At 33.4% G+C, this 55,304-nt stretch overlaps 1 protein-coding gene across 2 annotated transcripts; it reads right to left on the reverse strand.

The window, feature by feature from the left end:
* Positions 1-18,938: 18,938 nt before the first annotated feature.
* Positions 18,939-25,186, reverse strand: LOC120082822 (mini zinc finger protein 3-like). Of its 2 annotated transcripts, XM_039038150.2 has the most exons (3): positions 24,649-25,186; positions 22,482-22,559; positions 18,939-19,397 (listed from the first exon to the last, which is right to left on the reverse strand). In XM_039038150.2, the coding sequence occupies exons 1-3, from the start codon at positions 24,947-24,949 to the stop codon at positions 19,321-19,323; spliced, it is 456 nt and encodes a 151-aa protein (XP_038894078.1). In that variant the 5' UTR covers positions 24,950-25,186; the 3' UTR covers positions 18,939-19,320. The 2 variants fall into 2 exon arrangements, with proteins under 2 accessions (XP_038894078.1, XP_038894079.1); XM_039038151.2 differs by lacking the exon at positions 22,482-22,559 and having other exon boundaries at positions 18,942-19,397; positions 24,649-25,175.
* Between the last annotated feature and the right edge of the window lie 30,118 nt (positions 25,187-55,304).

Here is a 55,304-nt window from a genome sequence, read left to right on the forward strand (position 1 = left end):
TGATGCAATGGAATCATTACTTTGTCCATTTCTTCCTCTTTCGTTCGATATTGAGCCATATTCACTCTTCTTCCAATCCTCATGATTTTTTTAAACATGGTCAAGGATATTTTCGGTTTCAACTTACGTTTTATCCAATAAACCACCTATTGCGACAACATTTTCGACAGTTTGGGATACTGAATTTAGGCCATAATAAAAAATTTCCAATTGGAAATAATCAGGGAGTCCATTATGTGGACAATCTATTACTAGCCTTTTGAATCTCGTCCATGCGTCGCTTAATGTTTCATGCTCTTCCTGTTGAAAATTTGTGATTGCCCTTCTTTTTTTTGTGTTTTCTGTAGGTGGATAATATTCTTTCATAATTTTTTCATGACTTGTTCCTATGATGTGATTTCGCCAGGTTCAAGTGAATAAGCCCACTTCCTGGCATCATCGCATAGCAAAAATGGGAATAAGGTGAGCCTAACTTCTTCAGGAGTAATGTTGGGGAATACGAATGTGTTGTAGATTTCGATGAAACTTCTCAAGTGAGCATGAGGGTCTTTGTCGTGTCTCCCTCCAAATTTTCCAGCTATTTGAATCATCTGAAGCATGACAGATTTCGTTTTAAACCTGGAACCATCTAGTATTGGACGTATAATTCTAGGTGAGAAATCATATAGTATTGGCAAAACATAGTCCCTGATGGGTTTGTTGCAACCATTAGCTAGAAGACTGGGGTTGGCAAGAGCATTTTCATCATCATTGATTACTGTATTTGGCTCTTTTGGATTGTTTCATTGATTTTCCATTTTCTGAGCCATGTTCCTTTGTCTTCTTTTCCTATTTTCTCTTCTTCTTCTACGAAAGGTCCTCTCGACCTCTGAGTCATATACTAGCTCAGGTGTTGATCCTTCGCTCATAAAATGTTTGTACTAATTTCACAGATCAGGGTACAATACACCAAAAACTAAGACCTACGAAAGTCAGAAACAATAATCTTAGCTCAACTTAATTACTGCAATCCCCAAAAATGGTGCCAAACACTTGACGCGTTCTTCATTATGCAATGGATTAATTATGATGTGATGCCTTACAAGTGCATTGTTTTACCTAGTTAGACCCAAGTATAAATAAAACTAGAATCCTGTTGAGTCTAGGTTCAAACTCAAGGATTGCATTCTATTCAAGCGTTAACAATCATTGTTTCGATCATTATGCAAGTTGTTTTGTTAAGTATGCAATAAGTTTTTTTTTCTACTCTATCACTAAAATAAATAATGGTGGATGCAATGGTAATCACAATCGTAAGCAAAATAGTCTATGCGAAGAGATTTCGGTTTCCAATGAATAAAAGTAGGGTTGAGAAAAATATTCACTAACAATTCTTAACTAATTGCATAAATCATGCATTCAAGCAAATCACTCAAAAGTTAGAATGTACACTTCCCGGTGTATTTTACCACCATATGCCACACCCCGCCCCAGACCACCCTCTTAGCCTAGAGAAAGGCGTGACTGCAGTAGTTATCAACCCTTTGGCTGACACTTACTGCCTACTAACTATTACGGAATAACTCTGATACCAATATATAACTCGTATACAACAAAATATCTTTAGGCCAAAATTTATTAGTTCAGAAACATAACATATTAGAGTCATTACAACACTAGATTCACAAGTCCCAAAAACCCACAAACCTTAGTCCCTATATAAACAACAGTAACATGTGTACAATATTAACAGTAACCACCTAAACCAACGGGTTACAAATCTCTTATTCCTTTAGTTGCAGAGTAGATGCAGAGCTATCTTCAGAGGATTTGACCGCTACCTGGGGGGAAGGGGGGGGGGGGGGGGGGGGGAGAAAACATTTCAAAACGGGGTGAGCTTGCGCCCAGTGAGTGACTTAAGAAAGATAATTGATTCTCATACAAAATATCAATAAAGAGTTTAACCGAAATATAAGCTTCTACAGTACTTGTACTGCAGTATAAACATTTTCCAAGCATGAACATATAAAGCTGTTTTAATCATAAAACAGTAAAACTCTTTCTCAGTTGAGGATAACCCTACTGTGGGTAAAAACAATCCCAACACCAACTACTAATCAAGAGAGAACCTTTTTGCTCAATCTCTGACTCTACCTACGTGCACGTGGCTATACTAAGTACAGCCATACCTTGCACGTGGCCATACTAAGTACCATCATACCTTAGGTACTTCTGCTCAGATACCTTCTCAAACGTCCTTCAGTATCTGGTTGGTTTGGTACCTTCTCAAACTTCCTTCAGTACCAATAGATACCTTCTCAAATGTCCTTCAGTATCTAGTTGGGCGAATACCTTCTCAAATGTCCTTCGGTATCGTGTTTTAAGTAAAACTAGTCATAAATGACTTTCTCTTTAAAGCATGTAAAGTATAACATATATAAAAACATGGCTTTAAAGGTACTAACGTATGCTGAGTATATTTAATACATATAAATCGCATTTCAACAATTTCTCACACATGCATGCGTTTAAAACATAACTCATGGTTTGTTTGGAATTCACTTTATAAAACTAGCTGGCATGAGAATAATCTTCTTTAAAACATGCTTTCTATAATACGTTGTAATAAAAAATTTTAAGCAAATGTTTTAGTCAAAACGTTTTAGCCACTCACCTTGATTGCTTAGGAGCTTTTCATTCTAGTAGCTACCTTTTCTACTTCGGGCTCCCTTTTCACCCCTAGAATCCAGATTCAATTTACAGTTTAGTTTACTCATAGTTTTGAACCTTATTTTGAAATACTTCCTTCTACAAAAATATTCTAAAATATCTCAGGAAGCTTACCCTAAAATTTGAGCTCAGAAATTCTCGTGGTTTGGCCGAAATCACAGAATATTCAAGACTGGCCCAAACTAATCCGACAGCCTGACCCTTCTATCTTCTTCTCAGTTTCCAGCCCAATCCCTTCGAGCTTTTCTTCCAGAAACCCTACCCTGAAAACTAGACTTTCAAAGATTTCAAGTGGCTTTGAAATAACTCCAAATGCACGAGTAAATTGGGAGAACTCCTCGTCCCAAATTGATGCGTCCTCTTTAGACCTCACTATCCAATGCGTCCTTTATGACTAACACACGGATTTGGCTCCAACGCAAGGTTTGCTCAACTTTCCCACTCTTTTTATGGTATTTTTGAATTGTGATCTAAAAAAAAAAAAGTCTTTTGGCTCTATTTATAGGCGTCCAAATCTTCTCCAGAGTTGACACCACCTACTTGCCTGCATGGCCAAGTGTCTCCTTCTCACCCCATCAACACAATGTTGTGATCATCGCAAACTAAATGTCTCCTCTTGTGTAGCCAACGCATGAGTTCCAATCAGATGCCACCACCTCAAATTCTTAAGGCTTAAGGCTTTCCTTCCAAGAAGACACATGGTTTTGATGATGTTCTCCTGATGATCTCATCCCTTGTATGCGTCCACTCTTGGATGTTCAACACATAATCCATACTCAATGCATAGCCTATCATCAACGCATAGCAAGCCAATTCACTATCATTACAATTCATCTTAGCCATCGCAAGAAGCTAACCATCACCAACCCATAAGGTGACTGTCCATCCTCGACGAATGGCTCACTAGGTAGCATTGCACGAATTGCTTGGCATAGGCGCATGGTGTTGGCCACCAACACATAGGCGTGCTGTACAGGCTAGCTGCTCGACGCATGGGCGTGCGGTGTATGCTGACCATCACTCACTCGCTCGGCCGCATGGGCGTGCTTGGCCACATGGGTTGCGTGCTTGGCTACATGGTAGGGCACCCTGAGCATGGCATGGCTGCTTGGGAGGGCACTTACCGCATGGGCGTGGCCACTCAACGCATTGCCGCTCTATGCATGGAAGGGGCGTCTGGCCGAGGCTGCTCGACACATTGTAAGGGAACTAGCCGAGGCTGCTCAACACATTGTATGGACTTTGGCCGAGGTGCTCGACGTATTGCATGGGCTCTGGCTGAGGCTGCTCGACGCATTGCATGGGCTCTGGCCGAGGCTGCTCGACGCATTGCATGGGCGCTGGTCGAGGCTGCTCGACGCATTACATGGGCGCTGGCAGAGGCTGCTCGACGCATTGCATAAATGTTGGCCGAGGCTGCTCGACGCATGGTTGGGCATTTGGTCGAGGTTGCTCGACGCATGGCTGGGCATTTGGTCGAGGTTGCTTGACGCATGCCACCTTTCAGCCCTCGTGCCATCCTAATGCCTCACTTCAATCTTTCTTCCTTCCCCATCGCAACCAACGCATTCAACACATCCATCATCCAATGCATATAACGCATCCATCATCCAACACATCCAACACATCCATCATCCAACACATCCAACGCATCCACACCACCCTTCCAACGCATGGAAAATTCCAAATTTTCTCTTTTCTTCAAATCTTCACTTTTTTCTATACCATTCCACACTAGTTTCCACATCAACCTACTCATCACACAAGTCTTAGTAGAGAACATACTCAAGTAGAGAAATTAGGATTCGGGGTTCACATTTACCTCCCACTTATAAAAATTTCGTCCTCGAAATTTCGTTACAAGTTTGTCAACTAAACAACTGCGGGTACTTGTTTCTGATTTGTACTTTGGCTTCCCATGTTACTTCTTCCGTGCTATTGTTTCACCATAGTACCTTTACCAATGGGATTGTCTTATTCCTTAAGACCTGTTCCTTTTGGTCAATAATCTCTACTGGTTCTTCCTCATAAGACAAATTCTCTCTTAACTATATCCGTTGCTCAGGCAACACATGGGTAGGATCTGGCACATACTTTCTAAGCATTGCCACATGAAACACATCATGAATACGAGATAATTCGGGAGGTAAATCCAATCTATATGCCATTGGGCCAACTCTTTCTATTATCTTGTAAGGTCCAATATATCTTGGGCTTAATTTCCTTTTCCTACTGAACCTAAGTATTCTTTTCCACGGAGATAACTTCAGAAATACTTTATCACCAACTTCAAACTCTAATTCTCTTCTCCGCTTATTAGTGTAACTCTTTTTCCTATCTCGAGCCATCTTAAGATTATCTCTTATAATCTTAACGTTGTCTAATGTCTGTTGTACGTGTTCTGGACCTAGTAATTTTCTTTCACCAACTTCATTCCAACATATTGAAGTTCTACATGGCCTTCCATATAGTGCCTCATATGGTGCCATCCCGATGCTCGAATGGTAACTGTTGTTATACGCAAATTCAATTAACGACAGATGCGTATCCCAACTGCCTTTGAATTGCAATATACATGCTCTCAGCATGTTCTCTAATGTCTGGATTGTCCGCTCAGACTGACCATCCGTCTGTGGATGAAAAGCGGTACTAAAAGATAACTTGGTTCCCATAGCTTTCTGCAAACTAGGCCAAAACCTTGACGTAAATCTGGAGCCTCAATCTGATACAATTGAAACTGAAGCTCCACATATAGCTTAGCTAATTGGTCTAGGGTATAAGTAACTTTAACAGGTAAAAACTTAGTTGTTTTTTGTCAATCTATCCACAATTATCCATATACCATCATAGCTCGCTGGTGTCTTAGGTAATCCAAACAGGAAATCCATCGTAATATGCTCTCATTTCCACTCTGGTATTGGGAGTGGATTAAGTAATCGTGTTGGCCTCTGTCTTTCTAGTTTAACTTATTGACATATTAGGCACCTGTCAGCATACTCCGCTATTTCTCTTTTCATACCAGGCGGCCAGTACGATCTCTTTAATGTTCTGAACATCTTTGTACTGCCTGGATGCATAGCATAGGTCGAACTATGTGCCTCCTCTAGAATAGCTTGTTTAAGTGCTTAGTCCTTAGATATGCATATCCTACCTTCTTTCAATAGCACTCTGTCAACTCTTAATTGGCAGTCCGTCCTCAATCCTTTATCCACTTCTTCAGCTAACTTCTGAAGATCGGAATCCTTTAATTGTTCACGTAGAATATCTTCTATGAGCGTAGGACGTAGTTGAAATGAAGTTAGTAACCCTCATTTTTTACCGATTGATAATGCTGCCCTAGCATTATACAACTCATGAATCAGTGTACCCTTCACTGAATTGATACTAGCTCTAGCTGATCTAGTTTTTCGAATTAAAGCATCAGCTACTACATTTGCTTTACCTGGGTGATAGTCAATGGTACAATCATAGTCTTTGATCAATTTGAGCCATCTTCTCTGTCTCAAGTTTAGTTCCTTCTGATCAAAGATATACTTTAGACTTTTATGATCCGTGAATATATGACATCGCTCACCAAACAGATAATGTCTCCACAACTTTAGAACTAACACAACTGCTGCTAATTCCAAATCATGTGTAGGGTAGTTACATTCATGCTTCTTTAACTATCGAGAAGCATAAGCTACTACCTTTCCCTCCTGTATCAGCATACATCCTAACCTTGTCGAGATGTATCACAATAAAACTCAAACTCCTTACCTGGTGTAGGTAAAGTTAATACTAGTGCTGACACTAACCTCTGTTTCAATACTAAAAAACTATGCTCGCATTCTGGCGACCACTCAAACTTCGCATCTTTTCTGGTCAGGTTTGTCAATGGTAGAGCTATCTTAGAAAAACCGTCCACGAATCTCCTATAATAACCTGCTAAACCTAGAAAAATGCGTACTTAGGTTACATTCAGGGGTCGTTCCCAGTTAACTATTGCTTCTATCTTTTGGGAATCAACGCTATCTCCATCAGCTGAAACTATATGCCCAAGGAATACGACTTGATTTAACAAAAAATCACACTTACTAAATTTGGCATATAACTCATTTTCCCTTAGAATCTGTAACACCATCCTCAGATGTTCTTTGTGCTTCTCTACACTATTAGAATACACTATTATGTCATCTATGAATACTATCACAAACTGATCCAGATAAGAATGAAATATCCTATTTATCAAGTCCATAAATACCGCAGAAGCATTTGTCAATCTAAACAACATTACTAGGAACTCAAAATGTCCATATCTAGTTCTGAATGCAGTCTTTGGAACATCAGTGTCTTTCACCTTCAACTGGTGATAACCTGACCTCAAATCTATCTTAGAGAACATTGTGGCTCCCTTTAACTGATAAAAGAGATCATCTATACGAGGTAATGGGTACTTATTCTTAATGGTCACCTTATTCAACTATCTATAGTCTATGCATAATCTAAGAGTATCGTCTTTCTTCTTAACAAACAAGACTAGCGCTCCCCAAGGCGACACACTGGGTCTAATGTACCCCTTATCCACAAGTTCCTGTAACTGAACTTTTAACTCCTTCAGTTTCGTTGGTGCCATCCTATATGGTGCCTGGGATATAGGTGCTGTAACTGGAACTAACTTAATTGTAAACTCTATTTTCCTATCAGGTGGTAAGCCTGATAATTCTTCAGGGAACACTTTTAAGAATTCTTGTACCACAGGTACATCCTCAGGTCTCAGTTTCTTATCCTGTGAAACTACTACATAGGCTAAATAGGCTTCGCATCCCTTACTCAACAATTTCCTAGCCTTTACTGCTGATATTAAACTTCCTAGAAGTATTCTTTTACTTCCCACCAGGGTTATTTCTTTTTCACCTGGTTTCCTAAACACTATTTCTCACTTAAAACAATCCATAGTGCCATAGTGTTTATTTAGGAAATCCATACCAAGGATAACATCAAACTCTAGTAATTCTAATGAAATCAAGTTAACCCAAAAACTCTAATTTCCAAGAATTACTTCACAATTCCTGTAATATTCATGTACAATAGAGTATCTCCTACAAGCGTAGAGACAAACAAATCCTCATTCATACGCTCAGGCACTCTATCTATATGTAACGCACACATGCTAGATATGAACGAGTGCGTAGCACCAGGATCAAATAATGCATAAGCGGATTGATTACATAAATTTATTGTACCAGTTACGACATCTGGAGCCTCTTCCGCTTCCTGGTGTGTCATAGTGTATACTCTACCCTGTTGTTGCTTCTGTTGCTGTTGCTGTTGGGGTCGTCCAGCTACCCCTTTCTGTTTAGCTACACCGAATCCCTCACTTCTAGTTCTGGTTGTTCTAGGCTGGGTAACTTTTCTTTGTTCACTCTGTGCTCCATGACCTAGCTGAGGACAATCTCTCTTGAAACGCCAAGCTAGTCCGCACTGAAAACACACATTCCTATTACCATAACATACTCCTGTATGAGGTCAAAGTGGTTTCCTTCCTGTACTAGCTACTGACTTGCTAGCACGACCTCATACTGATCTACCACTCGGTCCAGCTGCAGATCTTGACTTCTTTCGACCCGAGTTTTGTTGGCTCGTGCCCCCAAAACTCCTTATACCTGACATTCCAGAGATTGGGGGTCTAAATCTCTTACTTCTCGTTTCTCCAGGCATTCTAAACTGTCCTTCATCTGGTTGGAGTACATCTTCCCTCGCTACACTCTGCTCTACTCAGATAGCGGTCTCAACTAACTGAGTGAAATTCACCCAATTGGATGTAGAGGTAATGGGTGTACATATCTTTCTTCTTAGGCCATTCTCAAATCTCCTACACCTCTCCTTCTCTTCCGCGATGATCAGAAGGGCATACTAAGATAACCCTAAGGAATTCCTCCCTCTTCGCTTCTTTAAAAGAACTAGGGTAGTATTTATCCTCAAATACTTGTCTAAACTCAAACCAAGTCATAGTTTCTGAACTATTCCTTCTGGCCTCTATCACTTTCCACTACTTCTCAGCCCCTTTCTGCAGCAAGAATGCCGCTAACTCGACCTTACGGTCCTCAGGGTACATCATAACCTTAAAACATTTCTCCATCAAATCCAACAAGATCTCAACATCTACTAGATCTGTGGCTCCATTGAACATCGTGGCTCCTAAAGCTTTCAGCCTCTCGACGCCGAATTTCTTTTCTAGATCGTTTTGAATCCATCCTACACTTGCCGCCAATGTTTGAGTGATTCTATCAAATACTCGATCCTCCATCTGGGGTTCTACACCTACCCTTGGTGTACTCGACTCGTTTGCAGAAGTTGTTTTCTTCTCTACTGATACTCTGACTCTTTTCCCCTTCGAATCTGGGTCTCGTCTAACTTCAGAACCTCCGCTGGTAGGGTCAACATTCCTCTCCTCAGTCTTCTTGCTTCGCTTGCCACTTCTCCTTAGCATCTTTGTCTAATTATTAAGTACGCATGTTAGGGACTTATCTATGGGACTTAATCTAATGCATGAACTCTCTCTTTCACCCAATACCTTATGCTTTAATACTAAACTAGCTCAAACATTTCCCAAGTTTACGTATACCTTGTCTCTGATACCAAGCTGTCACACCCCGCTCCAGACCACACTCTTAGCCTAGAGAAGGGCGTGACTGCAGTAGGCAGCAGTTATCAACCCTTTTGCTGACACTTACTGCCTACTAACTATTACGGAATAACTCTGATACCAATATATAACTCGTATACAGCGGAATATCTTTAGGCGAAAATTTATTAATTCAGAAACATAACATATTTAGAGTCATTACAACACTAGATTCACAAGTCCCAAAACTCACAAACCCTAGTCCCTATATGAACAACAGTAACATGTGTACAATATTAATAGTAACCATCTAAACCGACGGGTTATAAATCTCTTATTCCTTTAGTGGCAGAGTAGATGCAGAGCTATCTTTAGAGGATTTGACGGCTACCTGTGGGGGAGTGCAAAAGAAAACATTTGAAAACAGGGTGAGCTTGTGCCCAGTGAGTGACTTAAGAAAGATAATTGATTCTCATGCAAAATCTCAATAAAGAGTTTAACCGAAATATAAGCTTCTACAATACTTGTACTGTAATATAAACATTTTCCAAGCATGAACATATAAAGTTGTTTTAATCATAAAACAATAAAACTCTTTCTCAGTTGAGGATAACCCTACTGTGGGTAAAAACAATCCCAACACCAACTACTAGTCAAAAGAGAACCCTTTTGCTCAATCTCTGACTCTACCTACGTGCACGTGGTCATACTAAGTACCGTCATTACTTAGGTACTTCTGCTCAGATCTACCTTCTCAAACGTCCTTCAGTATCTGGTTGGTTTGGTACCTTCTTAAACATCCTTCAGTACCAATAGATACCTTCTCAAATGTCCCTCCATATCTAGTTGGGCGGATACCTTATCAGATGTCCTTCAGTATCTAGTTGGGTGGATACCTTCTCAAATATCCTTCGGTATCACGTGTTAGGTAAAACTAGTCATAAATGACTTTATCTTTAAAGCATGTAAAGTATAACACATATAAAAATATGGCTTTAGAGGTACTAACGCATGCTGAGTATATTTAACACATATAAATCGCTTTTCGACAATTTCTCACACATGCATGCGTTTAAAACATAACTCATGGTTTGCTTGGAATTCACTTTGTAAAACTAGTTGGCATGAGAATAATCTTCTTTAAAACATGCTTTCTATAACACGTTGTAATCAAACATTTTAAGCAAATGTTTTAGTCAAAACGTTTTAGCCACTAACCTTGATTGCTTAGGAGCTTTTCACTCTAGTAGCTCCCTTTTCTACCTCGGGCTCCCTTTTCACCCCTAGAATCTAGATTCAAATTACAGCTTAGTTTACTCATAGTTCTGAACCTTATTTTGAAGTACTTTCTTCTAAAAAAGTATTCCAAAATGTCTCAGGAAGCTTACCCTAAAATTTGAGCTCATAACTTCTTGTGGTTTGGCTGGAATCACAGAATATTCAAGACTGGCTCAAACTGATCTGACAGCCTAACCCTTATGTCTTCTTCTTAGTTTCCAACCCGATCCCTTCGAGACTTTCTTCTGGAAACCCTACCCTGAAAACTAGAATTTCAGAGCTTTCAAGTGGATTTAGAATCACTCCAAACGCACGAGTAAATTGGGAGAACTTCTCGTCCCAAATTTATGCATCCTCTTCAGACCTCACTGTCCAATGCGTCCTTTATGACTAACGCATGGATTTGGCTCCAACGCAAGATTTGCTCAACTTTCCCACTTTTTTTACAGTATTTATGAATTGTGATCTAAAAATGAAGTCTTTTGGCTCTATTTATAGGCGTCTAAACCTTCTCCAGAGTTGACACCACTTACTTGGTTGCATGGCCAAGTGTCTCCTTCTCACCCCATCAATGCAATGTTGTGATCATCACAAGCTAAGTTTCTTCCTCTTATGTAGCCAACGCATGAGCTTCCAATCAGATGCCACCACCTCAAATTCTTAAGGCTTAAGGCTTTCCTTCGAAGAAGACACATGGTTTTGATGATGTTCTCCTGATGATCTCATCCCTTGTATGCATCCACTCTTGGATGTACAACACATAATCCATACTCAATGCATAGCCTATCATCAACGCATAGCAAGCCAATTCACTATCATTACAATTCAACTTAGCCATCGCAAGGAGCTAACCATCACCAACACATAGGGTGACCGTCCATCCTCGACGCATGGTTCACTAGGTAGCATTGCATGGCTTGCTTGGCATAAGCGCATGGTGCTGGCCACCAATGCATAGGCGTGCTACACAGGCTAGCCGTTTGATGCATGGGCGTGCTGCTTCGACGCATGGGCGTGCGGTGTATGCTGGCCATCGCTCACTCGCTCGGCCGCATGGGCGTGCTTGGCCACATGGGCTACGCGCTTAGCTACATGGTAGGGCACCTCGACGCACGGCATAGCTGCTCATCGGGACGCTCACCACATGAGCATGGCCACTCGACAGGGCGCTCAATTCATGGCTGCTCAATGCATAGCAGGGGCGTCTGGCCGAGGCTGCTCGATGGATTGCAAGGGCACTGGCCGAGGCTACTCGACGCATTGCATGGGCACTGGCCGAGGCTGCTCGACGCATTGCATGAATGCTAGCTGAGGCTGCTCGACACATTGCATGGGCGTTAGTCGAGGCTGCTCGACGCATGGTTGGGCATTTGGCCGAGGTTGCTCGACGCATGCCACCCTCCAGCCCTCGTGCCATCTCAATGCCTCACTTCAATTTTTCTTCCTTCCCCAACGCATCCATTGCATCCATCATCCAACGCATCCAATGCATCCAACGCATGCAATGCATCCATCATCCAACGCATCCAACGCATCCAACATCCAATGCATCATCCAACGCATCCATCATCCAATGCATCCAACGCATCCATCATCCAACACGTCCAATGCATCAATACCACCCTTCCAACATCAACACACAAAATTTATACTTAGCCAAATTTCCAAATTTTCCCAAAAGTTAAACTTCCAAATTTCCTCTTTTCTTCAAATCTTCACTTTTTCCTCTACCATTCCACATTAGTTTCCACATCAACCTACTCATCACACTAGTCTTAATAAGGAACATACTCAAGTAGAGAAATTAGGATTCGGGGTTCACACCAGATGCATGCGATGAGTATTTGATGCAAAAAATATCTTTTTATTCCTAAAGGTAATCTCTTATTGTTTTATGAGGTCTAAATATTTTGCTCTTTCAAGCATAGATTCATTCTATTTTGAAACATCTTTCGACTTATTCAAATAGTTTATAAAGCATACATAAAACAAGATGAACACACGATTAAGCTTTACTTAGTTCATGTCAGTTGCAATGTTTCTCAACCCAATAAGAAATTAGTTGCTCATGGTAGAAAGTGAAGAGATAGATAAACAAAATACTATATATGCATTCATATTGTTAAAAGAAGTTTCTCAATGTTTTACACAATATAAATGACAACAATAGCAGAAGAAAGATAGAAATAGAATATCAAGTCATGGGGTGCAATTCTTTGCTCCTTCCGGCTCTATAGATGACTGCTTTGCTAGATTGTCCTAAAGGTGAAGTCTCCCCTAGGTTTTCAGAAATTATGTAAAGTTTCCTCTAATGTCTTCACTCCCTTTGCATGGATGTCTCATGCATATTTATAGGCATCAAAGGGCAGCTTCATCGCCCTATGTGTCACGTCACATTGTATCTAATGAAGCTATGTGTTCCCACCATATGAATCCAATTTTGGTGTCGGGAATTTTCTTCTGCGGTGACATCTTGTGATCGCATGAATAGATTTCTACATCCATAAATCACAATTTTTTTATCTTTTAGATTATGAGACTGAGTTTATAAGCGATTGCATAATATAATTAAGTCCAAGATTTTCTATTTCAAGTTGTCGCATTTTCCATGATTTTTCCTAATTGTTTTAGGGAAAATAGATACAATAACTTGTTTTTTTACAAGTTATCAAAAAGGTTATACTTCCACCACCAACACACTTTGGAATCACATCTAATATGCCTTGGTATTTGATGACATGCAGGAATGCATGTCATCTTAGGCCTTTTACTTAGAATTATGAAGGTTGTTAGGCAGAATATGTGGCAATCATGATAGGAATTCACGAGAAAATGAGCTTGCGTCGATCAGCATGTCGAATCTCAGCTAACCCATTCTTTTGCGTTAATTGTGTATTCAATGTTCTATTTTTGTAGCTAATGCAGGAAATGAACGCAAACGCAGAAACCAAACCACCACATAGACGACCGCATGCGGAGAAACTCTCCACTGCAAGGCAAACGTATTAGATCAACGTATGGGTGTTGTGATGATCAGCCACATGCGTTCATCGCATGGGAATTGCGCTCGTTAGGCGATTACAATCATCATGTAGATTTGTGGTATTAAGCGAATGCGGCCATTGAATGATTGCAGCTGCACGACAATGAAAACTAATGGGATCAACGCAAGGTAGGTGGAATGAACGCATCAACATATCTACCTCGAGAAAATCCAAAAGATGATGTTGACATTTCACCTACCACACCGTTAGTGGCAGAGTTTCAGAAAGGATGAACGCGTCAAAAGTCAGATTCAGAGCAGTCCAATTAATGTTGTCGGTGAATCAAGCTCTATAAATAAAGGTCGATGAGCTGAAATTCAAATCATCTGGAGATTATCCCTCAATCGAGGATTTTCCCCGCGATCCAGACAAACGCGTGAGAAGACGCTTGAGAGTTCTTCACCTCCTTCATCCATTTCGAGTGACAACCGGAGCCTTTGACCAGAGGTAGATCTCGAGAGAGTCAGCTCCCCTGCCCATCCATGGCACCACCGACAGCCTTGACGCACATCCGCTGGGAGCGAATCTTTGCTTCCAGCCGGTCATTTCCTTTTCCTTTCTTTTCTCATATTGTATTGTATGACATTTTGGAATTAAGGAATTAATACAATCTTTTTTCAATGCATTTCTCTGTTCCTTCTACTCCATCTCCATCTTCTTTACCTAGCATCTTTACTTTCATTGCAACACTTAGTGGGAGTGCTTAGGTATTGCATACTTAGTCATGTGGATTAGGAATATGAAGCATGTAGTAACCCACCGAGAGGTGTGCGTTGCGCGAGTGTGTGAGTAACCTTATTTGCTTAGTGTGAAGTTGCTGCAACGTCTGTCTATAGGCTAATGCATTGCTTGTCTATGAGTAAAGTCAACAACAATCAATTGCCCGGGAGGGTAGACGCATTAAGCAAGGTATGCATTGTTCACTAAGGATAGTAACAACATTGCGTCAACCAAGTTCATGCGTTTGTCTTGTTTTATGTTGTGCCCAACACCCCTTTAGAGCTACTCGAGAAAGAGTCTAAAGAAAGAACCTAATGACTCAAGAGAGCTAGGTTAGAATCTAGACCCCAGAGAGCAAGATTAGATCGGCATAAGCAAGAGATAGGGACTTAGAGATAAGCTCTATTTGTCAACACAACATCGCATGCACCCTAGGAATAGGTATGATATTATGTGGTCACATATTTGTGTGTATGTCATTTTGTGACTTAGTGCATATATCGCATGCGTTCTAGGAATAGAAGTTGTAGCATTCACACCGAGAGGTGGTTTACTATTGTATGTGTGTTACATGATCGCATTGGCTTATGTTGACTAGGGTTGCCCTCGCAGTCTTTTATCTATTTTCCCACACATTTATTTCATGTCAAGGTTTTTCGTATCTCTACCTTTCATGCATATTCTCATTACGTTGTTTGTTAGATAGGAGTAGGCGTAGGATTAATTTAACAACATCCCCTCCATCCTTTTATTTATACCATCGCATGCACATCACCGCAAACATATATCTACAAGTCCCTGTTTTCGACCTCGGATTACCCGAGAAACTTGCATTGGAATTATACATGGTTCCATCGCAAGAAAACTTGTGGCAGGATGCATGGTCATCGCATACATTCATTGACGCAATATCATTCCAATGCATGGCCATCGACGCATGACTATCAATGCATATCTTAGGAACAAACATCACATAATGCGTCCACGGGATTTTGGTTGTCGAGTAAAATTGACTTCTAATTTCCCACCATCAAGTTTTTGGTGATAACATGCAAAAATGCATGTCATTTGTATTTATCCCTTTAGGCATTGCTAAATTTTCCAATGTGAGACAAAAATCTCTCCCTCCCTTAACTTTTGCTATGGGCCTAGGCCCAAAAGTCATTTCCATCAATCCCCTATAAGTGACCGTTATGGAAAAGCTAACAAATAAAACAAAAAATAAAATAATTTGAAGAAACTGTTCTGAGTAAATAAAGGACATCAAACTTAAACACCAATATCTAACGATTTAAATTGACGCATAGTAAAGCAGAGCAACAACCTTGTTAGAGAGAATGAGTTACCTCTTAAACTTTCAATAACATTGATTGAGTCACTCGTAACACGTTTTACTCCTAGTCATTTTTTTTATTCTGTGATATAGAGTGTGTTTTTTATGGCCATGCACATAAACTTGGGGTCACCATGCAAGGTTTTGAAAGAGACCTTTAAACTTTTTCATAGAATGAGACCACACCTTCAATATCACGTCAGATGCTTCATCAAGTTTGTTAGAAACAAACCACTCATGATTGAGCTATGAAGACGTTGTCATCTAGTCTGTGTCAGGACCATCTTCATCAAGTCTGTCAAGGAAAACTACTCAAATACTAAGCTATGAAGATTTCATCATTATCCATTAAGTCCATATCAAGACCACCTGAAGAAAAGGTTATGGATGATTAAAAGATTTTAGTATTATCCATCAAGTCCTTCCTAGGACCACTCTCACAACGGGCTATGGACCATAAAGTCCATCACAATAAACCACTCAAAAAAAGGGCTATAGACCATCAAGTCTATTGCAATAGATCACCCAGACAAAGGGCTATGGATCACTATAAGGGTTTAATCTCCATGTTCACTAAGGATTTTAAAATTATTTTTCTTGTTAGGCCTTTGGTTAAAGGATCAGCCAAATTCTTCTCAGACCTCACATATTCCAGGGAAATAACTCATCCCTTTAACAATTGTTTCACAGTTCCATGTTTAAGACGTATATGTCTCCGTCATTATATATACTATTCTTGACAATACCTATGGTAGCCTATGAATCACAGTGTACAGAGACTAGTACCGATTCCCCCCACAATGGTACATCCCCTATTAGACTTCTAAATCATTCAACCTCTTGTTTTGCTAATTCTTGAGCAATAAATTTAGATTCCATGGTGGATCTAACATGCAAGTCTGTTTTATAGACTTCCACGATATTGCTCCTTCTTCGAGTAGAAATATATATCCAATAGTAGAACTGACCTCGTCATTGTCAGTTACCCAGTTTGCATTACAATAACCTTCTAATACAATAGGGAAATTGTTGAAATGCAAACAATAGTCTATTGTGACTTTAAGATATCTCAACAGATGATGAAGAGCACCCCAATGATCCTTATCAAGATTATGTGTATGTCTACTCAATCTACTCTCAACATATGCAATATTAGGTCTAGTATAGTTCATTAGAAACATAACACTACCTATGATCTTTGCATATTCAGACTAAGACACACTATCTCCTTTATTTTTCTTAATATTTACACTTGTATCATAAGGAGTTCTTACAGGATCATCAAAATAGTCAAATCTCTTTAATAATTTTTCAATGTAGCGTGATTGACACAGAGAAAATCCATTTTCAGTTTTTCTTATTTTAACACCAAGTATTATGTCAGCTTCCCCAAAATCTTTCATTTCAAAATGCAACGATAATAACAACTTGGTATTACTTATTGTCTCTATGTTTGTTCCAAAGATAAACATATCATCAACATACAAACATATAATCACACACTCGGCTCTAAACAACTTTGAATAAACATACATATCAAAGGAGTTTACCTTAAACCCATTGTTTATTAAAGTGTCATTGAATTTTTCATACCATTGTTTGGGAGCTTGCTTAAGACCATAAAGAGATTTTTTAAGTTTACATACTTTATTTTCCTAACCGACAACTATAAAGCCTTCAGGTTGTATCATATAAATCTCTTCTTCTAGATCACCATTGAGGAATGTTGTTTTTATATCCATTTGGTGAATTAGAAGTCCATAGAAGGTAGCTAGTGCAATCAATGCTCGAATTGTAGCTATCTTTGTTACAGGGAAATATGTGTCAAAGTAGTCAATACCTTGTTTTTGTGTATACCCAACTACTACTAATCTAGCATTGTATCTTTCAATTGAGCCATCTAGCCTAACTTTCTTTTTGAAAATCCACTTGCACTTAATATGTTTACTTTCTTTAAGGATATCTACTAAGTCTCAAGTTTAGTTCATGGTTAGAGAATCCAACTCACTCTTAATGACTTCCTTCCATAAGCTAAAGTCTACAAAACTTAAGCCTTCTTGATAAGTTTTAGGATCCTTATCTATTACATACATATATGCAAACTGACAGACAGTATCATTTGGCTCTCAACTAAAAAAGTAGTAAAAAAATTTAGGACCAAAATTTTTCTCAGTTCTCTATGTCTTACTTCTTCTAGGTTCTATATCATGCATTATATCTGAAGTGCTAACATCTTTGATTTCAGACATACTACCAGAAGCTATATTATTTCTTGTTTCATGCATACTATTAGACGAAGAAGGTATATAAACAGATACATTCTCGTAATTAGACATTCTAATAGATTCAACTTTTCCCTTTTCAATGGAAAAACATACTCAAAGAATTCTGCATCCCTATGTTCACATATGGATCTATCATTTAAGCACATAACTCAATATGCTAGAGCATAACCAATAAACACACAATCAAAAGTTTTAGATCTTACTATAGGCTTCTTGAATGCAGGATATGGTACCTTAGCCAAACATCCCCACACCCTCATGTAAGTGAGATTAGGTGCATAGCCTTTCCAAAGTTCGTAAGGTTTCTTATTTTTTTTTTGTGAGGTATCTTGTTAAGAATAAAACAGGTAGAAAGCACAACTTCCCCCCACATATTATAAGACAATCCAAAACTTAATAACATAGCATTCATCATTTCTTTAAGAGTTCTATTTTTACATTATGCTATATCATTTTGTTGTGGTGATTAAGGTGTAGTAAATTCATGAATAATGTCATTTGATTCACAAAATTCTTTAGGGGAATTATCCCTGTATTCACCACCTCTATTTGACTTTAACCTTTTAATCTTCTTATCTAATTGATTCTATACTTCTGCTTTATATTTCAAAAATATACTACCAGTTTCATCTTTTGTTTATAAAAGATAGATTTTAGTATATATACAAAAATCATCAACAAAAGATATGTAGTAATTTTTTTCGCCTTTATTTGTGGTGTTTTTGAAATCAGCTAAATCAGAATGAATCAATTCAAACAATTTTATACATCTAGATGTGACAAGTTTTAAAGGTTTCTTGATAAATTTTATTTCTACACAAACAGGACATTTACTAGTTTCATGTGTTTCAGATGCATTAATCAGTTTTAATTCCTTAAGTTTATTAACCGATGCAATATTCACATGACCTAGTCTACCATGCCACATATCAAGAGACTCAACTATGTAAGCAGAATTAGAAGCACTTGTATTCATCATATTCGCAACAGGGATAGTATTCAATACAAAAAGGCCATCAGCCAGACACTCCTTAACAACAAAATCTCTATTTTTTGTGAGGACAACCTTGCCAGCTTCTAGCACTACTATCGTGGCAGAGTTACCTATGAACATACACTCTCTGTTAGTAGTGTCCTCACACACTCTCTGTTAGTAGTGTCCTCGTAGTCATGGAAGAGTTCTTGGTTTGAGTAGAAATGTCTCAAAGCTCCAGTATCAAGTATCCACTCAGTTTTGTTTTCCACCAAGTTGGCTCCCACAACAGCAACTATTACATCATCTTGTTCAGCAAGATTAACTTGTGGTGTGGATCGCTAAAGGGGTTGGCTCCCCAACAAAAACTATTATGTCATCTTGTTCAGCAAGATTAACTTATGATGTGGGTAGGCATTAGTCACCTTGTTGGTATCAACCGACGCTTCTGTTGAAATAAAAATTTAGTTCTTTTTCACATAAGCATGATTAACTTTTGCTATGGGTCTAAGCCTAAAAGTCATTTTCGACACACCCGATAAGTCTCTTTAATACTACACTTATCATCACTATGTATACAACAATAACAATTATCAATTACTTAAATTATAAGAATCAATATTAGAAATCAAAATGATTTCTAACATGAGCATCTTGAGCATCTAAATCTAAGCTATGTCTTTTCTATTACTTTAAATTTGTGGGCCTTTTATATAGTTTCCTCTCCTTATATTTCTCACATAACTCTAATCGAACAATCTTTTTCAGAAAAAAAGAAAGGGATTGGGGATGAACACAAAAGAGGAAAAACAAACAATGATCCTATGGCACCATTTATTCCTTGAAAACTTTCGTCTTTGAAAATGAAAATTTGTCTTCTTTGCTCAATCAATTGTTATCTTTGTCAATCATATTTGACAAAGATGAAAATTAAATTGTTATTATTATTACTATTATTATTTTTTTACAATTCATTGTTGTGTTTGTGTCACATCCGTTTTTACCATTTATTGTCAGATCATCTTTTATTTGTCTTCATATCAACAAGAAAGTTAACTCTAACGGTTGGTTGAAACACATTTTTAAAGGTTATAGGTTAAAAAAGAAACTTTGAAATGATATTAGGAAAGTTCATTGACATATTTGAAACTTATCATCCTTATACCAACGTGTATTAATTACTATTTTTACTGCACACCATCGCTTCACATTTATCTTTGGTATTAACAAACAAACAAACAAAAAAAATTGACAGAAAAGTTATTTTTGGAAAAAAATTAAATACATATAAGAGTAAACATTTGAAACACATCCAGCATTTTTTATAGTCTATACCTATATTTTATTTTCTGAAATTTCTCGGGGTTGCAAGTTTTAGGCTTTTTAGAGAGAAAAATCAATTTATATCCCTACTTTTAAGATTGTATCATTTCAAACTTTAGACTAATGATTGAATCAATTTAAATCTTTAAGATCTCGTTTGATAATCATTTGATTTTTTTTTTTTTAATTAAGTCTATTTTATGCACATTTCTTACCATGATTTTGAATTCTTAGCCAAATTCCAAAAACAAAATAACTTTTTGAAAGCTACTTTTTTTAGTTCTCAAAATTTGGCTTGATTTTTTAAACCATAATAAAAGAAGAAATTTGGAGGTAGAAATAGTGTCATAGATTTAATTTTCAAAAACAAAAACAAAAAAAAACAAAACAAAATGATTATCCAGGATCTAAAATCTCAAAAATCAATTAGTTATATCCTTCCCTGGAATTTTATTTTAAAATTGTTATTGTATAATCCCTACATGCAATTAAGACTTCTATAAATGTAGGGATACTGTTGGAAAGAAAATACTAAAATCAAATATGAATATTTGGACTTTTAATTAATTTGAGTGAGGTTTTCATCATCTAGTCTACTTCTATTTCTCTCCACTTGTTTATAAATAAATACGTGCTCGTCTTTCTTGCTAATTTAACTAGATTATCGAGAGAAAAATAATTTCATTTAAGTGATTTTGAGTTAATTTTAATGAGATCAAGTAAAAATAGTTATAAAATGCTAATGAAGGCCGATGGTCTAAATAGATTTACTAATGAAAGTTTGATACAACTTCTAAATTATGAGTAGATTGATTAAATTGATTTTTTTTTCTAGATATTAGATTATCTATTATACATAAGAAAATTAGGATGAAAGTGAAGGAAAATTAATAATAGAAAAAGAAATAAAAATTCAACAATAATAAAATTGAGTCAGTTGGTTAGTTTTGACTAATTAGTTGAATCTGACCAATTTCAATAAGTTCTCCAATAATTGTTTTTCTAAAGTAGTGTAGATGTCACTCTCCCTTAAAAACATCATTTTTCACGTTAGCAATTTTCTTATAATTATCCATTTGTAATTTAAATAATTTGAGAGATATATAACATAATCTTTCTTATATTCTTTTTGTAGTATTAATTAAACCACACATGTATATATGTCAGTTTGAAGTATATATGAAATTAATTTCCCCATTCAAAGGGTTGAAATGAGGGAAGAAATTATTTATAAAAAGAGAAAAAAAAAAAAAAAAAAAAAAAAAAAAAAAAAAGGGTCCATGCATTGTCTACCCTACCACCCCATCCCTAAACTTATAGACAAAGACAGAGACATAGATGGATGTGTACAATGTTAAAAATTGAAAGGAATAGACTTTTCAAGTCACTGTCTGTCTCTCACAAACACCCACCCCTTCCCTTCCCATCAAAATACCCACCTCAACTTTGTCATTTTTAGTTTATACCCCTTCACAAACCTCCTCCAATACAAATCCATCTCCTCTCTCAATTTCTTCTTTCCACGAGTGATGTCAAGATTTAAACATTTGATCTTTAAAAAGGTCGTTGATGTCTTAACTAGTTTCAAGTTATGTTGTATCCTAAATAATGTATTATAAAGCAACAAACTTTACCTACATTTTGTGTATTTTGGTGTAACTTAATTGGTTAAGGTATATGCTATTCTTGATTAAGTAGTAGTCAAGGTCATACCATGAGATCTCAATTAGGTTGACATCTCTTTAACATCCTCATCATACCCGAGTCTAAATTCCATTGATTGAGAAATAAGAGTACAAGGGGAGCAAGATAGTAACTCGAAATACAAAAGAGCAAGTAGGAGAGACTAGGAAAATAGTGATACTCATAATTACAAAATAGATAAAAATTTGTACATCATGAAACAGAGTGATAAATGATATCATCCCACAAGTAATAGTCTAAAGTTGAGCTATGGAGAATAATGTTGTAATTACAAGAGGACTTAGACCTAATCTTAAAAAAGTCATTGATGTCTTAACCAGTTAATCTACAAGCATCCTATCTTAAGTTATATTATAAAACAATGTTTCTTTAATCATATCTTTTGCAGATTTAAATATTATTTAACTAGTTAAGATATATGTTATCCTCTATTATGTCGTAGTTCAAGTCTTGAATATACTAAAGAAGAAAAAGAAAAGAAAAAAAGAAAGAAAAGTTTTACTACCTTTCTCAATAGGAAACTGAATAGCAACTCCATTATCATTATCTACAAGAATTTGAATCCTTTCGCCCAATATGTTGCCTTTGTCAAAAAGGAAACAAAAAGGGGGGAAAACATTACCTATAGGCTAGGGAAACTGGAGACTTTCTTATACTGGAAGAAGACAGTTTCAAATTTATTCCCCTACTATTGATTGATCATGACAAACAGTAAAGGGCTTATAGCTTTGGTTATCAAATCACATTGAAATTGATATGTTCATACCAAAATTCAATGAATTTGGGGTTTTTTTTGGATATAAACCAAAATGAATTGAGAAAATGTTTGAATGATAAGGCAAATATGCACATGCAGATGTTTGAGTCATTTTTTTTTCCCTTTCAAATTTTATAAGTCTTATGACTTGACAGAATTGATTAATCACATGCTTGCTTGCTAAATTAAAAGCAATAATAATAATAATATTTGCTAACAATCGAAAGAATATTGTGTTTAATTTGTTGCCTTAATATCCACTCACTTCAATTTCTAATCAGCCAAAAAGCTTTCTTTTTTAAAAGAAATTAATTGGTTGAGAAAAGTCCCTTCAAATATCAAAGATGAAGTTGTAAAATGACATTCAACTTTAACCAAAATGATGAAACTAAAGCAGTGTGAAGTGATGTTGAAAGCACACACAGTACAAAAGTGTGTCCATCCACCATTGGCAGCCCAAGAAGAAAACAAAAGTTTCACATGTATGCTATTAAAAATTTTAAAAGAATACCAAAACATTATCATAAAAAACAAACTCACAACAGCTATAGGGTTTTTTTAATTTTAGGTCAGCTTAATTCAAGTAAAAAATTCACTGGCAATTTTTTTTTTTTTTTTTAATAATAAAGTTGTGCTATATGATTGGATTTCTGTGGGCCTTAAGAAGGAGTGATATAATATTTCTTTTCATAAATGATTGCTTCAAAGATAAGGTAACTTCCATTTATATATGAGGTCATGGTTTGATCAATGCAGGCCCCATAAATTTATTTGTTCATATAAATGGGGTTTCTGTCTTTAATTATTAGTTGATCCAGGTAGCTTTGTTTCAATTTAGTAGCCCTCTAAGCTTTAAAATGATAATGGACTTCATATTTCATAGTATTGAATGGAAGTGGATTAATCATATACTAATGTGCATATTAAAGAACCAATTCTACACATGGCTTGACGTTAAAATCAAAGTATAAGATCAAAATTAAATACATTTCATATATTGCACAAAATTAAAACAACGAATTGTTTCATGTTACTCTACTTAATTTATTTTCTTTGAACAAAAAAACGTAATGATGAAGGAATCAGTAGATATACCCGAATATCTCAATTAAGTTGATACATTCTTAACACCGACCCTCATCTCATACCTCAGGCCCAGAATGAATTTATTACTAAAAAACGATAGGAAGATGAAAGAGTATAATTTAAGTCTTTGACATATTGATAATAGATCTCAACTAAGCTATATACAATCTATTGTTGTTAAAACTAACACTACTACAATTAAGAGATACTGGATTTAGCAATGATATTAAAACGTTGTTAAAGCCACGGTGAATATAGGTTCAATAGGATAATATGAAGCAAAATTAGAATCTATTGTCGTAATGTTACGCCTTAAGGTACTTTGGAGTGGGGTGTGTTAGATGATCATTTCCTTATATTTGGTAATTGGTGAGAGACTAAAAATAAGAACAATGAGGATCTAAAGAATAAGGAGACAGAGGGGTGAAGAAATTGGTCATTGTTGACAATACAACACTAAACTGCAGTGTTTTACTTTTGCTTTTGTCTTTTCTTTTCAATCACAAATAGTCATTTCTATTCAAAGAAGAGACTTTACACAAAGGAAAAAAAAGAAGAAGAAGAAGAAGAAGAAGAAGAAGAAGAAGAAGAAGAAGAAGAACAGAAAGCAAAATAGGAGAAATCTCAATAATACACAATTTTAATTACAAATAATCTCTGAATTATATTCTTCAAAGCACAATAACAACAAATTTGATTTTGTAACATCAATAACAAAAATATATGAAAAGGGTATATAAATTTGAAAATTAATAATATTGGGTGTAATATTATTATTATATATTGAAGAAGAAAAATTGAAGCATGTTTTATGGAGGAGAGTACTCACAAACAACTTCAGATTCAACTTCTCTTCTATGGAAATTCCTGTGGCAACCACAAGCAGCACAAATGAGAGCTCCATGAGAGCCTTCTTCAGCAGTTGCTAGAAACTCAGTGCAGCCATCAACAGCATATCCACCAATATTTGCAGCATGATTCTTTTGGCACTCTCCATATCTGACCACATTTCTTACTCTTGAAGATGAACTACTATTTCTATTTCGATTACTGTTGTTATTATTTGATGATGATGATGATGATCCTCCATCTGATGATCTTTTCACTACTACTTGACGTTTCTTCATCATGATTATTAATCAAAACAAAACAAAAACCAACCCAAAAATCCTACCTTTTTGGTTCTGAGATGAAGATCTGAAATGGGTTTGTGAGAGTTTTGGGTTTGGATTTGATCTTCTTCTCACTCGTCAAGAACAAAAGGGGGAAAAGAAAGAAAGAAAAAGAAATGACAATGCCTTTATCTCTCTGTTTTGGCGTCCTATGATGAGCATTAACCCTAAACCCTACCTACCCTAAATACCTTTTATTTATAGGGCTTTACTAAAATAGTGCCAAACCATATGAGAATATATTTCCTTCTATCTTTATTCCCTTTTTTCCATCTTGGGTTCAAACCTTTTACTTAATTGGTTAGGAAAATAGATTAATATTTTGGAGCTGCACTTATCTTTATACATTCTTTTTTAATTTCATAGTAAAATATAGTTTAAAAAAATATTCTTCTTTGAATAAAAATATAATGTTTGCTGTGTGACAAATATTGATTAGATAATTAGTGGACTGCATAAAGATAAGTGTAGCCTCGAGATGCATCCATGAGAATATATTTCATTCTTTGAAAACAAAACATCAAAAGCATTTTATTGATAGTTCATAGAATACAAGGGAGAGACTAGATGAAATCCTTCCAATTAGATTAATAATTTCAAAACCAATTGACAACAAGAGGAATAACTCATCTATTTAATAAAGAGTATAAGACCTCTTTGGACCTTTTGATACCATATTAGATAACATGAAATTCCATCTTAAAACCAATTGACAATGAGAGAAGTAATCCATTTATTTTATAAAGAATGTCAAGTCCTTTAATCTTTTTCATGTGTGGGATACTCTCAATAGATTTAGTACACCAAATATTATATGAATTATTGAATTCGTTATTAATAAATAATCATTGGCTCTAGGCCAAAAAAACAAAAAGAGAAAGAAGTAAGGAAAAGGAAAATTGTTGTAACTCAACATTGCATACATGTATGGATATAATCTTTCTGTTTTGATAATTTAGAGAGTCAAAAATAAAATATACATGTTTTGATATATAATTTTTTTTTTTTCTTTAAAAAAGTTACTTTATATGAAGAGCATGACTTCGTATCCTAACTAAAAAAGAGTTTGAATTTAAAACACTAGAGGATGTTGTATCGATAATATATCAAAATTAGAGGAGGTAAAAAGAAGAAATGTACGTGATACCACTCGTTTAGTTAAAGAGTTAACAAGACGTGTTTTGAATAAAGTTATATTGTTGGTGATGTGAGACTATATTTGCATGCCAGACATAAAATAATAATGTAATAAAAAAGGAGAATAATAATAATTAATATATAGATTAGGAGAAAAAGGAGGTAAAGGAAGGGGTGCTACAAATTGATTTGGAAGGCAAAGATTGACACTCAACTTCATCTTGTCCACCAGTATCCACACAGCATATTACCAAAAAACACGCTGCAAACTTCCATTATCTTGCCTTTAAGTAAAATATATACCATTTTTCTAATGAATATATATTATAAAACTACCTGTATTCCATGCTGCTACGTGTTTTTGGGGTCTCTGTGTTTGGATATTATAAAATAAGTTTTGAAAGTGCCAAAGAGAAGAAGGGTTTGAAAGCAATTTTTTTAATTTATTTGACAAATAAATGACGGAAAGTATTTAAAAAATGTATCCGAAGATTAAACTTTGTCTTTTAACTTTATATTTTTGAAAAATCGTCCTAATAATAATCCAATTCCAACTCTCTTTTGTGGAAGACATTTGAACAAAATAATTGCAATTCCGCGTGTGTAGTACATCCATTACTTCTCTAGCGTCCTCACCTAAGTTTTTTATTAGATTCATATATATTTGATGAAAAAAGGAAGTGCTTTTTTGAGGTTTGAAATTTAATTTACTGATTATGAATAGAGAATCAAAATCCGAACAACTTAGCTGGAATGTTGTGTTATAAAATCAAGAGAGTGGGATATGAATCATACTTGAAAAGTAAAGCTCTTTCTTTTTACAACACTTCACTCAGGGCAGCTAAGAATGATTCCTATTACATAACATTATAATGATATAATCCCAAAATTAATATAAGGACGACCCACACATTGGCCCCCCCTCTCAATTTTAGTATCAAATCAAACACACACATTCTTTCAAAATACACCCTTCAAGTACTCAATCATATCCTACCCTTAAGCTTAAAATAGCAAAATAAATAAACCCAATATTCATATTCATATGTGTATATATATATATATATAGAGAGAGAGAGAGAGAGAGGAGTTTGGTCTTTTGTCTATAAACCTTAAAATGGGAAAAAGAGAAAGTAGAGAGAAAAGAGTGGAAAGATGATTAGAATGATTGACTGTTGATATTGGGTGGGGTGAAGGATGGAAGATTTCTTTTTGTTAGGTTTGTGGAAAATTAAAAGTTAGGGTTTTGATAGTGAAAGAAGTGGGCTTCTTCAAATGAACCATCACTAGATACATTTTTATTTTCTTCTCATACCATCTCCACCATAATATATATTTCCAAACAAACACAATTAGTGAGGGATTTTTAAGCAATGATCTCAATGGTGTGCCAACATGTGCTTATTTGTCACTCTTATTAAAAGTGAAATGGGACAATCACACATGGTTGTCAATCAACAATTTGTCAACTCTTCAAATTATTATTACTAATAAAACCCCAATTTCTAATCTTTCTCATCTAATCTTTACACACTTAAACCATCATTCCTCTGCTTTATACATTATTATATCATTCACCATAAGGTTAAACTTTTTAATCACCAACCTCATAAGTCATAACCAAAAAACTTATATGTGGTTTTTTTTACCATATTTGGAAGAAATTAATGTTCTAATTTTAACGTTGATATTATAAATACTATGTCAATTAAGTTATGTTTTATTGTGATAGTTCATAAATAGTTATGTTAGTATTATTTGTGTTCTTTTCTGAAAAAAAAAAAAAAACAAAAACATTGCAATTATGAAGAATGTTTCCTTACTCATGCATGAGAAAAATTAACAATATGGAGAGGCTTATGGATATCTGTGTGATAGTAATGATGAAATTATGCATCAGAGACAAATGTGAATGCAAAAAGATATAAAAATAATGTGTAAGAAACATGAGGAAAAGTGAAATCATGGCCAACATGAACATATGGGTGGTAATTAATTGATGTATATTTTTCCTTTTTTGAGATCAAGATTTAAATCCCTTTTGTGGTTATAACTCAAAACTCACTCATTTCAATGTTTAAAATTAAAGGTGTTTAAGCACAAGATTAACAACTAAAAAAATATTTTAAAATTCAAGAATTTCAAAAATAAAAAAAAACTCTAACTTTCTTGTTATTTTTCTTTCAAAGCCTATCTTTTGAAGGTTCACTCAACTTTATCTTACGAAGTATTTAAATCTCAAATTAAACTACATTAACAAATACGACAAAATATTTGTTAAAAAAAACTTTTCAGTTGATAAATAATATAACTTTTAGGACTTTTCGCAAATTTAGTAAAATAAGTTTTAAAAATAAGGTCCATCTTGCAAAAATGGTAGAGAACAAATTCGGCTCATGAAGTGTAAAAACTGTATAGATACATCTGATACACACTTGATACACACGATACAATTGATATACTTGATATATTACTAATATACACTTTACACTTCATACACTAAAAAGTGTCATATCTACAAAATGGGAAAAGTGTATGACACACTTTAAATATCTTATTCTTAAATTGTCAATTGTCCCCCCTGTAATTTTCCTAACTTTTAATATATTTTTAATATGTAAATAAATTACGTATGAATAGTAAGTAATACATGTAAATCTTGAATTAGCAAAAAGAAGAGATGTATATATATACACATATACTTATAAATATGTATTTTAAAAAGGAATGAAATAGGGAATATGCAATATATATTGATGGGAAGGCGAAAGAATAAAATAGAGAGAGATGAAAAAGAAAGGAAAAAAAAAAACGACAACTCCATAAACTCAATCTCCAAGGCAGGGAGTTGTCTAAGAATATTTAAGCTTTTGTTTGTGGAAAATTAAATAATAAAAAATGGTTTGAATATAGATATTTGAAAAATGGAAAATGAAGAAGGGCAAAGATTATATTATTTGGGAGAACTTTAAGGTAAAAAGGTTATGGTCTTGTCGTTGTTTGGTTTATGAAGATCAATTTTGAAACATTCACCACTTCCATATATTTATTTCCATATGAGGAATAATAATGCTTTATTGCCCACTTTTTTCGATTTCATTTCCCCTTTCACATATAACACGGCCCGGACTTTGTGGTAACATAACAACATTCCTTTAATTAACTTCCTCCATCTTTTAATTTCTTCCTTTTTATATACTTAAAGAATATTATATTAATTAATTATTTCAACTACTTATATTACTTTTAAATACCACTTTCCCATTCATTATTTTTTTTTAGAAAGATACGAGAGTCCGGTTAATAAATGTAGTGGAATATCTCAATTAGATTCGACATATTTGTTGCATCCTCATCCTATTCAACTTCTCATTTATTAATAGATCAATAAGTATAAAAGAAGGGAGATGGGCCAGAGAGAAGCCTCACAGATTGCAAGGAGCGTTAAAAATTACATATATGAGATGGTGTATGCACAGCCAACTTAACCTATAGACGAGTGAGGCAATCTTCTAAAGCCCCAATTTTAGAAAGACCTCGTTTTTTGCATATATATAATATGGGATTTTTTTAAATATAAAAAATATTTAAAAATATTTATATTTTATAGCAAAAAGTTCTAAAAGTACAAAGCACTTCTGGAACATTTTGCTATAAAATGTAAATATTTTTGAAATTTTTCTATTTATAAAAATATTGGTATCTATTTAATTTAATTTTTAATGAAATTAAATTTAAAATATAAAATAATATACTTATTACTTTTCATAAAATTTTTCTTAAAAATACAAACTATTAAAAATAATGAATGGGCTCATTAACTCTCCCAATTTTAATTGTCTGACCTTTCAAATTTGTTAACCTTCTATCCATTTTATTCATAATTCCTTTTAAATTTCCTTAAAAATCTCAAACATTAATATAACTCCGTCAAAACTCTCATTAGTACGTTTCGGAGAGTTCAACACCTTTCATATTTCTTATTTATTTATTTTTAAAAAACACTAAAACCCTTCCAATTTCCTTCATAAATATATTATGTATGCTAGGTTAGATTCATTATAAGTTGAATTCTCACTCTCTCTAAATCTCTCACAACTCTAAGATTTTCATTGATATTTTGTATGGCCTCATGAGTTTAAGTTTGATTATCAATTGCTAGAGCATAAATCATTTCCTCAACTCAATTCGGCTGCTACAAAGTTTTCGGTTTTTTCGTTCAAATTCTTTTACTTTTTGTTTTAAAAAAAAATATTTCATATTATTAATTGTCCAATACCTTAACATCTAAGATTTATTCATATTTGCATACTTAGAATATCAATACGTCTACTAGAAAATATGAATTTGGACATGAAAAGCTCAAGAAGAATAAAAGAGTAGAAAATTGATTGAATCTCAAAAAGTTGCTCTCGATAAATTTATTATTGGAAATAAAAGTAACAAAACTGATGAAATGATAGGTATAGACAAACCGAAAGATGAAATGAAAATAGTGGACAATTATATGGTTGAAAATGAAACATGTAATCAAATAAACTTGAATGAAACAAAACTAGAGAGCGGGAAGGAAAGTGAAAAAAGAGAACAATGATTATATTAGTAATGATAATGAGACATATATGGTGCATTCTAAATATAATATATATGATCTAGGAAGAGAAAAAAATATTGATTCTAAATTAATTGGCTTATTAGTAGAAAAAGGTCCCATTAGAGAAAATCATTTAATTTTTCCAAAATATGAAAATTCTATACATTTTCCTAATATTAATTAAAGTAATTGCAATTGGTAGCATTTTTAGGAATAATAACCAAGTGTATAACATCATTTAAAAAAATTGCAAATATAGTCAAGTCTATCAGTGATATAGACTTCTATCGTTGATAGACTTTTACCAGTGATATGGTCTATCACTGATAAACTCCTACCAATATATGGTCTATAGACTATTTAAATTTGATCATATTTGTCAATTTTTTTTTACATTATATTATATCTACTAATACTTTGGTTCTAATGTCTATATGTGTAACTATCCCTATTAATTATATTAAAAAATTATCTAATGGTGAAAGACACATGATAAAAATTGACTAGTTTACTCAAAGCATTTTGATAAAGCTTATTATTATTATTTTTTTTTTTGTAAGTTATTTTGCATTAAATCTAATACAGTTCATTTGACTAACGAAGAAGTTAATGATTGAAAAAATCTTAGTTCTCGGCTTAAAAGTCATGAAACTAGTAATGAACACATATTTAATCTGAATGTTTGGGTTGATTTACAAATTAGATTATTGAAAAATAAAATAATTGTCAAAAATATTCAATAATTAGTTAATAAAGAAAAATAATATTGAATAAAGTATTAACACGAATTATTATTATTGTTAAAAGTCTGCTAAAAATAATTTAACATTTTGAGGAAATAATGAAAAATTTTATCAAGAAAATAATGGAAATTTTTTAAGCTTAATTAAATTTATCCATTGAAAATTATATATATATTAATGAACTTAGATTATCAAAATTTAATACATAATTTTACATCTCAAAAAGCAAGAAAAATAAATTTTAGATAATATTTTCTACATAAAAGTCTCTCTATCAAAGTTTTGTCTAAAGCCTCATATGATCACTAACTACCCCTGGATGGATGAGCTATAATCTTTGAAGAGTTTTGATCAATGTGACTAATAGTCCATTCGAGGAGCAAATGTTTTCCCAAAGTTTAGTTTCACTATTACACAAGTCATTGAAGGTGTGATTGTTTCTTTTCAACCAAATAGTCGAGCAAACAGCAACTAAAGAATTGAAAATGATGTTCTTTTCTTGAAGATAACTTTAGACAACAAACAATTTTGCAAAGAGAGTGAAGGTACATTCTATTGTAGATATTGATCCCTAGCAGATTTTCAACATCCACAGGAGAAGTGTCACATTAAAGCAAATAAAAAGATGGTCAACGTTTTCTCCATCCTGTACAAAAGGACACCAATTAGGATTTAAAGAGATATTAGACAATCTCTTATATGTAGTACCATCATAGTGTTTAGACTTTTGTGAAAAATTTACATTCCACATTAAGATTTTCATGGAGAACCAGAATTCTCCAAGGCCTCTTGGCCAACATTGTCAACACGATCAACAAAATTATCTCTGAGGAAATCACTCGGCTCCGAGATAGCTGTAGCTGGTATCACCCTCAAGTTGTTTACGTGAAGCCAATTACTAAGTTTGCTCTTGAAGCAGTCTTCCGAATCCAATGGATCATCTTCTTTTTCACTTATTACAGAGTCCATACTGTCTTCCATGATTTCTGACTGAGTAGGGGAATATTGTATTTCTTTTGGAGAAATTTTACATGAGCTGGAAACCATAGTATCTAAAATTGGTGAAAGAGAGATCGGTGTTAGGGTTGATGCCATAAATCTCGTGGTCTTGTAGTTTATAAAATTGTATTTGTACAAAGCTATTATTTATTTAATAAAATAAGTATTATTTTATTTGACATTTAATTGCGTTAACCCAAAAACAATAAACTAATATTCAAGGTTATTAGATGTAACTTAAACATGTATATGTAAACATACAAGTGGATCATGTTTAAGTAATCATCTGAAAAATCTATAGTGGATGGATAATGTTGAGTATATTTTTCTTGTGACACTATGGATACAACCCGATTTATAGTTGTTACATTTGTTGTAAAGTGCTACAAATGATCCGATCTTGATCTTTCTATGGAGACATGAGAGCGGGATATCTTATACAAAGAGTTTGTTCAAGACCGAACCACAAAATGAATAGTTTCACTTTATAACACTATTGTTAGAAGAGACTTACATTTCACTAGGATGACCATAAGTGACTTGACCTTAATTCTGAGTAAGTTGTGAACTTCTGCCTATGAGATTGGTCCTTTTATCTACATGGATGAGAGTGGTTAGATTCGTCGACTCAATATGCCTACCATTTTATGAGGAGCTAGGAACACAGTTACACAAGAAGGAATTCACTTCTTCCTTATTGGTAGGGTAAGTAGATAAATTGGTCTCTTAAGAGCTGATTTTTTATTTTGAAAAATATGATGTCGTATCCTTTCTTGGCCCGAGAGGGGTTCAATTATAGTTAGACTATGACTAATTATTCATTAGAAGCAACAATGGTACTTAAAGAGTTAGATGTAACTATAAGAGTAAAATGGCAATTTTGACCCAGAAGTATTTATGAGCAATTTGTGTAGGGTCAACGTGTTGATTGATTATATCCAATGGACATAGAAATATATTTATAGTGTGAAGAAGAGTGCGGCTGTTAGTCTTTAGTGGAGCGACCGACAGTTAATGAAAGTTGATTAATTTAATTAAAGAATTTAACTAATTAATCAAGTATCATTGGAGTGTCAATCTATAGGTCCATAAGATTCCCTTGTTAGCTCAATAAGAATTATTGAGTATCAAATTAATTTTGGATTAATTTGAGTTGTTCAAATTAATTATATAAGATATAATTAATATAATATATATGATATATTATAATATAAAATTTTAATGAGAGAAATAAATATTTGAATTTCATTCAGATATTAATTATATGAATGTGATTCATATAAAAACTATATAATAAAATTAATATGAATACGATTCATATTAATACTAAATAATAAACTATAAGTTATATTATATAATATAAACTATAGATTATATGTTATATGTGCTATAACATATAGTTTAATATTAATATATATATTAAGTTAGTTAATATATATATATATTAATTATTAAAATTCAAATTATTTGAATTTTGAAAATTAAAAAATGGATGGGAGTTATTTTGATAACTTCCCTCAATTCTTTTTTCTCTCAATTACATGAAACATAAAGGGAGTTTTTTTTATTAAGTGAAACGGTTTCACAGACTTCTTGATCTTGATCATCTTCATCTTAAATCAAACTCTCTCTGTAGAAAATTCTCTCAGCCAAAATCTCTTCTCCCTTCACCAAAATTAAGCAAAAGAAGCCCACAGCTCTCTATTGATTCTCACCTTGAGAATAACGAGAAAGATTTTGTGGTGGTATTCCCTTTGTCACTGTTGTGTTTGTGGACTTACTGAGTATGTGAGAAGAAGTTCAAGTTCGTGCTGCAAATGAAGAGGAAGCGAGAAGACGGTTTTCAAGAGTTAATATTTCATTTCCCTTTTTCCTCTCTGTTTTCACAGTAGAAAAGTATGTTTTATTTGTTTCTTTATCCATGTTTCCATCCCTCTGAATTTAATGTTCTGTAAAATAAAAATCAAGACACAACGCATTCAATTATTTCCGCTTTGAAGAATTCAAATCCCTTCACTCAGGTCCATCGTTAGTGTAAAATCTTTGTGTTTAGGCCTACGTTCGTTGTTTTCTTTGTGACCCATCTTATCAATTGTTGGGGTTGATGCCATAAATCTCGTAGGTCCTATAATTTGTAATTTTGTTGTACAAATATCTTATTTATTTAATAAAATATGTGATGTTTTATTCGACATTTAGTTGCATTAGTCCACAAACCAATATACTAACATCAAAGGTTATCTTGAAGTTTAAACATGTATGTAGAGACATACGAGTGGATCATGTTTAAGTGATAACCTAAATGGTTTGTAGTAGGTAGATAAGGTTGGATACCTTAACCTGGTGACACTACGAGTATGGTCGGCTTTGTAGATGTTACAATTGTTGTAAAGTGCTACAAATAATTTGATCATGATCATTCATATAGAGACATATTAGTGGGGATATTCTATACAAAGGAGTTTGTATAAGACCGAACCACGAAATGACTAGTCTCATTATATAATGTCGTTCATAATAAAGACTTATATTTCACTAGGATGACCATATGTGACATGACCTAAATTCTAAGTGAGTTGTAAACTCTTGCTTATGAAGGCGGTCCTTTGATTTGTATGGATAAGAATGGCCAAATTGCTGACTCAACAAGTCTATCATTTTGGGGATTCGTCTGCTTAGGGAGCTGGGAACACATGTACACAAGACGGAATTCACTCATTCCTTGAGGTTGGGGAAAGTAGATAAATTACTTCCTTAAGGGCTGATTCTAGGGCTTAAATAATGTGGTGTCACACCCTCTCCTGGTCCAAGAGGAGTTTAGTCATAGTTGAACTATGATTTATTGTTCATGAGAGGGATCAGTTGTACTTAAGGAGTTAAATGTTACTACAAAGGCAAAACGATAATTTTGGCCTAGTTGTACTTACGAGCAATTTGTAAAGGATCATCGCACTGTTGATTGGTTATATCCAATTGACACAAAAATATATCTTTATTGCAAAGAGTGCAGTTGTCGGTCTTTAGTAGAGTGCCCCACAGTTAACGAATGGTGAATAATTTAATTAAAGAGTTTAACTAATTTTTCACATGTTGTTGGAGATTCAAGCTAGAGGTCTAAGAGGTTCCTTTTATAGCTCAACGAGGTATTTATGAGAATCAATTTTGGACTAATTTGAATTGTTCAAATTAATTGAGGGAAGTGATATAATTATTTTTTTAATTATATATGATATGATTACTATAATGTATTTCATACATTATAATATAAAGTTTATTTGAGAGAAATTAAATATTTGAATATGATTCAAATATTAATTATGTGAATTGGATTCATATAAATAAATTTAATATAAATAGGATTTATATTAAATATCGTTGTTGAGATAATTAAACTATAGGTTATATGTTATATTTGATATAACATATAGTTTAATATATATTATATGATAAAGTAATTATCATATAAATATATATTAAAGTTTTTATTAAAATTAATTTTATTCATTATTTTTATTTTAAAACAATTTTAGGGCGGGAGTTGTAACTCCCTCTCCTTTTTTTCTCTCTACATCATGCAAGAGTGGGAAAGACAGTTAAGGGGATTTTTTATTCATCTTCTTCTTCCTTGAGTAGAGTTACGAAAGGGTTTTGTAACTTCTCCTCCGCTTCCTCCCAATCACTCAATTCTCCTCCTCCTTTCTTCTCTCTCAAATTCCCTCATCTAAAATAGCAAGAGCCCATAAAACTCCTGGATTCTTGACCAGAAAATACAGAGGTTTCCATCATGGAGGTGTTCTTATCGATTCAAGAGATTTCATCTGAAGATCGATCTTCAAAGGTAAGATTTTTCTAAACCCATTATTTTTCTTCTGTAATTTCTCCAAGCATGCTATACTTTAATTAAATGCATGATTTTTCTATATATTTGCTGAAAAGTTCATATATGTGAGGCTCATTACTTCAACTAGTCCCCGTGTTAATTTAAGGTTTTGGGTCCAATCCAGTTTTTTGCTCAAAGACCTTCAATGGTTCCTTCAATTGGTATCAAAGCGAGGTTTTTTGGCCCAAAATTTTCCAAAAATTCATAATTAGTTTTACAAATTTCTATTGGGATTTAAGCATACTTTAACTTTCATTTGATGAATCTTTGTGAATTTTGAAATTATGGATAGTTTTCGAGATTAGACATTTAGATTATTGCTTTCATTTTACAAAATTGTTTTGTAAGGGCCCATGTTTTGGGGCATAAAATTGCTATCGAGTGTGTATTTTAAATTTTGAGTCGTTTATGTTGTTCCTGGTCGATTTCTAGAGAAAACGAGGCGAAAATCAAAAGCGTTTCGAAGGAGTTCGAAACTGTATAATGGGCGATTGTATAGTAGCATCGCAACTAATCCAGTGGACGAAAGTCATCGTAGCGTCACGATACTAGAGCACCGCATCACGACGCTCTGAGACGGAGAAGAGACGCGGTCTAGCTTCGGTTCACACGTAGTTCGTGGTCTGTTTGTCCGGTTCGATTCATGAGTTCTTCAGTTCAAGTTTTCTAGGTTCTTCTGGATTGGTTCGAGCAGTTCATGGTCTGGTTTGAGCAGTTCAAGGCCTGGTGCACCTGTTTCAAACTGGATGACTATTAATTTGTAATAGTTAGATTTCTTTTATTTTAGGTGTCCAATCCCGGTCTATTAATTGCCTTTAAATTATACATGTGATGTATGATATAAATTTGTCTTATTATATGTCATAATACATGTCATATAGTACAAAATCCGAGCATAGGTTATGCATTTAATTTTATGCTTCATTTATATTATAAATGTTATAATATATGTTTAGTTGCATGGTTTATTTTATATAGCATGCTCATGCATCATATAGTATAAATGTTATAATATATGTATGCATGCATTAATAACATATACATGCATCATTTATATTATAAGAGTTATAATATGTAGTATGAATGTATGTTTGAAGTATGTTATTAATAATTTCATTACTTTAATATATAATTGTCATGTATGTTAGTAATAAAATGAAATTGCTTGAAGCATGACATTACCTTAGGTAATTTATAATTGTTATAATTTACTAAGTATGTCAATAGATGCATTCTATGATTTTAATTTATTTCATTTACTTATAATTGTTATAACAAAATGAAATTAGAAATTAAAATCAATAAATCAAAATTGCATGCAAACCTTGGGTTAAATTCATTTTTTAAAGTAGTTTTAAAATATGAATCATATAAACCTAATATCACATTTCTAATGAGATTAAAAATTTAGTTTAATCTTATGACCGGTTTAATAGGACTAAATTGGTTTTTATTAAAAGATTAACATTGTAATAAATGTATCTATAAGGAACCTTTTGTCTATGGCTAGTTTTGTCTAGGTTGGGGAATTTAAGTTGATGGAACATAATACCCCTGCCTAAGAACTGGCCTGGAAAGATGAATTAGATAGATTTGTTACGAGCATGCAATTATTGATTAATGTTTGTTAAAGTGTTTAATGAACCTTAATCAAAATTATTTAACTTCCCAAAGTAAATGTTTTTTTTTTTGGCAGATTAAACAATCACTTAGTTAAAATAAGTGGCCAGATTTTCCCAAGTTAATTAACCCTAGGTAAAACACTTAGTGGGAGGAAAATGGAGTATATGATACTTCATTTTTCCTCTTCACGTCTCTTCCTAAAAGTTCACACCATGAGATCTATACTCGGCCTCAAGGCACCTTGAGTGTCCGCCTACTGATGGCGTTTGTATAGATCAATATCAAAGTGAATGGAAAGGGTGTTTACAGTAAGTGGGAGTGAGACGTGTGACAACACATCCCTCGGTCTCTCTTATTAGTTTGAAGAAAAGTCTCATGCATGGCTTCGTGGCACCTTGAGTGTCCCCCTACGGATGACATTTTTGCATGACGCTTTATTCAAATTCCAAAAATGGATAAGGGGTTACTTTAGGTTTTACTCCAATCAGTTTTTCCCTACGGTTGGCTCATTGAAGCAAAACTCTAGAATCTAAAATGAGGGGTTACACTTGATGGAATGTATAATCGTGCAACGGAAACAATCAGAATTAATAAGCACTCTAATTACATTTAATTTGAGTTCTAAAAGCATGCAAAACCAAAATTTCAAGAAAAGGGTTTCAAGAACATCATACCTTTGTAGAATCCTCCAAATCCAAGTTGTTCTCCATGAATTCTCAGCTTCAACACCTCAGTGAACTACCAAGAAATCTTCTCTACTATTCTCAGCCTTGAATTTGAGTGGTGGAACTCAAGATTGAAGTGAAATGTGAAGGGATTAGAGAGGGTTTGTGAGGAAAACCATTTTCTGCACAAAACCAATTTTTCGACAAAAAAAAAACTTCACATCTCATATCAAATTGAGATGTTTTATGTATTAGATACATGCAACTAATCAGCTCTAATGTTGATTAACACCGCATTCTTGCTTGCTATTGGGCTAGGTGTTAGAATAATGTCAAAACACATCGAATTATCCATTCCACTATCGATCTTAATTTGGATTTTTCATTTTTAATTAATTCACAATTAATTAAACTCAAAAAATCATAATTCAATTTTTGAAATTGAATAAAAAAGAAATTAATTTGGTTTTAATTAATTAAATAATAATTTAATATCAAATATTAAATTAATCAAACACTTAATTTTAAACATGAATCCTATTCATGTAATTAATATTTAAATCAATATTTAAATATTATAAACTCTCCAATTTCATTTAATTTCGATGAATTAAACGTTTAATTATATCGAATATAATTATACAAACGTAATTTGAAATTGAACATTTCAAATTCAAACCCTAATTTAATTTGAACAATTCAAATTAAAATTCAATTTGAACACTTTAAATTGAAATAATTTCAAATTCACTCAATTTACTAATCAAAGGTGTTCATGTTTTACAAGCTAGTAAAAGGACCTTATGGACCTACAGATCATGAGCTCCAACGATTTAAGATTAATTGACCAAAACTCTTTAGACCAAATTAATCAATATTCGATAACTACCGAGTCACACCACTATAGCTCGATAGTTGTACTCTCCTCACTGTAGATATATTTGTGTCCACTTGATTTAACCATAATCAATAAGTTAACCCTTCATAGGTTGTTTGTAATAACGGCTAGGTCAAAATATTTTTTTACCCCTGAAATTACATCTTGCTCCTTAAGTTCCATTGATCCTCTAATGAACAATTGGTTTGTGATCCAATCACTAAACCGAATCTCTCTCGGGCCAATGAGAGGGTGGGGCTCCTCGTTCAAGACTTGGAGGCAGCACTTAAGAAAACAACTTTAACCCTAAATCGGATAGGCGTGAATTCCATCTTGCTTCCTATGTTCCCAGCTATCTACCTGGTCTTACCCTTGAAATGGAAGGTTTATTGAGTCGGCGTGATTGAGTCAAACTGCGAGTTTATTGAATAAATGTTGAATAAATGTTGAATAACATCTTAATTGATAATAAAAAATGTTTAACTTTACAAACTGCGAGTTTTAGGACATACAACCCAAAAAACTCCCACTTGGACTAAAACTCTAGTGGATATATACAAATATATACAATGTTGAGTTCAGTGAGAGAAAATATACAATAGAATAAATACAATAAACTAGGGCATCAGATACCCATTATTTCTTCCACTTGTCCTAGTTCTAAGTATCTCGTAGTGCTATTCACACTAGGTGACCCTCAAACACTTTAGCCGAGAGGGCCCTCGTAAATGGATCAGCCAAGTTGTCTTGTGAGGCTATCTGCGTGACAATTACATCTCCTCTATGTACAATCTCCCTGATGAGATAGTATTTGTGTTCGATATGCTTTCCACGTTTATGGTTTCTAGGTTCCTTTGAGTTTGTAACTGTTCCATTATTATCACAATATAAGGTGACTGGCATGTGCATATTTGGAACTACTTCTAAATCAATCAAGAACTTTTTGAGCCATACTGCTTCTTTTGCTGCTTCACTTGCAACTACATACTCAACTTCCATTGTGGAGTCAGTAATACAACTTTACTTGATACTTTTCCACACTACTACTCCTCTATTTAGAGTGAAAACTAACCCCGAAGTTGATTTTCTTGAATCAATGTCGATCTGGAAGTCAGAATTAGTGTATTCAGTAAGGATCTGATCCTTAGTTCCATACACGAGCACATAATCCCTCGTTCTCCGAAGATACTTGAGAATGTTTTTAACGGTAGTCCAATGATCATATCATAGATTGGTTTGAAATCTTTGATAATTTCAATTGTATAGCATATGTCGGGACGAGTACACAACATGACATACATTGAACTCCCTACTATTGGTGTATATGGAATTCGTTTCATAATCTCAACCTCTTGAGGTGTCTTAAAACATTGTTCCTTAGATAAGTGAATTTTTCTCACATTCTATAAATATGTTGTGATGAATAAGATATAATATAATCTGACAACTCTCTTGAATGAGTTTCAAACTTACCAATCCCTGACGAAATAAGAATCAAGAATGGGAAACAAACATTGTTACCCAAAGAAAATTTCAGAAGGGATCGACATCTAGGACCAAACCTTCTGATAAGAAGTTTGGACCTTCTAAGGATAAAAGTATCCAAATGAAGAAGAAGAGAAAAGGGAAAAAGAAAACTCCTGCAAAGAAAAGCAAGACAAAGGTTGCAAAAGGAAAATGTTTCCATTACAATGAGGATGGGCATTGAAAAATAAATTGTACTAAATATCTTACTGAAAAGGAAAATCAAAGTAAATTTGATTTATTTGTAATTGAAACATATTTAGTGGAAAGTTCTTATTTGACCTAGATACTAGATTCAAGCGTCGCTAACAATATTTACACTTTCAGCCAGGAAACTAGTTCTTAAAGACAGCTAACAGAAAATGAGATGATTTTCAAGGTGAGAATAGATGAAGTCATTTGGCTCGTACAGTGAGAGATCTAAAGTTACTTTTTGGAAATGTTTATATTTTATTGGAAAATGTATATTATGTACCAGACATAAAAAAAAACTTAATTTCAATCTCCTGTTTATTAGAACATATATATAAAGTTACTTTTGATATCAATGAATTGTTCATAGTTTAAGAGGTGTTCAAATATGTTCTGCTAAACTTGAAAATAACTTATATGTGTTAAAACCGAGGCAAAAGCTATTTTATATAGAGATGTTTAAAACAACTGAAACTCAAAATAAGAAATGAAAATTTTCTCCTAACACTTATCTTTGGCACTTAAGACTTGGACACACAAATCTCAATAGGATTAAGAGATTAGTAAAGAATAGACTTCTAAATCAATCAGAAGACAATTCTCTACCTCCGTGTGAATCATGTCTTGAGGGTAAAATGATTAAAAGATCTTTTCCAGAAAAAGGTCTAAGAGCTAAAGAATCTCTGGAGCTTGTACATGCAGAACTCGTATGGTGTAGCTGAAAGGAGAAATAGAACACTGTTAGACATAGTTCGTTCAATGATGAGTTATGCCCAGTTACCTCACTCTTTTTGGCGATATGTAGTATTGAATGCGGTATATATTTTAAACATGGTTCTCACAAAAAGTATTTCAGAAACACCGTACGAGTTATAGAGAGGACGTAAAGGTCATTTACGTTACTTCAGGGTTTGGGGATGTCCAATACATGTGTTAGTGCAAAACCCAAAGAAATTGGAACGATGTTCTAAAGTATGCCTATTTGTAGGATACCTCAAAGAAACAAAAGATGGTATGTTTATGATTATCAAGATGATAAAGTGTTCTTATTGACAAATACTACATTTTTAGAGGAAGACCATATAAGAAATCATCAACCTTGCAGTAAACTAGTACTGAATGAAATGTCCAGAGAAACTATGGTAATCAAAGTTGTTGATCAGGCTTGTCCTTCAACAAGAGTTGCTAATGAAACTAGTCCTTCACATCCTTCCTAAGAATTGAGAATACCTCGATGTAGTGGAAGGGTTGTTCAATAGTCTGACCAGTACATGGGTTTAACAGAAACTCATGTCGTCATATTTGATGATAGCTTAGAGGATCCATTGACCTTTAAACATGCAATGGAGAATGTAGATCGAGACCAATGGATAAAAGCCATGGACATTGAAATGGAGTCTATGTACTTGAATTCAGTCTAGAAACTTGTAGATCAACCAGATGGGATAAAACCTATTGGTTATAAGTGGATCTACAAGAGAAAACGAGACCAAGTTGGTAAAGTAAGGACATACAAAGCTAGACTCAGGGAAAAAAAATTTACCCAAAGGTAAGGGGTAGACTATGAAAAAGCATTCTCTCTTATTACCATGATTCAAATCTATTAGAATACTTTTATCCATTACTACCTTTTATTGATTATGAAATATGGCAAATGGATGTCAAGACAGCCTTTCTGAATAGCTATCTTGATGAAAGTATCTATATGTCTCAACTAGAAGGGTTCATTGAACAGGGTCAAGAGCAAAAGGGTTGCAAGCTTAAAAGATCCATTTATAGGTTAAAACAAGCATCTCGATCCTAAAATATAAGATTTGACACTACAATCAAATCTTATGGCTTTGAACAAAATGTTGACGAACCTTATATTTACAAGAAAATTGTCAACAAAACTGTAGCTTTTCTGGCACTATATGTTGATGATATCCAACTCATTGAGAATGAGGTAGGATTTCTTGCCGACGTCAAGAGATGGCTAGCATTGCAATTTCGAATGAAACATGTAGGAGATACACATTATGTTCTGTGAATTCAAATAGTTTGAAATTGTAAGAACAGAATGCTAATACTATCTCAAGCATCTTATATAAACAAGATATTGTCTAGATATAAAATGCAAAATTCCAAAAGAAGTTTATTATCTTTTAGACATGGAATTCATCTGTCTAAGGGATAGTGTCCTAAGACACCTTAAGAAGATGTGGATATGAAAAGAATTCTTTTTGCATCAGCAGTCGAGAGTTTAATGTGTGTTATGTTGTGTACACATCCAGACATATGCTTTGCGGTTGGAATAGTCAGCAGGTTTCAGTCCAATCCTAGATAAAGTTATTGGATTACCGTTAAAAACATCTTCAAGTATCTTCAGAGAACAAGGGACTATATACTTGTATATGGCTTTAAGGATTTGATTTTTACTGGATACATTGAATCTGATTTTCAGACCGATTTGGATTTTAGAAAATCTACTTCGGGATTAGTTTTCCCTCTGAATGGAAGAGTTATATTCTAGAGGAGTATAAAACAAAGTTGTACTACTGACTCCACCATGGAAGCGAAAAATGTAGTTGTATGTGAAGCAGCCAAAGAAGCAATATTGCTTAGAAAGTTCTTAATCTATTTGGAAGTGGTTCCAAATATGCATCTGTCGATCATCCTCTATTGTGATAACAGTTGAGTAGTTGCCAACTCAAAAGAACCAAGAAGCACATCAAACGCAAGTATCATCTTATCGGGGAGATAGTACACAGAGGAGACGTGATCATCACACAAATAACCTCTAAAGATAATTTAATTGATCCATTTACAAAGGCCCTTACGCCTAAAGTGTTCAAGGGTCACCTAGTCGGACAAGGACTACGAACTTCATAAATCTATGGCAAGTGAGAGAATTCATGGGTATATAGATGCCCTAGTTTATTGTATTTATTCTCTCATACTCAACATTGTATATTTGTATATATTTAAACCCACTGGAGTTTTAGTCCAAGTGGGAGTTTGTTGGGTTATATGTCCTAAAACTCACAGTTTGTAAACTTTAAACATATCTCTATTTACAATAAAGGTGTTATTGAGATTGTTTCAATAAAGTTGTTTGCATTTATAGATTCCAAAATCCAATAAACTAATGAACTCATGGCTATAATATGGATATTTAAACTTTATGTAGAGATATAAGAGGGGATCAAGTTTTAGTATATAGCCAAAACGATCTATAAGTATATGGATAGGGTTGGGTACCTTATCTTGAGGACACTATGGATGCAACTCACTTTGTATATTGATACAAACGATGTGATCCCAAAGTCGATCATATAGATACATGCAAGTGGGGGCATTCTATGCAAAAGATGTTTGCATAAGACCGAACCACGAAATAGTCACTTTTCCTTATAATGACCGTTTACTGTCAAAATTGACTATCTCAATTCGATGATCTAAAGTAACTCAATCTCAATTCTGAGCTAACTATGAACTCTTATTTATTCGAGATTATCCTTTAATCTACATGGGTGAGCATAGCTCAACATCGCCGCTCAATAAGTCTCTCATTTTAAGGATAAGACCAGATAAATAGTTGGGGACATAGTCCTGCAAAACGAAATTCACTTCTACCCGTTTTAGGGTTAGCAGATAGGTTGTTCTCTTAAGGACTGAATCTTGGTCTTGAATAAAGGGGCACCACCCTCTCTATGGCTCAAAGGGATTTGATTTATTGGTAGGACTATAAACCAATTATTCATTAGAAGATCAGTGGAGATTTAAGGAACAAGATGTATTACAGGGGTAAAACAATAATTTTGACTTAACTGTAAATACGAACAACTTGGAAGGATCAATTTAATGATTATGGTTAAATCAAGTGGACACAAATATATCTACAGTGAAGAGAGTGAAACTACTGAGCTATAGTTGAATGTCTCAGTAGTTAACGAATATTGATTAATTCGGCTTAAAGAGTTTAACCAATTAATCTCAAATCGTTGAAGCTCATGATCGGTAGATCCATTAGGTCCCTCTACTAGCTTATAAAATGATTAAACCTTAGAATAGAGTGTTGAGTGAATTTGAAATGTTCAAATTCGATTTAGGGTTTGAATTATTATATTCAATTAAACGTTTAGTTAACAAATTAAATGCTTTTGGAAAGTTGAAAAATATTTAAATATGATTTAAATATTCATTACATGAATAGGGATTCATGTATGGATTAGGTGTTTTATTAATTTAATATTTGATATTAAATTAATTAATTAAATTTGTTTAAATCATTTGAAATTAATTTGAATTTTTTTTTTCAAATTCTAAATTAAGATTCTTTTAATTTAATTTACTTTATGAGAAAATTAAAATTTAAAAAGAGAAAATGATCTTAAATAGATGGTGGGATTTTTCCACTTTTCCATTTTCAATTACACCTAATAAACCCCTTTTTAATGAAAAATTGGGTGTCAATTTTTAGAGTAATTGATTTGCATGCACTTTATTTATATATATATATATATATATATATATATATATATATATATATATATATATATATATATATATATACATAAATTAATTTCAGTACATGCAAATTCGTTTTTGAACAAAAAAAAAAAAAATTGTCAAAGGTTTTCTCTTCATCTTTCCAAATTCACCTCAATTTGGATCCCACGACCTTATCTAATGCCCTGAGAATAGTAGAGAAGATTCTTGTAGTAATCTGCTTCAATGATTGATGAAGAAACTCGTGGAGATTTAGAGCAATTTGAGGATTCATCAAAGATTGTGTTCTTGAAATCTTATTTCTGGCTTTTTTTTTCCATGAACATGCATGCTAATCTACTCAAATTGATGTAATTAAAGTGCTTTGAATCATAATAGCTTCCGTATATTGACATAGTTAGAGTGTCGTGGACACAAAAATATATTTACAGTGCGAATAGTGCAACTATGGGTCTTTAGTAGAATGACTCGCAGTTAGTGAATGTTGTTTATTTTAAATAAAAAGTTTAATTAATTAACCCCATATCATGAGGGTTTCTAATCTGTAGGTCTATTAGGTTCCCTTACTAGTTCATTAAGGATAAAACAAGAATCATTTAGTTTGGATTAATTTGAATTGTTCAAATAATTAAATAAGGGAATATAAATTAATTATATGAGAAGCAAATAATATAATGTATATGGATACATTATAATATAAAGTTGATTTTCAATGAGATTCAAAATTAAACTTTATAATAGAAGAGAGATATATATTTAAATAAGATTCAAATATTAATTATATGAATGAGATTCACATAAAACTATAGGTTAAAATTAATGTGAATGTGATCCATATTAAAACTATAGGTTATGAGAGAGGATTATATTTGAATATGATTCAAATATAATTTTAGTTAAATATGTGATATTTAACTTATTGATTAATTAAATGTTAATTAAGTATTATTATCTATTTAGTTATATATTAAATTATATTTAATATAAATTAAATAAATCATTTAAATAAGATAACTCCATGGGGAGTTGTCTAACGAGTTAGTGGAGGGAAGTTATAACTCCTCCTCTAATTAACTCCCTCTCTCACTTAGTGGTGATTTTTTTGGCATAGTTATATAGAATAATATAGCGTATCATTCACTCAAGTGCTCTATTTGAATTCTTACAAGCTCTCAACACTCATAGAAAGCTCTCTTTCAAAAGGTGTTTTACAGAAAATTTCTCTGTATAATTCAACTTCTCGTCCTATGAGTTTGGATCTCACCATCCGGTTCTTGCTTGAGGATAACAAGGTAACACTAATGGTAGTGTCCTATTGGATTTTGTTTGAGGGAGAATTTTGGAGTTTGTTTGGGAAGGAATTACGTAGAAGAGAGTCTTCAAGGATAAGATTACTTTCCCTATAACAACGTAATTCCTTCCCATATGAACTTATTATGTTTTTTCAGTTTTTCTTGATTTTTCAGAATTAAAATTGTTGACACACGTGTTCATACACTTCCACGTTAGGATTCGATCCTTTCAATAACAGCTTTAATAATATTGACCTCCATTCATGTGGTTTTGAACACTTCAACAAAACCTCCACAAGCATCTTCAATTTGGACAAAAGAGTTCATTTGCTATGCATGTAATGGGACACCTATAAAACTAACCCATCCTCCTTAACTAGGAACTAGGCTAGGAGATGCATGTAACGTAGCAGACCATTTCTCAAATTTAACATAAAAGCGATCCATTGTGACCCATCCATGGTTATTGCAAATATTTCTAACCTGATCCTTGTCTTTAAGGGATATAACATTAGAGCTTTGTCTGCCATGTAATGTTTTGTAGGAGAAAACAGAGTCGTTTTGCTCTCTTGCTCCAATCATTGTGAAGAAAACGTCTATGAATAATGACCACGTGGTCAATTAGATATGATATTATAATTAAAATCTACCTTCACTCATAAGTTTATGTTTTTTAGTCAATCGGTGATTTAAGATTCTTCTTCATCCGTTGGTCAAGGGATAAAGTTTATATTAGATGTGAGAACACTTTCGAATATGATCGTTTTGGGTGTCATCTTCAGATGAAGTAGAGTCAGAGTAATTGATTGCCCTTGATAAAAAATTTATCCTTTTCTTCACTAAAAGTGAGCATGGGTGGGAAAGATGTCCATCCATTTTTTTCATAACCCACATGTACAAGAATGCAACACTTTGGTCCTTTGTCATTCACCTGGTAAATTTGAGCAATATTCCCACGCTTGTTGCTTATCTTTTCGACCCAGAGACAATATTCTCTCCTAAAAGAAGTGGTTTGTTTGAGGGGATCGTAGCTAAGAGAGTCTTGAAAGTGGCTTTTAGCCAGTCCAGGGATTCAGGGAGGGATATAGAAAAGGATTTGTAGTCCCATTTTAGTCACGAGCATGATGTTTTCTCTAGAACGTTTTTTTATAAAGCAAAAGCGCGGAATGTGTCTAACAAAAGCAATAATTTGGAAAATGAGAGTGGAAGGTGTAAAGTAGGCGTAACTATATTTAATGGAACTTGGAGTGAGTTAATGCAACAACATGGAAGGGGAAGTGCAAGAACGAGCGGCTGGTGAAGGTGAAAAGGTGAAGAGAGAGTTGGGAGAAAAAAGCACTACAGACGACCCTCATTCTCTCTTAAAAGATGATCATTTTACATTAATTAAAACCTATACAACAATATAGATCAATGTTCATTTTTTATGATTATTACGTAGTCAGTTCAAATTCATTTCAGTAGATAAAAACATCAATTATCGACCCGATGGTTGTTGATCCAAGACAAACAAAAACAAGGACTAAGTTCTTGGAATGTGGCGATGTTTTGAGCATAGTGGAAAAGATTGCTTTAGACAAAAAGCATCTGGCTTAATTAAATAGATGAAGAGGAGGCCCAATTTGGGCATCAAATGCCATCAATCAAAAGAACCTGTCCTTGTATCCCTAATGGTTTGGTATAACAGACTAAGATTCTTATGATGATGGGCTGAGATTGTGGGCTATAGGACCCTCAAAAATTGGTGAGATTTTGGCATTAAGAACCAATAATAATAATAAACCCTCTTTGCTTCCCACAATTGAGAGGACAAAGCAACCACCCACTTAATCATAGTCATTGGTGGGAGCATTGGAATTGCCCCACTATATGACTTGGGGAAGTGGTTTCTTCATTAAGCTTCTTCTCTTTTAGGCCCCTCATTTCTCATCTCACCCCCATAAAAAGAAAAACATGAAACAGGACAAAATACAAAAAATAAAAAGTTGAACCCCATAATTTCCTATTTTAACCCTCTCCTATATATATATATATATATAAGGGGCTCCTTATACAGACAAAATCAGTTGGATATCTACATCAATCCATTACCCCCTTTTTCTTTTGCTTTTCTTTTTAGTCCAATGGAATAGTGATGCTTCTATATATATATACCTTGACATGTTAGAGGAGTAGCTAGCCCAAATAGTATGCTCAGTTTGGTAAGCCCAACCAATCCATGTGGCTAAGAGTGTTGGTAGGTTGGGTTGGTTTGAAATGCTTTTTAGATGCAACTCAATTGTTCGGATCGTAAATTTCTTCAACCCAACTAGTTCTTATTAAAAAATGAACCCACTTGTTTAAGTTGGGTTGGTTCGGATTACTCGGGTCACAAATTTAAATTTTTGTTTTAAAAATAAGTAAAATGTTAATATGTAGAAATTTGATTTAATTATTTTTATATATTGAATTGAGATTAACAACTCAATTTCAATTTGTGTAATGCAAATTTCCTTTCCAAAGTGCTAAAAAACTTTTTTATGAGTTATTAGATAATAAATTATTTAAAAAGAAATGAAATTAAATAAAACAAAGATAAATATAAGTTCAGATCGGTTTTGGTTACTTGGTTATTTTAGGTGAACCCTTGAACCAACCCAATCCAAAAATAACTTATTTATTTGAACTTAACCCAATCCAAATTGTACGGGTTGGATTGGATTGATCGATTTTTTCGAGTCATTGAGTTTTTTGAACACCCCTAATGTGGCCAACATCATGACATTAGGTGTTGGGCTTGTTTAGGCTTTGTCTCTTCATATCCTTACACCCACTCCATGAATTAGGGGATTTAGGGATTGGGATGCCAAGTAATTGGAGCTTCAAATGGGTTTCTTTGATGAACCATGCTTTTGTTTGATTTCTTTGGCGATATTTCTATATATGATATAGATGACTTATAGTCTTGTTTGGAATTATTTTTTAAACAATTGAAAATACCATTTTTTTCCCTAAAAATACATTTTTTTAACATTTATAAAACATTTGAAATTGGAGATTACTATTCTAGTTACAAATAGAGTGTTAGAGGAATGCCTAAGTGTAACAAATGTAGGTGTAAGAAGAGGATACCAAAATGATAAGGATTGATTATTTACCTTAAAATGTGTTTTGTGTTCATCATTGACAATACAGAACTAGATCGTTGTGTCATTGAATACCTACTGTCTTGAAAGTAAATTTAGCATGATTTTGATACGACGTGTAAGTTGGTTGCTTCCCAAAGTTAGCACAACCATCTTGAACGTGTACTCATTAGAGATGGGTTGAAAATCAAAAAGAAAGATACTCAAAATCAATATGAAAAGTGAGGAAGAGGATGATGAATTGGCTTGTCTAGATTTGAAAGTCCTCTATTGTTTTTTAACAAGAAAAAACAAAACGTTCGGGTTTAGAAAACTGATATGGAATTAAGTTTTCATATTTGGAATAATGGCACAAAACATTTTTTTAACATTTGAAATTAAAATAGCAATTTTTTATCTGAAATTGTAGTTATCAAAGGCAGAGCGCATGTGGAGAAAAAGACTTAACTACCATTTCTATCACTTTCATAAACATAAGGCCAAAATCGTAACATGAATATAAATACAACGATTTTTATATTCAAAGTGCCAGATAACAGATTTAAGACATTCCAACAACAAAATTTTAAAAGACATCTAATATTTATATACATACTCACTTTTCAGCTCATAATCTTCTAATATGTGACAACTAAAGTCTCTTCCATGTCAAGACTTACTATGGGCCATATAAGCCCAAGTGGTTGTAAGTCATTTCCAATATTTTGTAGTAAAATTTAGGGGAAAAAAACAAATGATTTAATACAAAGGATTAACTATATCTTTGAGAGGAGATATTGCTAGCCTCTTTTCTTTAATTTGTGATTATCTAAAACACTAATCTATCATATGGGCTTTTGAATTGAAAACATTACTAGAGGAAATTTGAACGCGTAGCTTAAAGGTCTGTTTGGATTGACTTAAGAAAAAAATATTTTTTTAAGAAAACTCATTTTTATTTAAACACTTTTGATAAAAAATTTTGAAAATACTCTTCGAAAGCTATTTTGAGTAGTTATCAAACACTCCAAATTTTTTTTTAATGACTTATTTTTTAAACTAAATACTTGAAAATGCATTCCAAACACACTCTAAGCCTTACCAATATACACCTCACCTATTCCTTGAATGCAAGAGAAGCCGATAATGCATGGTTCCAAAAATTTTCTTAAAAAGATCACGAAGTTGCTAATGACTCCACTCCTTGATTGGTGAAAAAGTTCATGGACTCATTTACGAGCTCTATGACCATGTTTATATATATATATCGATAATTATATGTGACCAATCATTGTTGAATTATGTTTGCTTCGAGTGTATTGTACGTTACCTGTATTTTTATTGAGTTATCTTTTCAAAAGAAAATTGAGAGAAAGAAATTATAAAATATAGTATAATTCTGTGTTGATTTTTGACCTTAAATAACATGGAAAAGAAACCCTAAGGTGTAGGGAAGTTTCAAGGAAAAAGGGCAATAAAGGAAAGGACTTGCACACAAGGACTCAATGAGATGGTGTGGTGTAAAGAAGAATAAAGATGATGGTCCCATTTCCCACCCTTTCTTATTCTCTCTCCCTCCCTCTGTTTTTGGAATATGAACCACAAGATCCAAAAACAGAACTCCCAAACTTTAACACATAGGCTTCTGTGTTCATATGGTCCACAACAAAAAGATATCAAAATTTTCAAACTTTTTCATACTTTCCCTATTTCACCCCCATGTAATAAATGGAATATTATTAACTTTTTTTTTAGTTAAATTATAAATCTAGTCTATAAACTTTCCATCTATTTGATTTTTTAACTTTAAAAATTGTATAATAAGTTATTGGATTTTACACTTGTGTATCTTATATATGTAAAACTATCTTTCGTACAACAAATGGGATCTCATTTTTACCAAAATTCTAAGATTCAGTTCTGTATGTAGTATGTTATGAAAATGACAAATAAAGATAAGCAGAAGAGTGTAAACAGTAAAAAATCGACATAAAGATTTACATGATTTATTAATATTGTGTTAGCTACATTAGGAAAACAATTTACTATTAGAGAGGATAATTCATATTACTAAGTCAGAGACGCCAGTAGGGTTAGATAGTTCATATAGTGTACTCTAAACCTTAGGAATAAAATTGTAAATAGCACAAATAACATAAATACAAACACAACTTAAGTTTCGGAGGCATTTACCCTGAATCTCGATTAGGGTGTCTCTTCTCTCGATCCCAACTTACTAACCGGTAGGAAGACTCTCGTATTTGGTCATTTGAAGCGCTAGATATCAGATTCAAAACATCTCATTATAGTAGGTCCGTGAATTTTAAAATTGTTAAATAGGTCAACAACCTACTCGATACAAAGTTAAAAATTTTAAAAATGTAATGGAGGTAAAATTCAAAATGCTAGGATCTATTAGAAAATTTTTGTAGTTAAAAAACTTTATTCAAGGCATATTATTGAAAGTTGAATGACTGGGAGTAAACTAAAATTTAAAAAAAATGCAAAATATATAGTATTTAAACTTTTTTTCCTCAAGGAAAATAAGAAAAGGTGGCCGCAGTAGTTGACATTGTGGGATAAAAGAAAGGTGGAATTATAAATTAAGAAATTGATTTCCACATCTGCCGCCATGCATAACTTAACTATTATAACCATATCCATAATTATTGTGATAAATATATAAACTGGATGACTGACTTTAAAGTTGTCCTGATTAATTAAAATCCTTCTTTTAGTATAACTCCATAATGAAAGGATTTGAATCACGAATCTCTTAGTCTTTAATATATATAGATGTAAGTTGAGTTAAACGCTCGTTGGCAATTAAATCTAATATTTGATTTCTTTTAATATCAATATCATATAAAGTTAGAGTCATATATATATATATATATATATATGGTGTGTGTGTGTGAAAGAGTTTATGGTTAAATCCAATCCCATTGTGCTGCCTTCTTGTGAAAAAGCCAGGCATAAAAGAAATAGAGAGCTATATGATTGTTTTTCTTGCACCTGCAATTAATGAGTTTGAGACAGTTGAGGTTGAAAATTGGGAGAAAAAAATGTAATTTCAAAACTAATAAAAGTAAAAAGAAAAGAAAAGAAAAGAAAATGTTGGGTTTGGTATAATGAAAGGCATTTAAGAGGATTGTTGCCAATATTTTTTTTTTCTTTTTGTTGAGATTTCCAAGGCAAATTCCTGATCCATAGAAACACAATACAGAGTGGTTTCTAGTGAATATGATAATATGATTCAGAGGTTGGAAAAAGAGAGTTTTAATTTAATGGATGATATTCATAACATATTCTCTTGTGAAAAAACAAGACAACAGCAATGACCTCACTGTCACTGCTTTATATTTATTATGTCCTTACCAGCCTACCTATACTTTTGCATAATTTGTAGTCAGCATATAAAAGAGTACATTGATTATTAATGTTTTAAATATTATTAAAAATTATTAAATTTTAGAATGATCCCATTATTAAAAATGATCGTCAATATATAAGTGAAGCAAATTAAATTTTACTTGAGAAAAAAAAAAAGGAAAAATTGGGCAAATTTGGTGTGATGAAAGTAGTATCTATAAGTTTAATTTTCAAAAACAAAAAAATCAAATAGTCGTTATCAAATGGACCTTTAGTTCTTGGATTTTGATATGTAATAATTTAGTCTTATTATATATTCAAATTTTATACAAAATGACAAAATGTCTGTAACGTCCAAGTCGGGAAGAATATACATAAATCAAGATCACATACAAATGAGAGAAATCTTGATCAAAGTATAAAATTATGGTTAAGTGTGCCCAACTTGGAACATTCCCATGTTGGGTAACCTCCTAAAAATCGTGTGAGTAAGGGCAAAAAATCTTTAAATGACTTGTTTCGGCTTGTGGCAATATTCTTCACTCTTAGAAATAGTTCAAGATCGAAAAACTAGAAAGGTAATATAACACAATTGCAGATGTTAACAAGAATGCTACAACACTTTGTAAAACAACACAAAGAACAATGAACATATGAGTTGGTAACACAATCGATGAAATACTGTCTATATCCGGAGGTAATCTACCCAAGAAAGATAAATTCACTAATATAAAGTAAAGTAATTACAACATTGTATTTATTTGTTGTTACAAGCAATAACAATGGCACATGTCAAGCTTGACTTCTTAAAATAGCACTTAAGTTTCTCCTAAATGTGAGACTCTCTCTCAATATACCTTAGGATCGCCTTAAGCATGATTATATTAGTAGATGAACACTTAGGCTCTCCGTACGTGTGAGACTCCAACTCTCAAATAGTTTATCTTTCTTCCTTCCAATGAAGGTCACTTCACTCTATGAACTTAGGCTTTCCCTAAATTAGAAAATCCCTTCTCAACTTGTTACACACTCGACAACAAATTCTAAATGAGTATTGATGAGATAAGAATACACACATAGAGCCTTCATCTAGAAGGTTACACATTTGTGATTTTTATTCACTTTTACAAGACAACCGCAATGAAGAATCTTTTTAATCAAAATGTGCAAATCCTAGCAAACAATAAAAAACACTTTTAAATATACAAAACGAAACGCAAAAGCTGACGATACCAATATATTCTGAAACTGGCATAGAAGGAAACTGATTCAAAGAAAGTAAACAGTCAAAATCTTCCCAATAAAAAAACAAAATATTTGCAGATCAACATCTCAACATAAAACAACTCGAAAACACACATGTTAAGACATTCTAACAGTAATCCATTGAAAAATGATAACAATTTTAAGAAAAAAAATCATCAATCACACAACTCTAACAAAGACAAATAAGAATGTCAGAGCTATTAGGTGCAGAATCCTCGGTATTACATGGTGATTACAATTTTACATTCAAACTTTATTAACATGATAGTTCTAAGATATTAACTATTTTTTTAATATAATTTTCAATCTAAGACGAATCAAAAGAGGGGCATTCCTTTGTCACTCCTACTCCAGCCTCTCATAAATTAGGAATAGCTCATATCTGTTCATATAGCTCAGGTCGGCCAAAATTTAAATGAGCTCACAAGTCATACATATTTTGGTTTAATCATAATTAATAAGAACTTATCATATAAATGGGTTAATAAGAAGCTAATTACGTAATGAACATTAATACGATCTTAATATCAATCTAAACATAATTAAGTGAATAA

This window comes from Benincasa hispida, chromosome 8 (assembly GCF_027475165.1).
Source record: "Benincasa hispida cultivar pf3 chromosome 8, pf3_genome.v1.1, whole genome shotgun sequence".
Classification (NCBI taxonomy): domain Eukaryota; kingdom Viridiplantae; phylum Streptophyta; class Magnoliopsida; order Cucurbitales; family Cucurbitaceae; genus Benincasa; species Benincasa hispida.

Bases quoted from the DNA above. Each gene is read 5' to 3' on its own strand.
- LOC120082822 (XM_039038150.2), bottom strand. From the start codon at position 24,949: ATGATGAAGAAACGTCAAGTAGTAGTGAAAAGATCATCAGATGGAGGA. The intron at 22,560-24,648 runs GTGAGTACTCTC...TTTTTGACAAAG, and splicing joins AGTTGAATCTGAAGTTGTTT to GCAACATATTGGGCGAAAGG. The intron at 19,398-22,481 runs GTAGTAAAACTT...TTATTTCAACAG, and splicing joins TCAGTTTCCTATTGAGAAAG to AAGCGTCGGTTGATACCAAC.